The sequence below is a fragment of the Sus scrofa genome, chromosome 1 (assembly GCF_000003025.6).
Source record: "Sus scrofa isolate TJ Tabasco breed Duroc chromosome 1, Sscrofa11.1, whole genome shotgun sequence".
Lineage (NCBI taxonomy): Eukaryota > Metazoa > Chordata > Mammalia > Artiodactyla > Suidae > Sus > Sus scrofa.
Genome location: NC_010443.5, coordinates 135,229,237 through 135,301,325, shown reverse-complemented (window position 1 = coordinate 135,301,325; position 72,089 = coordinate 135,229,237). Strand labels below are relative to the sequence as shown.

Sequence of the window (72,089 nt, the reverse complement as noted above, 5' to 3'; positions counted from 1 at the left end):
ATGAATTTGCATTTAACTTGACGAGCTAGAAAAAGCTGCCAGAATTCTAGACTTAAAAAGAAAATATTAAGTACAAGTAAGATCACAAATTACTGATGCTTTTAGTATATGTTTACTCCATCTTGGAGTGTCTAGTGATAGATCCTTCCTTTTGGGAAAATTATACATCCTTCCCCAAATAATTGAAATCATACTAAATGTCAGGAATCCCGCTAGAAAGATAAATTCGAGTCTCACTAAATGACATCACCACAATTATTAAATTGTAGCTGTTCCACAAGGTTACTACCATACTCAAATCATGCATTAACCACTATTTTGGAATACAGTTTATCATGTTTAAGTAGATCACATTTCTGGGATTCTACAAGTGAGAATAATTTATAAGATCAAACACTTCAAGACAATGCACCTGGCCATTGGTGCATCATGGAGGAGGCTCACGTTAACAAGAAATACTCTTGTTGCTATACTATAATTTCTGATGTGTCTCCTCAGCCAAAAGACATAAAAGAGTGATATTTTTGAAACAATGTGTGCCTAGATTAGGTAGTGACCATTTGTTCCTACAAAAGTAGTATTTTTCCATCTGCTGGCTAACAGCTTATGAATACAAACAGCAGATTTCTCAAATGCCTGTTTAAAAGTTTAAGTATACTATCTATGGCATCATTTTATTCACCTATAGGTATGGCTATCTGAGGCTGCCTATTGTAGAAAAAAAAGGCAAAAACTGGAATGACCCATTCTATCAGCTTGTGTGTGTGTGTGTGTGTGTGTGTGTGTCTGTAGACGTGTAATTTTTTCTTCTTTTCAGTGTTCCTTTGTTTTCCCTTTGGCTTTGTTTCTTTACCCTCTGGGAACCATGACTGTACCCTTCTCTTCCTGCTTTCAGGTCTAGCTTAGGTATCTGGTTTCTACCATGATTATATCATCTGCTATTGGTCTTATATTGGGGTCTGTCTGTGCCCCCTTCTTTCCTACCAACACTCAGTGTAGACCTCATCGATTGCCCAGGGACACACAAGCTTTAGGCTAAGTTATAAAACCACAGAAGCTACCATAGCTCAGTCCTGCTAGCAAAAGCGTTATTTAACCTTATATAGACTTTGGAGGGCTGAAGATAATTTAAATTTGGAAAATTCATCATCTTTAATCTCTGCAAAAGTGAGAAAAATTTAGTCTTTCCAGGAGTCCCTGTGATTGAAGGAATGGTCTTGGAAGGAGATTTAAGTTTCCTTTCTTTCAAACTTTGTGATCTTCAGCAAACTTTTCCTTATGAGAACTGGCATAACACAAACTTTAAGGAGGCTGGCAGGCACGTAATTGGTGTGAGTTGAATGGGTTCCTGCTTTTAGAGGCATTATCTTATCTCACCCTTCTAAGGTGCACATTTGATCTCATTTTTACTAATAAGGAAATGGAAGCTCATAGAAATTTATGTGATATATCTAAAGTCACAGCTATTACATGACAGCTCAGGAGTTCCAATCTGGGTCTGGATTTGTATCCATGAATCCTTTCTATTACATTAAAGCTGTCTGTGAGAGTGCAAAATGAAAGCAAAAAGACAACAAACAAAACTTTATTTAAAGATACCAAAGGGTAACTATGATATGAACAACTTAGCAGAGTTAGCAAGAAATTTACTTTTTGACGAAGACTCTACTAAAAGTGCACCTGTCCAAAGGATTATTTGATATTACACCTAATCAGCTGAGAAAGTATGTTTTGAACTTTCCTTAAAACTGTAAAGTTTCAAATAAGATTTTAAGATAACAAGCTACTCTTCAAGTATTTCTTATGTCAAATTCTTGGCAAAGAGCTATATTCAGCTGCTGCAGTACAAAGGTCTAGCAGTTGCAGCAGTTTTTGAACATTCTGACTCTACTGTGTTAAGCCTGGTCTCTCTCCTTCCAACCAGTAAGGTTAATCTGGCAAACTCTTATGGTAGCAATATTCTATTAGACACTCTCAAAGCTCAGCATGCAAAGAAACATTTTGGGATTGAATTGTCTGATTTGGGTGTACATGAGATTCAATGAAGTTGATTTTCCTAGTCATAACAAGATTGCTTTTTCAGAAAAAGAACTTTGAGCTGGGCTAATTTGGTACCTCTATTCCTCAAATATTTTTTTACCAAAGAAGATAGTAACGCTTAGATTTTCCCTTTTCCTTTTGTATAATTAGCTGTGTTTGAAGTGGATTTTAATGTTGTTTTTACCAAGTTTCCGCCTTCAGACAGCAGTTTTCATCACCAGGTTGGAGTCCTCGTTCAGCATTTTTAGAGCAGTCAGGGGTGAGGCCTTCCTGCTCCCATAGCCCCATTAATAAATGGAGAGCTGGCTCTGCAGCCACTGGCCGAGGCTCCCAGCACAGCCACCCATCACAGCCCAGTAGTAAATCAGCCCTGCGTGTTTTCCTAATTTTAGGTTTGGTCTGACTTAATCCATCTAATAGGAAAAACATCTGGTCTGGTTTTACTTTTAATCTGTTCTTTACATCAGGAACCTTATCGCCCTGGGACCAAGCAGTAACAAGAGGTCGGTTCTTGTACCCGGGCATGGCTGTGCATGGTCCATGCCTAATAAGGGCCTGCTTTACATTTATACTCTCCATTCCTTTATAGGCCTTCGTTAACAATAAAGCATTGACAACACAATCAGTTTGGGGTTGTAAATTCCCCAATTAGTGAAAAACCTGTGTTGTGACACATCTTGGGCAAGGGGAGCTGGATACATTATCTGGGGTAAAGAAGTGGTTGAAGTTATTTTTCAGTGATAAATTTGCAAATATCTGACTATTTAACAGTCTTTCCACTAAGGATAAATATTCTAAAATATTGCATATGAGTTGAAATTTATTTTCATATGGTTGTATGGGGGCATACAAAATATTTTTTTTAAAAATGGGGGCATATAAAATATTTTTAAAAAATGTATGGAAAATATCTTAGAGGAAGCAATAAAATATTATCATATGGAGTCAGTTTAGTTTCTGTTTATATTAGTCATACAAGATAGGACAGCCTATTTAACCTTTTTGAAATGACCATAAAATGACTTCATTTAAACATTTTTAACTACAGTTAGAAGCAGTTTTGGATTTTAGAATTCACTTCAATGAAAAGGGACCAGGGGTCATTTGGTTTCCCAAATAGCATTTTCCACTTACTTTGCTTTCCTGCTGACATTCATCTCTGATTATTTTTTCCACTCCTAGCTCTCCTCTTCCTGATACCCTAACTTCCAGAGCTCTTTCTCTCTCTCTCTTTTTGTTTTTGAGGTAACTTTTGAAATAGTGTGAAGATGGATTTTCTGATTGAGCTGAGATCAATTGTTGCAAAAATGCCTATTTCTTCACTGCGCGTTCTACTCCTATGAATTGGTTAGAAAATCACGGACAACATGAAGTAACAGGGGACTGTATAGGAATTAACTTTAAATAGCCCCAGGCCTAAAAGCTCTTCCCCAAATCTACAGTATGTTAGGGGACTTTCACTCCCCAAAGTAATGTAGCTGTTTATGCACTCCTGCCTCTGAGTTCCTTTTAACTGGGGCCCGAGGAGGAGTGCATAAGCAACATTACTTCAGCAAGCAGGAATTAATTATTGAAATCAATTATTGCATCTTTCCGATGACTGCAGTCAGTCCTTAGCGAGTTGACATAAAAAATACTTGTCTCAATGGCTGTCTCTGTGAAAAGAGATTGAAATAAATCAAAACGAAAAGGGACTGACTTTAGACTTGGTTCCATTCCATCTCTTAGGATTTCTCAAAAACTTTGCTAGTTGGGAGTTAAAAATAGAAAGATTTTTAACTCTTTTCTTCCATGGATGGAGAATTACATTTCTTACATAGTAAAAGGATTTTTTTCTCATAATGTAGAGAGTTGTTTTGAATTTCTGTCATGGGTGATTATTAAAACTGATTTGAAAGTGACTCTAGCCTTGCCAGTGTTGGTGCTGTTTGAAGGCTAAACTGGTATCTCTTGAATTTGCTGACTGTATTCCTGGCCTCCTAAACTTGGCCAGGCATGCCTTCTTCCTTTTAATTTGTTTATTTTGGAAACATTGAGAATTTACTTGGCAGGAGCTCCCTAATAGGAAAGGTTGTTTACCATTAGCAGATGTTTTAATATATAGGAATAAAATGGGTGAACATTCAAAGGGAGTGTTTCACAGGGTTCTCTGGAACAGAGGGTCACCTTATGAGTAGGAACAGTTAAATTCCAGTAATTTCAGGTTGGATCATCGACTTTTTTAAATCATGAAACCAACTCATCATCTATGAGAAACTGATTTGCAAGAGGTTTCTAACTGGAGATAGTATGATTCTTAGAAAATAAATGAAGATAGAGACCAAGACTGGAATACATACTTATTCATTTATTTCCCTGTGCAAATTTACTACTCAATAGCAGGCAAAATTTGAGGACCCAACAAGCTTGAAGTTCCGTTGATATCTGAAAAGACAAACAAAAGGAAGTGCTATTGAGGCAAATTTTGAAGACAGGGAGAAATTTTCCCTTCGAATAGAAAGGATTCCCCTGGATCAGGAGGAGGAGGAGAGATACAGAATAGTAATGAGTAGAGATGTCACTAACCTCCTGGGAGGTGAGTCCAGCAGGATGATCCACTGCTGGACGATCCACTGCTCAAGGAAACTTTGTGGACAGGAAACAAGAGCAGGTCTATCATGAACTATGTGATTGCCAGCCATCACTTCCTTTCCTATGTTCCTACTAACCCTGTATTTGCAAAGTATCCTGGGACTATGTATTCTCCTGTGACCCAAACAACCTTGAGGAAGAGAAGTAGGAGCCTCCCAAATTAGTGAGATTCAGTTTTCTAACTCAGCAGAATCAAGAGGTAGGGCTTGAGAGAGAAAGGAAATTGGCTTATAGAAAAATGAGATAGTGCATATTTCTTGCACCTTGAATTTATGAGTTGTGATTTCTCCTGTTGTAAATTCCATCCTTCATTCATAACCATTCAGACTATCCCCAGATCTCTGCAGGTCTGCACTGGCCTATGGCTTATCTCCCTTCCAGTGTCCTTCTTTAAGAGCTCACTGTTAGCAGAGACTGTGGCACCTAAAAATTATTGCTATGTAATCTGGATTCTTAATAGAAATTCCAGGAAGCTCAATTCTGGGCAGCATATGTGAATTGAAGGGAAATAAATATTCCTTTTGAGGGTCAAGAGGAGTCATGAGTAATTTAATGTTGGCACATTTCCTTGTCTCTGGTCCTCTCTGGAGCCCATGACAATGACTAGGAATGAGTCTCTGCCTCTTGTATCAGAACCTATGTAGGAATGTATGACTTCCTGTTCTCTCTCTCAGTTGTACAATTACCAAATGGGCATTTCAGTAACTTTTCCTGCTTTCTTTGTTAGACCTTAATAGTTTATTAGGCCAAATGATAATGTAGTAATATAATTAGCCAAATGATAGATATAGTAATACAAAATATTGAATAAAGTGGGAGAGAGTCTGAGTGAAGAGAGAAGATGAGTGATATGTATGGGCTGACTTCAGAAATAAACCTCAATAAAGCCACCACTGGAATATTAGCATCAGAGAATGGGTATAAGAGTCTAGGTATCAAGGTCAGAACCCACAGCAAGATAACATTTCTAAGTCTGTACATTTGAGTTCTGACATATGATATTATTCAATTACTAGTCATTGTTTCATTTTATTACACTAATTTTTTTCCCCAAAATTGCCTATTAAAATCAGAACTGTTGCTAAGTTTTTCTTTATTAAGGAGTATACATTTTTCTTTTGTTTGGAACTTCAGTATTTTATTGGTATCTTGCTCAAGCTCTTTAGAAACAGAACTTGAGACAGGAATTTGGGTGCTTATTTTTTGAGTGGATGTTCTTGTAAGAATAAAGGGGAGGAAGTAGGAGACGGTAAAAAAAATGGGATCTAGGCAAGGTTGTGGTTCACAGCCTGATTCCCCAGGGAGTTCCGAAGCATAAATGGCACCCTAGATTTGGTGTCTCACAATGAAGTAAGGACCTGTCCTTATGTACTTCCGTGTGAGTTCCAAGGCTGGGGGTTGTTCACTCATCTGATATGTGTGTGTTTGTGTGTGTATATACAATTTCCCAGGTGAAGTGGCTCTCCTTAGGTAAAAGGCTATTCTCCAACACTCACAGCATCTGGACAGTGTACCAACAGCGTTCACTTTGTTTAGCATTCTTCATTTCTAGTATCCATAATATTTTTAAAAACTTTATAAATTTAAAATGTTTAATTTAGCATTAAATTAATATTATTTTTAACATCAATAATTTAACATCTTTCCTATTTAATATATGAAATATGCATTTCATATTCTAATACTTTGTTAGAGTTAACTTTTTTAGCATCTCAATGAATTATTTTTGATGAGTATTTGAATTTTGGAGTGTTCTTAAGCAATATAAATATTAGTAAATGCTAATGTTGAATTACTTTATAGCAAGGGCTGCTAGAAATAAATTACATGTCTATATGTCTATATTTCCTTACCCATTCCTATTCACTCAGAAAATATTAATAGGATAGGTGCTTTCAACAAATTTTTTTTATTTTGTTTTCCCCAAACTATTCCAGTGAATTAAATAATTTATTTTTAAAATTTTTGTCTTTTTATGGCTGCATCAGAGGCATATGGAAGTTCCCAGGCTAAGGGTCGAATCGGATCTGTAGTCATTGGCCTACGCCGCAGCCACAGCAATGCTGGATCCTTAACCCATGGAGTGAGACAAGGGATCGAAACCATGTCTCATGGATACTAGTTGGGCTCGTTTCCACTGAGTCACAACAGGAACTTCTGAAGTAATAATCTATTAAGTGATAGAATAAGTTGAGCAAGTATAACTGGTATTCATAAAATAGAGAGCAATGGCAGTATTATATGTACACTATTTGGAACTGCCTTTTTCCATTTGGGGATTTATAAATGGTTAGGATGCTTTATAAATGGTTAGGATGCTTCAAATTTCTTACAAAAGTCTTCACTGAATTGGTGAAATGAATTTTTTTTTTAATTCTTTATAAGACCACACCAAAAAATGGATTTTAATCTATCACTCAGTGTTAAGAAAGGAGGGGGAAAATGTTTTGATTATAAGAGGTCATAAGCCAGCATGAACACCTAACTCGGTTCTTCTCTGCTTTCCCCTTAATGGGTCATTTGGACTTGCGAAAGGCAACAAGAAGCTCTTCAGATTGAAATTGATCATTTTCTCTTCTAACAATGACCATGTGAAAATCTTTGTACTTCAGATCCTGTTACTATGAATTTAAACCATTTGCAGAAGGATTAATTCCACGTTGTGAGGGTTAATGTTTCCTTACTGGCTGACTAGGAACCATTTGAAGAGTTTGAAACTTGTTATTTTCACATTGTTACAGTACATATGTCTCCAGAGTGTGGGGGCTTCATAAACAACACATTTTGATCTGAGCAGATGTACTGCATCTCTAGAGGTTAGGAAGTTCATTATTACATTCAGCCCACCTAACATCCATTTGTTAGACTCCATTAGGTATATTAAAGCACAATTTGAGATGTCTGAATAAAAAGTTTATTCAGTGATCAGCAGAGTATTCACATCTCCTCCAGATGAAGAAAAGTTTAGTCTCAATAGCAATGGCCACATGCAAGTGATGAATATTTATACTATTGACTACTCTTTGGGTACTACTGAAGATTTCACTGGTTCCTAAAATAAATGTCTTCTAGCAGCACTTAAAAATCATAATCTTAACCACTTTTATATTCGAGGGAGGGAATAATGCTTTCATCCTTTTAGGGTAGAAAGGAAATATGGAAGCAGACAAGAGGGTTACATGATATTCTTATATGCTTTTGATTCATGTTTTACCTGTGTGGTCATTCTGCTCTAGCAGAAATTACTCTGTTCTTCCAGGAAAAAAAATTCTACTTTAGAATTAGCTGGGGAGCAAATGATATCTTTTAAAGCAAAAGGCTTAAAGAGGAAATTATGAAATATATTAAATTCTCTCAAGTGAAATATGACTCTTAGGATGTGAATCAATTTTTAGTTGAGAGGTAGTGAATGGAGGTTAAATCATGAATTCACACTTTCCCTTGTGATCATCAAATCAGCACTCTTAAATTATCTTCTTTAAGGCTCAGAGTCACTTGTTGTTTTATGCTTCTCCCATGTTCCTGGTGCTAGCATATTAATGGTCTTTGCCATTCGTGGAGTAGCAAGCTGCCAGATCAATAAGTGTGCTTAGCTGCTTGCCATTAAAATTGATCTGTACTATCCTTCCGATTGACGTCACATCCAGCTGTAAATATCGTCAAGTAAGCTGTCAGCTCATTTTCATTATGAGTGTTTTTCATTTCAAAAGATAGACTTCAGTAGGATAGCATGTTAGGATTTTTCTTCATTATTTCTGACATTTCCCCAATAGCATCAAGCACATTTTTAAAGGAAAATTGGGATTGGCCAAGAACTTTTAAAAGGAAGGGAGACTAACAACAACAACAGCAACAACAACAAGCAAACAAAAAAGACAACTAAAGAGAATGAACATTAGACATGTCTATGAAAATTGAAAGTAGCAAGATATGGATGTTCTCATTCACATGTGAACCAGTCCCAGGAGGCCTTTATGATGTCTAGGTTTACATAAAGAACTTATAGTGTTATATTCTTGGAAAGATGTATTTCCAGCAGAGTTTACTATTGAGACTTCAAAGATGTATTTGTTTATGTGATAATTGACCAAAAATTCTTCCTGAGAAAAATTCTGGTATTATCTATAAATCATCTTGAGAATTAGTGTCAAATTGTGGCAAGAGCACCTACTTGGATGTCCATCAATGTGAAAATCCTGGAAAGGTCGTAATTTTTCTAGTGGAAAGTCAAATTTACCATGTTAGTTAGGTTTTTGAATAATATTCCTTTCTCTGTCCTCATCTAGCAATATGGAGCATTAATCCCTAGGTCTTTGTCTGCCATCCACCTCCCTCTGAAAGTCTGAGAAGAGAAGCAATATTTATTATAAAGGATTTAAAGGTCACTTATTCCTCTAGGAATTATAAATTGATACAAATATAGTAGAATATATGTGTGTGTATATAGGCATACATATATAGTATATCATAAACAAACATATTAATATATTGGGGGTGATATGCACACAGAACTTTGGAGAGAATTTTTAAATTATCATACAGTCTGATTATTACATATTTGAACTGTATTAGTTCCACTTCCCAGAATTATCATTACTCAATCATTTTTTACATTAAAACTCATTTTTAAATTGAAAAGTATTACAGGAGACATTTCTATAAAATTCATAACTAAATTCATTGCAAAATAATTAAGATTATAATCTGGATCACTCCATATATGCTACCTGAAGTTTCTACTAAGATATATCTGTTAGAGTTCGATGCTAAGCAAACTTTGTTTTTTATGAGAATTTGGAATCTTCTCCTTTGTTGATAAGTAGAATTATCACTTTACATAAACTATTTCAAATCCTTGGTGAGAAGAAGCAGGATATAAGTAATCATAAATGAATAAAATATTGTTTATTAGGGTGCCAGTTTATTGTTGTCTTAAAAACTTGTCAACTGTCAGCAAAATTGAAAACCATGAATTATTCACTTCAAGAAAGTCCATATTCTCTTTGACAGAATGTACAGAATTTGTAGTACTAATAATGGCCTATGCGGTGAATGCCTACTTGGCAATAGAGGCTAGACTATTTACTGTATTTTTGCTAATCTTTCCAACCACCTTGCAAATAGAGACAATGTAACCCCATTTTTCTGAGAGTGAGCATTTGAATGATTTATTTATGGTCACCTACCTGGTAGGTGATAGAGCTACTGCCCAAATGCCACACGCGAAGTGAAGAGATAAACCCTGTAGAGTGTTGGTTGCAGAGTCTGGTGTACTTTGTTTTCTTGGGTGCCAATACCTGGCAAAAAGTAAATGCCAAAGCATGTCTAATACATAATTAATGTAACAAATGAGTAAATGAATTGTGAGTAATATAACAAATAGCAAAAGTCATATAATGGCTATTATAATACCTCAATTATAAAATATTTGGGCTCATCAACATTTATATTTCTATTACATGTAGTATTTAAAGTGATAAGAACCTATTACTTCACAAGCATTTCATTGGTAATTCCATGTAAATTACTTCACTGAATTTACAAAATGTCTGTGAGGTAGATGTCTAGGAAGCCAGCTTCAGAAATCATGAAGTAACTAGCTGGAGATGGTGAGTTACAGAGTTGGGATTTAAATCTCTAACTGTAGAGCTCATAATCATATAAAACTTTGCTATTAAATGAATTTTATTTCATGGGTCTTTTATTTAATTTTAAAGCGTAGGTTCCAAATTTTATAAATCTGCTTGCTCACAGCTAGATATCAACTTAGTTGATCACTCTTTATTTCTGGAGAAACTTCTTCACTTAGTTTCAAGGACATCCTGTTCCTTCAGATTTCTCTCTACCTCACTGGTCAATTTATCTGTCCTTTTTTTGGTCCCTCCTCTTTTCTTCAAGGAGCAGAATGCTGGTGTGATACAGTGCTTAGTCCCTGTTTCTTTTCAACTCTCTGTTAACACTCACTTCCTTGGTGATATTCAGTATCACGGCATTAAATACAATTTTCATCACTATTTCATACGTTTCTTTTTTGATATCTGCTAGAGATCGCAAACTCAACATGCCGAAATCATAACTTTCCCCCTAAACTTGTACTGTCTCAGCTTATTCCCTTTCAGTTGAAGGCAATGCCATCCTCCCAAGTCCTCAGTCCAAAATACCTTGGCATCATGGTGTCATCCTCTCTTTCTCTTTCATATCCCACATTCACTACATTAGCAAATCCTGTTGACATTGCCATCTAAATATATTTAGAGTTGAATCATTGGATTTGTATCTATTGTCTCTATTAATAGCACCCTGATTTAAACCTTGATTATTTCTCTTAATGAGTTATCACAATCTCCTCCTAATTGATTATTCTGCTTCTACCCTGGCCCCTGACCATCAGTAGAGCAGCCATGACGATCCTTTGGAAACATAAGTAACATCTCAGAGTTCCTGTTGTGGCTCAGTGGTAACAAACCCAACTAGTATCCATGAGATGTGGGTTCGATCCCTGGCCTCGCTCAGTGGGTTAAGGATCCAGCATTGCCATGAGCTGTGGTGTAGGTTGCAGACTTGGCTCAGATCCGGCATTGCTGCGGCATAGGCCAACAGCTGAAGCTCTGATTTGACCCTAGCCTGGGAACTTCCATATGCCACAGGTGTGCCTCTGAAAAAAAAATAAATGTAACATCTCATCAGTTCTCTTCCTTCATATCAAATAATTGTTTCTATTTTATGCACGTGTAGCTTTACATGTCCTTGCCCTCCATATCCTCTTTGAATTACTTTTTACTACTCTCATCTACCTTGCTATTCCTTGAATATGCCAGACAGGTAGTCATTTCAGAACCTTTTATTCATTTCAGAACTTTTTTCTGCCTGTCTCTTCTATCTTGGATAAGAACATTCCAAATGTGAATTTCTCAATGAGGTGGTATATACCTTGATCACCCTATTTAAAATTGAAACTTTGTCTTAATTCCTCATACCCTGATCTACTTTTTCTTTTTTCACTAACTTGTTTCTAATATAATATATTAACTGTTTCTTATACTTTTTTGTTTACTTTTTATGTCAATTTTTTGCTAGAATATAAACTTATCAAGGGCAGAAGTGCTTTAAAAAATGTTATGTATATATCCCAGTCTCCTGGGACAGTGTATGAATCATACTATATGGATAATAAATAGTTGTTAAATTATGACTGCTAGCCTGGGAACCTCCATATGCTGTGGGTGTGGCCCTAAAAAGCCAAAAAAAAAAAAGTTGTTAAATTAGTAAAGTAATTCACTTTATGAATTACAGTCAATTTTTGAAGGTTCTAAATGGTCATTGTTAACTATCCTACGACAAATTGCAACTGACTTGTGAGTATAGGCAAGTTACTATAGGCGGGTTCATATTATACTCTGTTTTTAAGGTTAAATCATAGATTTTTCTGATGTAATGCAGTATGTTTTTTTGACCAAAGAAGTCCCTAATCCTGTTAAGGGCACACAGAGGCATGCCTTTTTTTTTTTTTTTTTTTTTTTCCATTTGACATTTTGCCACTTTATTCATTGATCATCTAACAAAGATCTAATAAAGTGCAGCATTGGTTATTACAGATGGTTTCTGCTTATGTTTTAGGAGGCAACACCATGGTTGAACACAGACAGCAAGGGCAAATATCATTTCTCTTACTGGCATTAATTTTCAATACCTTACCTCTGGAAAGATATTGTCTAAAAGTGTGGATATTAGTAAGTGTATTTTTTTTGGAAATCAGAGGCTTATATACATCTGATTTTAATTTTCACTTTGGATTATTTTATGTCAATCCTAACTGATAGGTTATAATTGACACATGATCCTTCATTGGTCATTAGGAAACCTCCTGATTATTTTTCTTTTGTGTGTGTTTGTGTAGGCAAAGAAATATTAAACACATTTTTAATAAAAACATCTTTCCATAACACAAATATTTTCATTTCATTATATTATCAGTTTTTGTCTGCCTATATGTATATTTTTCATATTTGAATTTGTAAAATTTGTTTGCATTTAATGTTTTTTTTCTCCAAATATAACCTTCATTGTTTAGCCAACCATCTATGTGCTCAGTACTAAAGCATTGAGTTTTATAAATGTTGGAATCCAGTAACTAGAGGGGAACCCATAAAAAAGGGTACAACTCTTTCTTTTAACATAGGCTTCTTCAATTTGACGTATTTATTTCCTGTTAGATATCTGAGTGAATTTCCTCTTTAATCAGGAACAGAAAATGAAGTGATTAGATTTGTGATGAATGTTAAGTATACCATGCTACAAATCACTTTTCTAGATCTAAAACATAAAGCAGTAAAATCTTAGTATTTTCCAGAATTTCATTTCCTATTTTTAAGGAAAACATTTGCATTTAATTGATTGTTTTTATTGCTATTAGTTTGCTTTTTTCAAAACCAACAGGTACTCTCTTACAATGAGTTGCTTAATTTTCTTCTGTCTTGATTAACAATTTAGATTGTCTTGGGTTTTCAATCTGTTTTGTGAGTTTAACCCTCCTTCCCAAGTTCTATATTCATTTTGCCAGGTTGATTTAATTCACTCTCAATTAATTAATTTACAATTAATTAATTAATCCCCCTTGACAACTGCCTTAGTGGCATCACAACTCATATTAATGACGGTGTGCTTGTTCTAATTAAAATCAATATGTAGTGCCTAATGACATAGTCTTATCTACTAGAAATACTGAAGTACTAGATGAAAAACATTCTGTTTTTAGACCAAGATCCATATGACCCAATACCATTCAATAGTAAAATTGCAATAGAAATACTTATTTTGTATATTAAAATATAATATTATTAAGATCATTTATATGCCAGTCACTATATACCCTAGTAATCAACACAAATGTCTGGACATTGAAATGACATTGACTTTTAAAATCAGATAAATTATTACCCCTCCACACATGTTATTCACTTTAGATTTCTGGGATATATAATGTATTTATTCAGATGCTATCTATTTTTCTAGACTTACCATGAGATAAATTCTAACTCTGTTGCAAATATTGCTAAATTTTTAGAGTAAGGGCTTCATCTTAAAAGACTCTTTAGTTCCATTTGTGAATCTGACACTGACCTAAAGTAACATATTAAGAGGAGATGATGTTACTTCTGTATCCATCCCTGCTGGAGCACATTGATAAAAATTTATGGTGTGCTAGTATAAGAATTAAGCTATAGTCTTCTCCCAATTAAAGGGTTGCCAGTTTATTATACTCTGTATGGCAGGGAAAGCAGAGAGAGCTCATTTGATACTAGATGAAATTTGGCATAGAATTTAATATAGTGTGGGCTTTGTCTAACTAATGATTATGGCCATAATTTTAAAAAGATGTTTCAGATTATATGCATTAGGCTGAAGGGAAGCTTTGCCTTCCTGTGATGACCAAAAGGTCAAAAATATGTTTCAACAACCCAGTTTTCTAAAACCATGTTATTCTGTGCTTGTTTCTCTGACCCACATTCCTTGGTCAGCCTTATGATTTCTCCTTTTTCTCTTTGACTATTTACATCATGTAAAAAATTAGCATCTTCAGATACCATCACAGTCTAAATAAAGCCAAGCTATTAATATTAAAACAGTGCTTAATCTATGCAAATATCTGTGTGGAAAGCTATATAAAATCAAAGAAGTTCCTGCTCTTGGAGAGTTAACACATACATTTTTTTCTTAATGTCTAGTTCTCCCTTCTCAACAGTCAGAAATGATCAATTTTTATTTTTTAATATCCCATTTATCTTTACTTTTATTCAAATCCTTTCACTTTAGCTTCTTTTTGAAGATTCTTATTATTTTATTTGTATTAACTCGCCGCAATATTTTACTCCCAAATTTAGAAGAGTTTCTTTTTAGTCCTTTAGTTTATTCTCTAATGAACCATTGAGCAACGTAACCCCTATCTCATATCTTATGTGGAATAGTGAAAGCTTACTTCAGGAGAAATGCAAAACAAACAAACACTAGTTCTGTAATGTATCTGTGAGATGCAATTCAAATTATTTAGCCCCTGGGAATCACTGGTTATACAATATAAAATAAAGCACCTTTCAAGGGAATAACCTAACATGAGCATTTCTCCTTATCAATGCCAATATTAATCTTTGTTTGAAACCTATATGGAGGGTAATTCTAGTAAATCTGGTAACCAGGGTAGTTTGTGCATTCAATGACATGTACTAAAATAGCAAATCAACATTTTAAGTTTAGAAGACTCTTGGGCTTTCTGTTTTTAATCAGCCTATTGATTCTCTTGCCCAATTGCCTCTACCACCAAACACAGGCACACAAGTCTGGCATACACTATTCATTATCAAACCCAGCCACTAACATTGACTTTTCACTTGTATACATTAAGGCACTTTGGGATCTATCATGAGGTGTGAAGAATGATTGTTGAGATCACTGATCTGGTACTATTCTTCATTGTAAAAACAATATCCATAAGGCAATGTGACCATTCACCTCTCCTCTGTGTCATTTTAACCTAGACCCATAGATGACTACATTTTAAATACTTAAAAAAAAAATACGACAGACTAAATAATTTAAGAAATACAAAATAGTGTTCAGTTTTAAATGAAATGTCTTCCCACCCTGTTTGAGTTCCTACTCCCAAAAGAAAACATGTTCTTTGTTTATGTGTCTTTCCATATTCATTACACTGTCTTTACATATCTCTATCTATGGTTCTACCTTCCTTTAAAAAATACATATAGTGACAGTTTTGTTTTTTGTCTTTTCTAGGACTGCTCCCGTGGCATATGGTGGTTCTCAGGCTAGGGGTCCAATCAGAGCTGTAGACACTGGCCTATGCCAGAGCCACAGCAACATGGGATCTGAGCTGTGTCTTCGACCCATACCACAGCTCACGGCAATGCCAGATCCTCAACCCATTGAGCAAGGCCAGGGATCGAACCCGCAACCTCATGGTTCCTAGTCAGATTCATTAACCACTGCACCACAACGGGAACTCCTTATAGTGACAGTTTATATAGATGATTACAAAGTGACTTTTGTACACTAAAAATATCGGTTGAATAATTCCAATTAATTTATGTAGGCACTCCCCCTCAAGGAAGTGAAGTATGATTTTTCTACTTCTTAAGTGTGACATGCTCATGGGACCTTTTTTCTAAAAGGTACAGTATGGAAAGGGAGAAAAAGAGGAACTTACAGTGGAGAAAACTGGGAAACACTACTTTAGTCAGGTGATCCAGGTTAAGTGATAAAGTCATGTTGATAAGTCATCAGTAATCAGTGCTGTAGATAGCATGTACCCTAGATATCATGTGATAAGAATGATATACCTCTATAGTCTTCCTTCCCATCCCTCATCCTTCTCTGGTCATGAGAAACACAACAGACAAACCCAAATTAAAGGGCATTGTGCGTAACACCTGACCAATACTCCTCAACACAGACAAGGCCATCAAAAACTAGAGAAATCTGAGAAATTTTCACAGTCTAGAGAAGCCTGAGGAGACTTTAAATATAATGCGATATCCAATGGGGTCCTACTGAACAGCACAGGGAACTGTGTGATTGTGTCACTTAGCTTTACAACAGAAATTGAAGAGACGTAAATCAACTATACTTTAAAATAAATAAGTGCTGTCTTGGATGGGGTCATAGAACTGAAAAAGGACATTAGATAAAAAATAAGGAAATCTAAATAAAGTATGGATCTTAGTTATTACTAATCTACCATTATTGGTATTGGTTATTATAAACTTATTGTCGTACTTGGGTATGGGGAATATGGGAACTTTCTTTACATTCTTGCAACTTTTCTGTAGTTCTAAAATTATTCTAAAATGCAAAGAATATATATATATATATAGTTATTTAAATTTTTTGAGGGTATAGTTGACTTAGAATGTTGTGGTAATTTCATGTACAAAGCAAAGTGAATCAGTTCTTTTTCAGATTTTTTTCCCATATAGGTTATTATAGAATATTGAATAGATTTCTTTGTGTTATACAGTAGGTCTTTGTTAGCTATCTATTTTTTATATGGTAAGGTATATATGTCAATCCCAAACTCCTAATTTATCCCTCCCTGCCACGCTTTCCCTTTTGTAAGCATAGGTTTGATTTTAGAATCTGTGTGTCTGTTTCTATTTTGTGAATAAGTTCTTCTGTATCATTTTTTATTAAATTCCACATATAAGTGATATTATATGATATTAATCATTCTCTGTCTGACAGTTCATTTAGTATAGTAATCTCTAAGTCTATCCATGTAGCTGCAAATGGCATTATTTCATTCTTTTTTTATGGCTGAGTGATATGCCGTAGTATGTATATAGGCATATATATATGAATCAGTTTATTGTACACCTGAAACTAACACAACAATTGTAAATCAACTATATATCAATAATGATTTTTAAAAAGCCACACACATAGGAGTTCCCACTGTGGCACAGTGGGTTAAGGATCTGACTGCAGCACTGGAGGCTCAGGTTTGATCCTCGGCCCAGTGCAGTGGGATGAAGGATCCAGAATTGCTGCAGCTGTGTCATAGGTCTTAGCCATGGTTCAGATTTAATCCCTGGCCTAGCAACTTCCATATGCTGCAGGTGGAGCCATAAAAAAAAAATAAAGCCACACACACACAAAATAGTTTGTTGATTGTTGAAAAAGTATCCTTTGTGCATAGATGTATTTTTATTGTTGTTTACTATCATAAGCTACCTGGTATAAGAATTTACATATTTCAGATATGGTTTAGCTTTTGGAAATAAATTATAATTTTAGATAGATTGTATGAGATATTCAAAATTACTTTGTAGACATTCTCTTCACATCTTCAATTTTATATAGTATATGACTAAATAAATGTAAGGCTGCTTCATTTAAAACAAAGTTACTAGAAAATAAAATGTGAATAATTTCCACAGCTAAAAGTGTTCTGCATTCATATTACTCTTGGACTATATAGAATTTAACATTTTCATCAATGACGAAGTAGATTTCATGCAGTTCTCCTGAGGTGAACATAACTTAATTGGATTCTAAGCCTGGATAATAGGTTAAAGTTACAAGAGAACAAAATAATACACATACTTGGAAAAGATTGGCTGGATTTAATCATAGCTATAGAATTAACTGTGTGTTACTAGATATAGTAATTTGACCCCTAATCAACAATACACAGTATTTTACAATAATGTGCAAATTTGGCGTATGTAACTAACACTACTTAACAGATATTCAGGGTAGGGCTAAGGCGACTTCTGAACAGGAGCACAGAGCTTATCAGGTTAATCAGACAGACAGAGGTGGTCCTGGAAGCCAGGCCTGCTCAAAATACCAGCTATAGAAGTACGAGAATATATAGTGAGGCAGATAGAAAATGGTATTTAGAGAGAGGAAAAGAGTCAGAGTTGGGAAGGTTCAGCAAGAAATAACCTTGAAATTCATTAAATTGGTAGAAGAGGCCATAGGAACCAATATGAATGTCAACATCTGGACCATTTGCCAGGAGTGCCTATTTTCATATCTTTGTACCTTGTAAATGCTTCTCCCTTTACCTGGAACACTCTTCTTTTCCATTTTCATTAACTCCAATTTGATCTTTACACGTCAGTTCTGATATTAAATATTAGGCAGTGGGGGAAGGTGGCTAACTCTCCAGGTTGAGTTAGGTGTCCCTCCTTTTTGACTTCATGGTGCCCTGAACTTCCTGTCTAATGGAGAAAGATCCATTGGCCTGACCATTGTTTCTGTTATCTGTGAGTCTCTTGCCATCATTTGGCATGGACTCTAGTCTTTTTTGTTATTTGAATCTCTGTATGTTCCATCCTTACTGCAATGTATAATCAAAGTAAATATTCAACCTGTACTTACAGAATAGAAGGATTGGCAAAAATGAGGCAGGGTGCACAGATTGAGGGCTTTCAAGTATTTGACAGGGTATCAACAGAGAAGGACCTAGACTCCAATATTTGGTGATTCAGTGCAGACATCATGAGCCATGAGGCAAACCTTAATTAACACCCTGCATTATTCAGATCCCAACACTTAACCTATACACAATCTGCAAACACACAACCAAAAGCAGATTTTAGAAAACTGAAAGGAACTAGTGACACAAAAATGACAATTCGTAGGGAAATAAGACTCAAGAAAAAAGAACAAAGGAATTGACACTTTGTTTCTTTAGCAGTCTGAATTAGAAGGCAATTTAATTAAAATCTTCATGGAGACAAGGAATTTCCATTTGAACCAAAGACAGAAGAGAAAACGAACACAAACTTAAATACAAGAAAAAATTACCGAACAGTTACAATTGTTTATCATTAAGATACATTTAGGGAAGTGATCATACAACTGTATTCTTGAGATATATATATATATATATATTTTAATCTACTGGAGTTAATTTATACCTAAGCCTATATAAAGTTGAGTGAGTTAAATGATTGCAAAATGCTTTGTCCAGTGCTAAGATTCAATGATTTCAGTGCTGAGAGTTCATTTCCACTTCTAACATTCATCCTGGAGATGTGTGATTCTCAAAGTAAACTTTAAGATAAAGCATTACAGTTAGGATCTTCCCAAATGATCTCCTCTAAGTTGTTCTACACACTTGAGCCTCTGATGGTCATGAATCATGGCTAATCTCTTAGAAACATATTTCTTCAGATAACATCAGTTTCTCTTAAAATATGGAGAGTAAAGAAGGACTGCACTTCTGTATGCTTCTGCTGAGAATGGATGTAGACATTTACTTGAGACAGAAGAAGTTAAGATCAGTTGGGGTTGGTATCTGGTTTATAAACAGGTGGTTCTTCGTACAAAACCCCAGCTGACCCAAAGCAGCATCTGGCTTGTTCCTTGTGGTAATTATGTGCTTAGACAAAACTCCCCTTATATTTTCTTTTAGTCATATTTGCAAGGTATTGCCAAACCAGATAAAATCTACTTTCTTTGTCAGCCTGGTAACTTATTCTTCAATAGTAGTTTAAAACAATCTCTGAAAATTTAATACATAGTAATACTAATGCCATGAGACTATTTATTTCAGGTGTTATTTAACTAGTTATGAAAGCACTTGAGTTTTACAACAGTGAAATAAGTTCTGTTATTATGCTGTTTCAAGGGCTGTGAAGCCTTTCCTAAGCAGCTGAAGAAGAGATACTCCCCTTCTTCCTCCCGTTTACTTCTGCACTTAAATCTCTGGGAAAAAATACTCCAAAAGACCTAAAAACAAAAGGCAAGATGAGCACATTCAAGTTTTCTTTTAACCTTGTAGCTCTGATATGCAAGTAGCAAATTTTCACTTGAAAAATAATCCCTCACAACCACTACCCCCTCCTTGTAATGGGAAAAGAAAAAAAAAAAAAAAAAGGCCCAAGGCAAACATAATCAACTATTCTAGGAAAAATTTAAAATATGTATGCAGCCATAGGGAATTCCAGTATTTGAGTGGAAATACACAGTTCCAACTGCAAGATGCTGTTAGGGTTACAGTGCTCTGGCCACTTAGACTGAACGTGAAAAAAGGCATTAATTAAGTAATAACGATCAAGGTATGGGGCATTTCCTGGGGATTAATGACCAGCTGGGGAAGTTGATAGCCCACAGTGCAGCCAAGGGCCATTAACCCCAGCTGGTCATCAATTCCTAGGCCCTGTGTTATAGTCATTATTGCTATCATAAGCCAAAAATGAAAAGCAAATAGGTCTATGGATTACTTTTATGGATGATGCAGTTTCAATTGGTATCTACAGGGCATTCCTGGAGAATGAATGCAGTGTCTGTGAGCCAATCAGGTGCTTCGACATTCCATTCTACTTAGGATGCTGCCTGGGAGGAATGGAGGGCGAATGAGGTAGGCAGCCAACGGTTGAAAAGTTTTAAGTCTCTGTTGACACTTGAGAGCTATTGAAACCATAAATACCACATGGAGGAAGATTCAGAGAAAGGAAAGAAAATGTGCTATGTAGGTAGGTGTGCGTGTTTTCTTGTGGGTGCCCCAGTTTGGTGCCTTTATTGTGAAGTGGCAAAAAAAAAAAATCATTGAATGGTAATGAGACTCCTAGAAGACAGAACGTGCCAATTTGCAGAAGGAAAAGAGAGAGATGAAAGGACAATGTTCTCTATTGAAAAAAAAATACACATACATTAAAAATAAAGAATATGAGGCACTGTCAACCTACAGTGATCAGATTGGACAGATAGAAATTAATTATATTTGGTTTAAGAAGCTGTTTCTGCAGCCTTGGTCAATTTTAAAAAGCACATTAGAAGATATCTCAAACTGACTTTCCAATTACCATGGATGGCAGCAAAGTGCATTGAAACAAAACTCATTTTAAATGGGTAAATGCATTCCATGCTGACTGACAATATTTTAAAAATTCATAAATTTAGTCACTGGTCAAGCTGTTTTGAAGGTGATTCTGAGGAGAGTTGACTTTTGCTAAAGGAGAACAATATTAATGGGAGCCCTTCACTGTCCAATTAATAATTTCAAATAAGAAGCTGCTGTGGGACAGTGTGTTCCTGCCGTAAGATGCCAGGGGTTAAGAAATGTTGAACTGAAAAATAATTTTGTACCAGAATTTCACTTTTAGTTTTTAAAGAATTTTACAAAGCTAATGCCAATATTTTCCTAATACTTTATAGTGGTTCGAGAGATGTGTTTTCTAATAGATATATATAAGAAATGAAGAAATTGGGCATTAGGCAATGCCTACTTGTCTACTATGAACAAGCCCTGAAAAATCAAACTTTTTCAGTGAAGATGAACAGCTTGCAGAACAAAATAAAATGTGTCCACACACACACACATTCACACAGATACCCATCCCACTCCATCAGAAGCAAAGGTTAAAGCTAGGCTGAAGGAAGATTAACAAAAACTCAAAGACAATAAAGTGTTTCTGTGGCTGAGTGGTAAATAATAAAAGCATACCTTATTAAATACAAATGGCATTACTTTGTTTCTACGCCATGGTTTTATCAGCATCATTTTTTATCTGTGATGGCAGAACATTTCAAATAGGGGGATTCATTTTATTTTTAACATGGATATGGTTTTAAACTCAAAGCATAGATTACAGTCTATGTTTCTCTGACTCCCCAGTATGCAGAGAAGAATCAGCCAACTGACAGTAATCCCTGAATGTTGAAATTCTCTTCAGTTCATCTAATATTCTTCACATGTTCCTGGGTGATTAAAGGTGGGTAGGAGAAATTCACAAACTTGTTTGTATCATCTACCTATTCATAATATAATATATCTGAGCAAAATAAATCATGTTACATGATTTATTTTTAACTTTTCAACTTTACTCTCCTCCAAAATGTTGTTTACTCTCAGGGTTTCAGATTTCCATTTAAGTGGATGACTTCCAAATCTCCATTTTCAGCACTAATCTCTCACTCAAACGTCAGTACTCAATTTATAACAAGCTTCAGGACCTCTATATCTTATGGTCTTGCTGACTCCTGCTTTCCAATAGCTCACCAACTGAAACTGGCACATTTCCTATACCCCCTCTCTCTTTTCAAAATCTCACTCTTGGTGTCTAGAACTGCAGTTTTTCCATTCATCCAGGCTAAAGACCTTGCAGTTATCCTCAGTATGCTTCTCCATCATTCCACATAACCAGATTGTCACCAAATCCTAATAGGTCTTCATATGCAGAGTACTTCATACCTTTCCTTAGACGCCTTCATTTTATCTTCCCTACTTCCATTGTCATTAGATGAATGGGCTGATATACGTGAAGGGAGCTTTCTTTTGGCTGGGCATGCTTGTCAACATTTCAATCAGCTAACTTGGATGAAGTATAGAAATCACTATCAGATAGGAAGATGGCAGGAGTCTGAAAGGAACAGGGCGTATTTTGCATAAAAGGGTCAGAATCTATGGGATGTAGATTCACCACCCCCTTACTTGATAATCTCCTCATTGAAGTATAGCTGATTTATAAGGTTGTGATAACTTTTGCTGTACAATAAATTGATTCAGTCATACATACACACATATCCATTTTCTTCCAGATTCTTTTCCCACATAAATTATCACAGAATATTGGGTAGAATTCTCTGTGCTATACAGCAGGTCCCCATTGGCCAGTCATTCCATATACCACAGTCTGCATATGCCAATCCCCAACCCCCAGTCCATCCCTCCCACCCACACCCTACTGTCCCCTTTGGTAATCATAAGTTTTTCAGAGTCTGTGAGTCTGTTTCTGTTCTATAAGTAAATTCATTTGTATCTTTTTTTTTCTTTTAGATTCCACATAAAGTGGTATCATGTGATGTTTGTCTCTCACTGGCTGACTTACTTCCCTTGGTATGATAGTTTCTACGGTCATGCATGTTGCTGCAAATGGCATTATTTAATTCTTTTTTATGGACTCATTTGTTCATTAGTTGTCAGAGCCCACTTTATTTTATTGTCATAATTATTTCCTGCATACATACCTTTCTAGTGGTTTTACCTGTCTAGTTCTTGAAGACGTTTGAATTTTCCACCTCTGATTTGAAAGATTTCTTCCATTTGTGAGATTTTAGGCTTCTCTCCCTCAACATAAAAATCTCTTCTTTATGTACATAGTCCACTATCCTTATTGGTTCCGTTGTCATTTTCTTCATCTGGGGCAGCACTTCCTCCCTATCTATGCTTTTAAAAGATATTATGAAGCCTAAATTCTATAAGAACTCATCCTTATTTTCAGTCCCAAATCTTTCAGAGATTATTGTCCAATGTGCCACCAATAAAATAGCACTTTCATTCTTCAATATAGAACTAAGCAATTTGAACGTAAAGCAAAGAAGAGAGACTGCCTTGGAGGATCTAGTAAAGTATGAGACAACTGGGCCTTATAACTGAAGCTTTGAATTGGGCAGACTTATCCATTTTGTCCTGGGTGGTAAGACATAGGCAGAAGCAAACTTGAGCTCTCTGCAGCAAGGATTGTTCACAAGAGGAAGAAGAACAGAGTAGAACTATACATTCTCAGTGGTCCTTTCCAAGCTAAACTGTAAGAAAAAGGTAGTCTTCCTCCCTAAGGGTAGGGTGAAACCCAGAATTACAGTTTTTTGGCTGTGCTTACAGCATACAGAGTTTTCCAGGCCAGGAGTCAAACTTACATTGCAGCAATGGCCCAAGCCACTGCAGTGACAACATCAGATCCTTAACCTGCTAGGCCACCGGGGAACTCCAGACATACACTTTTTCAATTTCCTTCATAGGAAGGAAGCATAAGGCATAGAAAAGATATGTTTTCCATTAACATTGGTATTTTTTTTGCTAATTACCTTATATGTGTAGTTCTAATTTCCCCAGAAGATAAGATGTTTGAGAGCAGGCACTTGCCATATTTTCTTTAACTCAAAGTGCCTAGCACTGAGAAAAGACTTTATAAATTCTAAATACCATAACATGATATAAAGAGCAATGAATAAGAAGTCTAGAGACTGGAGTTATAGTCCTATCTTGGCCAATGTGAGATCTTAATGTCTCCAGGCCTCAATTTCTTTTCTGTGAAATGGGGGGATTGAAAAAGAGTATGATCCAGGAGGGAGTCATAGACGTAAAAGCCATCAATGTGGTTGAAATAGAGTACATTAATTGGTTACAAGAGTGTGTTCAGAAGTTAAAATGAAACAAAATGTAGTTATTCACTGATCTTGGAGAACTGACCTGCCATAATTGAATTTAATATTAGTGAAAGAACTTGAATATCTACGTAAGCATCTGATGACATAAATGTCTTTTCCACAGTTAGTTCCCATATGCAGGTGCCTAGAGCTGCCTCCCTGATTCTTCCTGGACAGAGTAGTACACTCCATACTTATCTTTTTCCGTCTTATCTTTAAAATATTAATGTTCTAATCTTGGCAAAGTGTTCTGGAGGATAAGGATTTGGTAACCTAATTCACACAAAGGTAAGGGGTTCATATTATGTATCCATTCATAGCAGAATTATAGGAAAGTGTTATACTCTGGGTGGGAAGAAATTTGGACATGAACTCTTCCCAGCATTTCTCATACAATATTCCATAGGTTATCTGTTCAGTCTATGCACACTTATAAAGCAAATTCAGCCTCTGTTTGAGAGAGATGATGAACGTGCATGTGCGTGGGGTGGGGTTGTATGTCATGCACCATAAAGGCAGGCTGACAGGGAGGTCCATGTCTGGCTATTCCACATAAAAGTGGATTATCCTGAGAAATATCTTGACGTGTATAAATCTGCTTTGATTCTCAAGGGATGAACTAGATAACTTAGTAGGTTTTTTTTTTTTTTTTTTTTTTTTTTTTTTTTTTTTGTCTGTCTCTATTTCCTGAGATCTTTTCTAAAAAAAAATGGGGGTCTCACATGTTGGAACAATTATCCAAGAATATTTCATCCCTGAGAAAAATATAACCCCTGAGTTTCTGCCAAAGTCAATGAGATCTATGGCAGCTTGCCTTCTGCACACAGACCTTGCACATTAACACTTTAAGGACGTGAGCAGGGAGCATGGTTCACTGTCTCTTGTAGCTCACTAGTGAATGAAGGAGCTCACTTGTGCTACAGGACCTCAAGGAAGGTGCCCTATGGCACCTGAGGATGTTTTTATTACAAATTCCATGCTAAATGGGCTCATTCTGTTTTTAGGGTTGCCAGTCATTTGCTGTAAACATCATTTCTTTGCATGTAACTGACAACTTAAAATATTTGAGGCAGTCTTTAAAGTCAGAGTATACAGTGACACAGATCACCAGTATATTCTCTCTACTTCCTGATTGCAAAGTTAACTCCACTTCCCAGCCCTGCTTTGCAGGTAGGTGTAGCCATGAAACTGTTTCTGTCAAAGGGATGTGAACAGAAAGGACATAGCCACTTCTGGGCCTGCCCCATTAAAGCTTCCCCACTTCTGACTCTTCGTCTTCTTTTCCCTTTCCAGTTAGCTAGAATGAAGTTAGCCCCCAGGGTGACACTGGGAGCCACGTGTTGAAGACAGCAACACCTGATTCTCTGGCTCATCTCTTAATGGGATCTACCCAACTAGACACTCCACAAGACTATTATGAGAGTGAGACATTACCTTTTACTGTGTTAGGTAACTGATATTTGCAGCTTTATCTCTTATAGTGGTTAACATTGTCTTGATCAGTACAATTAGGATCACATTAATTTTCCTAAAGGTCATTATTATATTGAATGCTTTTTAGCGTGGACAGTATGCTATTTTGGTATGTTAAAATCATGTCTGATGGGAAATTACATTCTTTAACTAGGGGGTTTTACTTTCTTGCATATCCAGCCTCTACTAACTCAACATTTTCCGATTCTGCCTAATCTTACCTTAGCTTATACTGACACCATTCACCTTCCCACTTTATTCTTTCTTCCTTTGCTTCTTCCCTTCATTTTTCAACTCTTTTGTCTCTCTTTTCTCACTTGGCACGTTCATTCATTCATTCAGCTAGTATTAACCACATATCTGTTACATATTAGATGTTTGCTGGGTACTGAGTTGATGGTGGTAAGGAAACAGACTTGGTTCTTCTTTTAGCTCATGGAGTCTTTGGTGGGATGTGGGAGATTGAAAATAAACAGAGAAATAACCAGATAAATTCATAGTTATAAATTATGATCAGTATTATGAAGGAAATAAATATGATCCAGGGATGCACAGTAATGATGGAGGGGTGCAGAGAACCCTGACTAGAGAGGATTATCACAGAAGGTTCTCAGGAAGTGCTATTTCAGCTGTGAACTGAGGAAAGTAGAAAATTAAGTGAAAAATTAAGGGAAGAAGCCCTCCAGTGTGTGCAGTGGCCCTCAGGCAGGAAAGTATTTTTCAGGTTGAAAGAATTGAAGGAAGCCACTGTGATTGCAGCTCTGTGGATAACGGGGAGAACTTCATTGAAAAGATGAAATTAGAGGGTATATGGAGTTGTACAGGGTTTCAAGTATTATGGGAAGGAGTGTGGCATTTATCAGAAGTGTGATGAAAAACTATTGAAATATTTTGAGTAAAAAAGTAAATTAGTGTTTTAAAAATGCTCTAGCTTTTGTGTAGAAAATAGATGGTAGAGTGCCCGTAAAGAATGATAATCAGCAAGGAGAGTTTCATGGTTGTCCAGGTGAAACGCAATGGAATTGGGACTGGAAGAAGAGGCAGGGGGATTAACAGAGGTCAATGTATTTGCAGCACTATTTTAAATGTCCATGTGACATCCAAGTTGAGATGTTAAACAGGAATTTAGATAACATGAATCTGAAGATCAGAGGAAGGTTTGTGCTTCAAATATAAATTTGGGAGTTGTATGTAGGGTACAGTATTTTAGTCACAGACAAGAGTAAAAGACCCAAGGCCTCTATTTACACTCGCAGTGTGCTTTTTGGGTTGAAAGTTCTTATAAAGGGAAGTAGGATACTAAAATGTCATTCAAACATGACAGTAATCAACTCACAACAATAAGAAATATATTTCCAAGTGGTTCTCAGAGAAGGTGATACCTGCATCAAGGAATCTGCATTCCCCTTTCAGTTGTAAAGGTGCCAGGTTTACAAAAAAAAAAAAAAAAGAAAAAGTTGATATGGAGGTTTGTAACCTTTTACACTAGTGAATTTCCCGAAGGGCAAAGGGATTGGATTTGAAAGGAAATAGGTAGGAACCAGGAAGTTGCTTGTTGGACAATGACAACCCTCAGTTTAACCTTAGTCTATGCTATGGGTTGAGTCAACCCCACCCCAGTGACAGTCAAGAATGAATTTTGGAGGGAGAGCCCTGGCTGGGTGATGGTCTGCTTTGGTGCCAGGTCTCAAGTGTGGAGATCCATGCGTGTGACCACCTGTGAGACTCATCACCTGATGTGCCCTGAGGTAAAGATCCAGTGGAAAGGGTATGCCTGGCTAAAATGTGAACTGAACCCTCTCTCCTTTCCCAGGCAATTAAAGAGCCTCGTTGCACACTTGGAGACACTGTTCACACAGGCGATTCTTCTGCTATTAGAGAAGCAGATTGACTCCATTTTGATCATCCTGCCCTCGTCTGCTTGGCAAGCGCAGTGTGATGTCCATATGCTCTATTGTTCCCGTCAGCAGGGCGCTAACATTTCTTTTGCTGCTGCTCTCACTTCTGTGGGGGATGTTTTTTTAGCCCCCTTTTCAATGTTGCCAACACATACATATATATTTTTAAAACATAGCACTTATTCTGGAGCTGCAGAAGGTGTGAGCGCTGTGTCCTCTAGCCATGGTACTGCATTTTCATTCAAACTCGGCTCCCTGCCTTCAAATGCAGCGTAGATTAATTTTCCAAAGAGGTACAGATCACCAGTAAGTGGCAGTAGCCTGGCTTAAAGACAGGCTGCACTTACACTTCAGAGGCAACTGCCTGGAACTGGGAAAGGGTTGCAGCCAAACGGAATTTATTAGCGGGATCTATAGAATGTGTTTGAAGAGCTACGGTGGTGTGAGCCGGCAGGCACACAGGTTGGCCCACCATCACACAAAGTCAAACAGGCCAACTGCTCAGGGGATTCAGACTGGCATGCCTTGTCAGCATTTCTTTATTTCCTCCTGCAGAGAGACACAAATGGAACAAATTTTCAGTCCCAGTGACTTATGCTTCTTGTTCAGTTTCCCTTCTTCCTTAGAGCTTCCTTCTATGTTCTCAGCCCCCACCTTGGCGTCTCTTCCCCAGATGGTGCTAAGGAAGCAATTGTTTCTTTAGTGGTTCCAGCTGATTCCCTCCCTGCCAGTACCTGGATTTCCTGTTGGGCTGGATTTTTAGTGGGGGAGAATTTTTCTCAGTTCCTCAAGTAAGGGTTTTAAACTCCATATTCAATGAGAGGGCTGTGGAATTTGGCTTCTTTACAAGAACTAATCAATGTAAAGTGGGGGCTACACTGCACCTGATTTTCCCGGAGACCCCCACAGGAATGGGAAAGATCATTTCTTCTTCTTGGGGGTATGGAGCATTCAAAACCCATTTTAGAATGTTGATTTAGTCCTTCCAGATGACTTCTTTGCAGAACACCTTCCTGATAGGGATCATTCAAACTCCACTGGAGATAGCACGATGTGGGCGGGAAGCAGACCGCCTTGGCAGCCAAACTCATGTGGACTCAGATGTTAGCTCCATCTTTACTGACTGGGTGACCTCGGGAAAGCCAGCCTCAGTTTCCCTCTCAGCCAACTGAGGTAAGAATCTGGTGGTGTGACTCAGAATTTGGGGAGTGGGGCAGGAGAACCATCTGATATTGTAGTGATAGGTCTTCCTGTGGGATAACTGTCCTGGTTTGTCAACATTTTAGATTTTTGTCATGAAGGAAATCTTGTAATTTGAACAATTTCAAAACAAATAGACTTAAAATCTTTTCTCCCCACACAACAGCCAATTTTATGCGAACACATTTCACAGCCTATTCCTTTTTTGACAAAAATCTGAACCCTCTGTATTTAGTCAAGGTAGATAGGAATTGCCCTCCAATTCTCTCCTCCCTCCCCAACAGCCCTCAGCATCAGGATTAAGTCAGGTAATGTTGTTACATGTCTGGAAGTCAATTTGAACTATTTGAGATTTAAGTGACTAAACTGACTTCTTATCTCAATTTGCCTCCACATTCAATTTTGAATACCAAACTCTCAAAAGTAGTTTAAACTTTCTCATTTGACAACATGGATATTGTAATTATCAGTAGTTATTCTGAAACTGCTACTGTTAACTGTTGTTGATAAAGCATCTCTGTAAGTGTGGTGGGGAGTTTTTTCCATTCCCTTTCATAATTTGGGTAAATTTTATCTGAGTGTGAAGAAGCTCACAGCAGTAGTTTAAAAGAGAACCACAATGTCTGGTCATTCCCACCAGACAGATCTCTGCCATATGAATATTTAGGGAGCCCCAAAGAGTCCATTAAAAACAAAGTTGAACTCTACCTATTTATAGATTACCTCTTTTTGTAATTACACTATGTTTCAGCAACTAATGAGAATGAAACTTCTTAACAAAAACAACTGACTTTCCATAACATGAATTAAAGGAGAAATTAAGGTCAATTCTGTTTCAAATAACTGTCTCTAAAGGGAAAAAAAAAATCTCTTCATTAATCAAAAGCATCCAGATCTACTTCCCCCTCTTAATCCAGGTATATAGAAACTCCTAACACTTGTGACCAATCTCTGTCTGCTCTAATGGATATTTGGAACCTTTATTGATTTGGGTAAATTTGCTTCTTCTAAGGTCAATAATGATAAATGAGTCATGTTCTGCATGAAGTGACTTGGTACTTTGAATTAAATGATTGTAATTATCTGTAGTTATTCTGTAACTGCTACTGTTACTGCTGTTGACAGAACATCCATGTAATTGTGATGGGAATTTTTTTCTCTGCTCTTTAATAATTTGGGTGAATGTTATCTGCATGTGGAAAGGCTCTCGGCAGAGGCTTTAAAGGGAGGCAAGACAGGGTGGGGCTTCTTCCCATGTACTTCTGTCCTCATTTGCCACATTTCCACTCTTCTCTCTCTGGTTTGGTGTAGATCCCAGCCGGCCACCCAAACCCGATATCTGGGGACTTTGCGGAAAGGACCAAGTCACATGCTGCCACCTAATGCCTTTCTAGGGAGTGAAGTCAATCAGACTCAGAACCCAGAGAAGAAAGGTTAACCACCCACTGTGTTTCCTAGATCATCCTAATAGGGTATCTGTTTGGAAGTGATCACCCACCCTGTGGTGTTAAACATTCACTGGCGAAAAGAAAACCCTGCCTGCCCACAGCCCTTGCTGTGCTTCCACCTGCAGGCGCAGTTTGAAGGGAGTCGTCTATGTACTAAGCCCTTCGTTCTGCCTCTGCCATGCAGGACAAATTACAGCAGGCGCTAATGGAATGTGTGTGCTCAGCTGACCTCTGGCTCCAGGGCTTTCTTTGCCCATCAGCACTTTAGCCTCCAGGTGAGGACAGTCTAAAGGCAATTTAGTATGGAATTATAAGGAAGAAATTTCCACTTCATACCCTCCAGTTACATCCTTCTCCTCTTAACCAAGGGCCTAGAGATTTGTGTTTTAACATGCATAAAGCAAATGTTAAGCTTTTAAAATATTTTAAGGGAAAAACACGAGGATGAGCAGAAGTATTTTTTCTTTCTGTGCCTCAGCTTCAATCCTAGTAAAATGAAGTTGAATGAAATGACTGCCTTTTGAAGATCTCTGGTTTCTCTACCCTAGGATTCTGGGACAATGGGGTTTTTAGAGAAAGGGTGGAGATATTACCTTGGAATGCAAATGTGTATTAGAAATATTTTCATTATGGACCCTCCAATCCAGCACCAAGTAGGGTGGTGGGAGTTCCACTTTTAGTTGTTAACGTTCTTGAAGCTTAGGAAAGACAGACAAACCTTGCTGGGATGAGGAAGCAGTTTGCTATAAAGGAAATGAAGACAGAGAAAAGAACTCACTGGGCTAGGCCCTATGCATGCCAGAAGACCTGGAGAAATAAATGCCTTTATAAACAGCAATTTAAAGCAGAATATTAAATAGGAGAGCAGGACATAACTTGTGCTTCCAGGAAAATAGAAGGCATAGATGCTAAGAGCTTGCTGGAGTTTAAGTGATAGAATGAAAAAGAGGAAATGGATGAAAGCAGAAGCAGTAGAACTGGGGAAAGAGGCTTAATGTTGAAAGTCTTTGTAAAGAGAGCTTTATAACTTGATGCAAATTGCATAACTAGACAGGAGCAGAGCAGGTAGCGGATGCCATTGTCCGACATGCTGTTCCTGCTAGTTATGCAATTTGCATCAAGTTATAAAGCTCTCCCTGCTGAGCTGATGTTGATGGAGCAGCTGTGAATGGGGACGGGGCACTTTGAACTGGATGCCTCCCTGACTTGAGGGTCCTTCCTGGTGAAAAGGGAGCAGTAAGGATTAGTCTTAGAGTCCAGAGACTCATTCCTTTCCTCATTCCCCCTGTATCCCCTAACCTTTCAAGACTAGAGGGCCCCAGCTGAATCCATTCCCATTTGTTTGTACCCTATTTGGGGAGTGGCTGGTAAGACATTTTCACTTGGCTCTCATTTTCCATGTAAGTCTGAGACTTCCGCCAAAATGTGTGTTGTTGTTTTTTTCCTGTGAGAATAGGGGAGTGGTGGGCCATCTTCACCACCCCAGCCTATATGTGCTGATGAAAAAAAGGAAAACCTGTAAATAATTTAGGTCATCTTTATGCATTTCTGGCTCTCTCAGATGAGGAAGGCATTTGTGGCTATCTCCATTGGTCTTATTTCTGTGGGTATTGGTAATGAGGTGGAAGCCAGAGAGAGGACAGCCCTGCTCAGTCACAGCGTGGCTGCGAAAGCAGCAAAATGAGAAAAGCCATTGAGAAAAAATGGCACACCATGATAGGGCCACTGCTCCCTTCTCCATCTTTTACTGCACAAACCCGACATTGCAGTAAAACTAGCAAAAATGGATGAACTTGTAGCAGGTGTTAGCACTTGTAGCCATCTAATTTCAGCTTAAACTCCTCAGTCCCCTGAGAATGTAGTTATGGAGACGGAGGGGAAAGTGAGAGCATTCCTGTTTAAAGTCTGGAATCAGAGGTTTTGGCTAAAGGCCAAAACCTTTAACCCGATTAACTCCTCTCTGAAACAGGAGAACATCAAGAAGAGACTGAATCTACTATATTTTACAGATAAACCAAGTGGAGGGTCTGGTTCAAATAGTGAACCTGTTAAGAAAGAAGAGAATTAGCTCTAATGGACTGTTCTTTTTCTTTCTGCATATGAACTGTATCAGCTGCAGCCCTAATCCAACATCTGTCTGCCAGATAATGTGCACAGCTGTATGTGGGTCATTATTGGTTGAGGAACAAAATATCACATGGTAGGTGCTGCGCACTTCAGATGAATTGAAAGGAAATCTGTTGGAGGAGGCAGCAAACGCAGCCTTGTATTTCAGTTTGGACTTTATAGTTATTTTTCTTTGAGTGCCCATTTTGCAGAGAAGTTTACCTTAAAAACAGAGTACTGGGGTAGACATTAGGACAGCCCACTCATTCGCTTGCCAGGGGGTTTGTTCTTCATCAGCTCTTGTTGCAACAAAATACTACATCCATTGCATCATCTGTGCCTTGACTCTCCTGCGAATATTCCAACTTGAGGAGTGTAGGCAGAGCTGGGTCATCTGTGGCCTTGGTAGACATCAACTTAAGTCAGACAAGGAAGTGATGCTTAACAGAAAACAAATATTCACTGTTATTGTCTTCCTACCTTATTATTAAAGAGGCACTTCGTAGACAACTGGGACTCTCTGGCTTGTTGGCTGTTAACTTTTATTCCTCCTACCAACCTGTGGAGGTCTCTTCTGCTTCTTTTTCCTTCTTCCTTCCTCTCTCCCTGATCCAGGCCTCCATCCTAATATGGACACTTCAAAGGAAAAGGATATAGTAATTATTAAAATTCACTTAAAGTGAAGGAATAGAAAATATGTTATAGATCAGATATTTTCAAATGGTGAGAAGGAAAAATGCCTGTTTCTGGATACACCCCAGGGAAAACGAAGCATGTTATCTGGTATCAATGGACACACCCCAGGGAAAATGAAGCATGTTATCTGGTATCAACCCCTAATAGCCACAAATATCCTAAGAATCACTTAATTGAGCCCACTGGCCATCCCTGTTCAACAGGCGTCTTGTGATGAAATAATGTGTAATAATACATCTTCCTTCTAGAAGGAGTTCCTTCTTGACTTGTGCAGGTCAGGGATAGGGGCACAGGGAAGATGGAGAAGGGTGAGGTGGGTCATGTTGCAGCTGCACTGAATTCCTGGGCCAAGATGAGGCTGAAAGACTGGGGAGGGGGAGATATTTCACAGCCAGTTTAGTGCTCAAACCCTGAGAAGCCCTTTCACTGTAGATAAATGAGAAAGGAAAGGATGAACTAGCTCAGCAAATGGAGAAGCCACAGTTATAAACACTAGGGGCCCTGAGCTATCCCATGGAAATACTTAACTTTTGTACCTTTGTGTTGGCTTGTAACCTTTCATTAGAAACAAAAATGCCATGGGATCAGTACATAGCTATTTATAGGCTGTGATCCAACAGCTTTTCATATCATTGTAGAGAGTTATAGACTCCTCTGTGGAGCAGTCATTTTTGATGAGGTTATCAAAAAGCTCTAGTTACACCAATCAAGCAAAAACAAACAAACAAACAAAACTCTAATGGATAATCTCTAAAGCAAAGAGTACTAACTGAGAATGTGGGATCCTACATTTTCTGTCTTCTGTAAAGTAGGGTTTCCCTTTAAGGAATTAGGTCACGAGTTGAAATTATTATTGGCAAAACTGGCTGATGGAAATGAAAGGATTCATTTTCTTCAAAAATCAAATATCTCGTGTTTGTTTTTAAAAAAAATGCTAGGAACTACAGCCTCTATCCTTCCTTTCATGAACACTAATGGGAAGAGAAGTGTTAAGAAAAGTTATCCTCAGCAAATGATCAGTTGCTGAATTATGAAATTAGAGAAATTGGAAGCAGCTCTGGCTCTGGGTCTATTTCCCCTTTCCCACACCAAAATGGAATCTTAAATGAAAAATTGCAGCATCTCCACCCTGTAATGAAATGTGCAGAAGAAATGAAAAATGCATTACTTTACCCCATGTGTATGTACTACATCATTACACCACTGAGAATGTTTCACTAATGATACAGAACATATGGGGGTCTTACATAATGAACTACAAGGAGGTACATTAAAAATATAGATGAGTTTAATTTAATATATTTATTTAATTGATTACAAAAAAACCTTTTTATCAGGCAGTTTCATAAGACGTCTATAGATGGCTGTTATTCCCATTGGTGGCATCCAGGCTCTGTTATTGTGAAGTTTACACCAGCATGAGTAGAAAGTGATCTAGTTAGCCACGATGAAGGCTACCCTGAGGTCCAAATTCTTTCTTGTTTTAATGATTTAGGTTGTGAATTCATTCTGTTCATATCTTCTTTTTCAGTGTTTGTTCTAACTCTGGGCAACATTCTCTGGTTCAGTTTAACATGCTCCCATTAGTGATAATCATTTCACTTCTCCCTTAGGTTCTCGGCCTTTACTCTCCTCTCTCCAACAAAAAAAGAGTTGGGAACATTCCAAAAGTTGCCATCCTGGTGCCACAGAGGTATGAAAATACAATCTGATAGAGGATATTGATGCTTCCCCCCTCTTTTTCAGCTGCCCTGTGGCATATGTAGTTCCCGGGCCAGGAATCAGCTTTGGGCATTAATGCTTTTTAATACAGGATATACTTAGATTTTATATCCTTTAGGAAGTAGGAAGTAGTTTGGCTTATGGGTAGTGTTGGATGGTCAATGTATTGAAGTTAAATGACTCAGATTTTCATTGGACCTAGTTTATCATTAGGTTTTCAGAATTGGTGTTCAGCTTCATTTGTGCAGTGTAACCTCAGTCTATAGTATTTCAACAGAGTGAAACTTTAGGGTTTTAAAGAGGAAGGGAAAAACTTATTTTATTTCATTTTATTTTGTACAGTTCTGATTTTTGTACAAGGGTATTCACATTTAGCAACAGGTTGGAATAATTCAGAAACCTCGTCTTAGCTTAAAACTCAGACTAAAACTCAATTTTCTGTTATGATAATTTTATATAACCCCTGTTACATCTCAATTTATGGAAATAATTAGAGCAAATTAGATCGCAGGAAAGTTTAATTAGCCAGGCATAGTTTTGAATTAAATTTCATTTTCTGTGAAAATTAGAAAAGCCTGAGTACTTTGTTCTTCATTATATGATGATTTAGCATCATACATCAATGACATCCTGGGCAAATGAGGGTGGGCCAGTGGCCTGGAGGGTGAGGTATCCGCTGACCCAGAACTGGAGATGATGCCACGAAAGCTGAACAGTCAAGAGAGAGAAGCATTGCAAATGGAGACCCAACTACTTCCAGTGCACTGAACTCCACACTAAAATTTCCTGCACTCAATTATGCATTTGTGATTTTCACATTACTTGAGAAGCTATTTTTTGTTTGTTTTTTCTTTTAAATCAGCCTCTTTTCCTGTATCATACCTGCTGGAAGTCATAGGATAGTGTTTGTATCTGAATATTAGCACTAAAAAATTTAAGCATGGGTATTATAATTTATACATGAAAAAGTAACTTTTCTGATTTTACATTCACTATTGTGCTTTAATTATTCTAGCATTCATATTATGGAGTTTTCCACAAAAGCAATACATATAAAAAGTGGCTTAATATTTACTTTGGACACATGCAGATTTGCCAAATCTTTTACTAATGATTAAGGCCTTGAATTAAAATGTATTTAGTCATAGTTTCTTAATTTGGATTAAGGTAGGTAATTAAGGTCTGCCTGTAAAGCCTGGCTCAAATGTACACTTTTTTTTTTTTTTTTTTTTGTCTTTTTGCCATTTCTTGGGTCGCTCCCGCAGCATTTGGAGGTTCCAGGCTAGGGGTCTAATCGGAGCTGTAGCTGCCAGCCTACGCCAGAGCCACAGCAACGCGGGATCCGAGCTGCGTCTGTGACTCACACCACACTTCACGGCAATGCCGGATCGTTAACCCACTGAGCAAGGGCAGGGATCGAACCCGCAACCTCATGGTTACTAGTCGGATTCATTAACCGCTGCGCCACAACGGGAACTCCAAATGTACACTTTTTTAAGAAGCCTCCCTAAATCCTCAGTCAGTTTGTCTTCCTTACTCTTTTAATGCCCTCTCCTCGTCTGCCTTGATTCAAGGTTACTTATGATTTAAAGTTACTTAAAAGGCAGAGATTTTTTATCACTCATCTTTGCATTTGCCACCGAACTTAGCACAGGGTTTGCCTGTAGTATGTACTCAGTAAATATTTATTTTACTGATCATCAATGTGAAGAGTTATTTATTATGCAGACCACATGGTTTTGAACACATTTTTGTGCAGTGAACACCTTTGAATTTCTTCTCTCAGTGTGGCAGCAAGGAGAGCAATGACCAACTTGGTAACTCATACTGAAGCAGCCACCAGCTCAGAATCCACATGTTCACCACCACCCATTTCCCCTGACATTTCTATCCATTTCACTCAGATAACAATTCCACTGTGGAAAGCAGGAATCACACTAGCCCAAAATCACATTAAACCAATATTTTGTATCATCAGTGGAATACCATCAAACATGGAATTTGGCAGATCATACATATCAACCATGAAATTAAATTAGACTTCCCTGAATATGGTGGGTCATTCTAGAAACTTCTTGCAAAGGAGAAGTTTAAACATATCGTAAAGATTTACTCACCACACAAATAACTACATTCATTTGTTTACAACTTTCTCTCAAATTAAGAAAATGAATCTTTTACTTTGATTTTAATTTGACCAAGAATAATTTTTTTCTATCTCTTTTCTGTAATCACTGTAGCATAAAATTCTAACCATGGCCACTTGTTTCCATCAAAATACACAACATTTCTATTTTTTTTAAACTGCCTTTTTTTGACCCATTTCACCTATTTCTCCCATCCTAACCCACATCCCCAACCTCTGGTATCCACTAATCTATTCTCTGTGTCAATGAGCTTTTTTGTTGTTGTTTGTTTTGTTTTGTTTTGTTTTTAAGTTCTACCTATAAGAGGGATCATACAGCATTTGCCTCTCTGTCTGACAGATTTCAGTTAACGTTGTGCCCTGAAGTCCATTCATATTGTGACAAATGGCAAGATTTCATTCTTTTAATGGCTGAATAATATTCTATTGTGTTACATATGTCACAGTTTCTTTATCCATTCATCCACTGATGGACTTTTTTACCATGGCTTGGCTATAGCAAATAATGCTGCAATGAATACCGTGGGCATATATCTTTTTTGGGTTAGCATTTGAGTTTTCTTTGGATAAAATGCCAGAAGTGGAACTGCTGAATCATATAGTTCTGTTGTTATTTTTATTTCTTGAGGAAACTTTATACTGTTTTCCATAGTGGCTACAGCAATTTATATTCTCAACAGCAGTGTACAAGTGTTTTCTTTTTACCACGTCCTTGCCAATACGTTTTTTCTTATCTTTTTGATAATAGCCATTCTGACATGTGTGTGATGATTTCTTATTGTGGTTTTGATTTGCATTTCCTTGATGTTTAGTGATGTTGAGCACCCTTTCATATACCTGTTGGCTATCTGTATGTCCTCTTTGGAAAATGTCTATTCAGATTGTCTGCCCATTTTTGTATGACTGCTTTTTTTTTTTTTCCTGCTGAGTTATACAAAGTTCTTTATATATTTTGTATATTAGCTTCTTGTTAGACATATGATTTGTAAATATTTTGTTTCATTTTAATAGGCTGCCTTTTTTTTTTCCTTTACTGTGAAGAAGCTATTAATTTTGATACAGTCGCATTTGTTTATTTTTGCTTTTGTTGCTTTTGCTTTTGGTGCGCATCCAAAAAATCATCACTAAGATCTATGTCAAGGAGATTCCACCTATGTTTTTCCTATGTTTTTATAGTTTTAAGTCTCATGTTCAAGTTTTTAATTCACTTTGATTTAATTTTGGGGTATAGTGTAAGATAGTGGTCCAATTTCATTCTTTTGCATGTGGCTGTCCAGTGTTTCCAATAACATTTATTGAAGATACTGTCCCTTCCCATTTGTGTATTCTTGCTTTTTTTTTTTTAATCACAAACTAATTGATGAAATGTTCATGTGTTTATTTCTGGGCTTTCTATTTTGTTCCATTGATCTATGTGTCTGGCTTTATGCCATTTTCATACTATTTATGGTAGCTTTGTAATATAGTATGAACTCTGGGAGTGTGATATAGTTTGAATTCAGGGAGTGCCTCTATCTAGCTTTGATATTTTTCAAGATTCCTTTGGCTCTTTGGGGTCTTTTCTGATTCCATATAAATTTTAATATTATTTGTTCTGTTTCTGGAACAAATGGTATTGGAATATTGATAGAGATTGCATCGAATCTATAAATTACTTTGGGCAGTATGGACAGCTCAGAAATATTGGTTCTTCCAACCCATTAACCCATGTAATTGTATATCTTCCATTTCTTTCTGTATTCTTCAATTTCTTTCACTAATGTATTATAGTTTTCAACATATAGGCCTATTAACTTTTTGGTGAAATTTTATTCTTTTTGATACAATTATAAATGGCATCATTTTCTTAATTTCTATTTCTGATAGCTCATTATACTTGTATAGAAATGCACCAGATTTTTATTTATTGATTTTGTATTTTGTGACATTACTGAATTTATTAGTTCTAATAGTTTTTTAATTGAGTCTTTAGGGTTTTCTATATATACTATCATATCATCTGCAATTAGTGACAGTTTTACTTTTTCTTTCCAATTTTCATCCTTTTACTCCTTTTTCTTACTTTATTGCTCTGGTTAGGACTTCTAATACCATGTTTATAAAAGTAGTGAAAGTGGTTATCCTTGTTTGTTCCTGATTTTAGAGGAAAAGCTTTCAACTTTTCACCATTGAGCATGATGTTAGCCAAGAGCTTGCCATATATATGTCTTTTATTGTCTTGAGGTGTGTTTCGTCAATACCCATTTTGTTGAGAGTTTCATCCTACACAGATGTTGAATTTTGCCAAATGATTTTTCTGCATTTATTGAGTGAATCATATAATTTTTGTCCTTCATTTTGTTAATGTGGTATGTCACAAGGATTGATTTGCATATGCTGACCATTCTTGCCTCCCTGGGATAAATTCTATTTGATTATGGTGTATGATCCTTTTAAATGTATTGCTGAATTTGATTTTCTAACATTTGTTGAAAATATTTTACTTTATGTTGATCAGGGATGTTAGTCTGCAGTTTTCTTTTCTTGTAGCATTCTTGCTGGGTTTTGGTGTCAGGGTAATGCTGGCCTTGTAAAATGAGTTTAGAATTGTTACCTCTTCTATTTTTTGGAAAAGCTTAAGTAAGCTTGGTATTAATTCTTCTTTAAATGTTGGGTAGGATCACCAGTGAAGCCATTTGTTCTTATTGTTGAGAGGTTTTTGATTACCAACTTAATCTCCTTACTAGTAATTAGTCTGTTCAGATTTTCTGTTTCATAATGATTCAGTCATTGTAGGTTATATATGTTTCTAGGAATTTTATCCACTTATTTTAGGTTGTCAGATGTCCTGGCATATAATTGTGCAGGGTAGTCTCTGATATTTTGTTTTTCTGTGGTATCATTGTAATGTCTCCTCTTTCATTTCTGGTTTTATTTGAGTCTGCTCACTCTTTTTTCCCTTGGTGAGGTTAGCTAATGGCTTGTCAGTTTTATTTCTCTTTTCAAAGAAACAATGCTTTGTTTCGTTGGACTTCTCTAAATCTTTTTGGGCTCTATTTCATTTCTGAGTGTATTATTTAATTTACTCTCTATATATTAGTCTTCTGTAATATTTATTTCCTTCCTTCTACTAACTTTGGGCTTTGTTCTTTTTCTAGTTGCTTGAGGTATAAACTTAGGCTGTTTGAGAGTTTTTTTCTTGTTTCTTGAAGTAAGCATTTATTGCTATGAACAATAAATTGTTCCCTTTTAGAATAGCTTTTGGTAAATTCTAAAAATTTTTGTGCATTTTCATTTGTCTCAAAATATTTTAAGAATTCTCTTTGATTTCTTCTTTGGCCCATTGGTTGTTCAGTTGTATCTTGTTTAATCTCCATATATTTTTTTCTTTAATCACAGTTACGTAAAATTCCAACTGTGGCCACTGGTTCCCATCAAAACATATATTTTATGGTATCTGAGGAACAAGATTTAATTTTAGATAACAGTTAATAATATATGATATTTAATTAATGAAAATGTCATTGTCAGAGTAATAGAGAGAGATTGTAGTATAACTGATTGTCTTTTATCAAACATGAGAAAAACAGAGGCTTAGAGATTTGCCAAAGGTCACAGCACAGGGATAGTGTAATGTCAGACACGTGTCTTTTTCTTCTGTTGTTAGGGCATGAGCCATGCCATATGTCTGTGTCTCCATCATCTGAAACTATTTTACCATTATAATGTCTTCGGCAGAATCCTGAGTATCCCACCAAATATATTTCTTTTGTCTCTGAAATATTTGTAGACTTATATTTGAACATTGTCTGATATCATAGGAATTTGAAATGCATCAAATAAAATGAAAGCACTTCTTATTCTATCGAGAGGCTTGTTGAACTTGTCACACATTTAGTAAGAAGAATTTGTAGTCTAAACAACCCCTCCTACTTTACCCAAAATGTGGAATTTTGACAAAATATCATTAAATTGTATACTGTAAATGGGTGATATGGATTTATGGTAGGTAAATTATATTCAAATAAAGGTGTTAAAAAATAAGTACACTTCCTGGATGGTTGTGAGGAAACATTAGCAAATGAACATAAATTGTTTAATAAGTCACCCAGATTTAGCTATTCAGAGTAAGTGTCATTTTAGACCAAAGGTAAATGCTGGAAGAGAATTTATAACTTTTCTGGTTGCCAAAATTAGAGGCCCCAGAGAAGTTGTGTAATTTGGCCAATATCTCACTGAGAGATAAAGGCAAAGGCAAAATTTGAAGCTCATTATCCTAAAGAGATGAGAGCAAAAGTTGTAACTTTAAGTTCTTATGAGTTCATGGTATTTTTTTGAGTCTATATTTATAAAGTTTATTATCGCTTAGTCATATTGTAGTCTTATGTTTAAAACAGTCAGATCACTTAGTACTGGCCCCAGAACCTAAAAGTACCTAGGTAGAAAAAGACTGGGTCTAAATAAATATTTCGGGGTGAAAAGAAACAAAATAATTCCTTCTCCTTTTCTTGGTTCTTGTTTAATTAACCTTAACATTTACGTCCTTTGTTCTAAGTTATTTCAAGTCTTTTTGGGGAATGAGTATAAGCAAATTTTAAATTTCAGAAATTGAAATTATTAGTCATAACCTTGGTGGTTTTTTTAAGAAAATTTTGGAGTTGACCTATAATATTGTATTAGTATTGTATTAGTTTCAGGTGTACAGCAAAATTAATCAGTTATACATATACATATATCCATTCTTTTTCCCACATAGTTTATTATAAACTGAGTAGATTTCCATGTATGATATAGCAGTTTCTTATTAATTACCTATTTTACACATTAGTGTGTAATGTTATTCCAATCCTCCTAACTTTTCCCTCCCCCCTCGATTTCCCCTATGGCATCCATAAGTTTGGTTTTGAAGCCTTTGAATTTGTTTCTATTTCATAAATAAGTTCTTTTATATTATTTTTATTATATTCCACATATAAGTATCATATGATATTTATCTTTGTCGACTTACTTCACTCAGTATGATAATCTTTAAGTCCATCCATGATGCTGCAAATAGCATTATTTTGTTCTTTTTAATGGCCGGGTAATATTCCATTGAACATATGTACCACATCTTTTTTATCCATTCCTCTGTTGATGGATATTTAGGTTACTTCCATGCCTCGGCTATTGTGAATAGTGCTGCAACAAACTCTAGGGTGCATGTATCTTTTCAAATTATCATTTTCTCCAGATATATGCCCAGGAGTGGGATTTCTGGAAACCTTTGTGCTACATTGTCCACTGTGTTGATTTTCTCTGAAATTGATTGTTGCATGTCTTTAATATTATTAAGACTGAATTGAAGACAGGTGAAAAGCTACCTATATTATAGAAGCCATATTTGAATAAAAGTCTTTGAACTTTTATCTGTAAACTAAAATAGATAACTGTACTTAATAGTAAGTACCCATTTCATTGCACCATATTATGAATTAATTCACTATAAGAGAAACAAACTTTTTAAACTTTTATTTCTATCTGTAGGTCTAATTTAAATTTAAGAAATATGGGCTTCATATTTGCAGCCAAATGAACTTCATATTTGCAATAAGAAAGATGTGCTTCATTATTTGAAACAATAACCCATGTTTTACTGAGAGACATAAAAGAAGATTGAAATTAATGGAGAGATACAACATGTTTTCACGTAGAAAGAGAATTCTTCGAAATCTAACTTCTTCCTAATTTCTAGGTTTAATTCAATTATACTTTAGATCCTAGCAAGTTTTTTTCTCTACATTTATTTTTTAAAATTTGACCTGAAAATGTAAAAGAGTGAGATGAGACAAGAAAATAAAGAAGGGGTGGCAGCTATCAGAGGCAAAATTATATATATTTTTAAAAAACATGATAAGAGCTATAATAAAATATGTACTAGCATATGGATCAATGGAACTGAAAATGGAAATCAGAGGACAAAAGCACTATATGTATGCTAGAATTTAAGTGAAATGCATCCTCGGAATTTGCTTTTGATAGCAGGAGAATAAATATTATGTCTTTTAGACTCTGCCCAACATTGTCTCCCCTCCTGCTTATAGAGTTGTTGGTGGGAAATTAATTTAACTAAGGAATTTAATACACAAATGTTGAAGCCATTTTAAAGACAATCTTTCATTCTAAAGCTCTCCTTGTTCTTTGTAAAGCTAAGGTCGTGGGGCCGAGTTAGACTTACTCTTTGGTTAGGAATGCTGTCAGAAGAAGTGGACCCTTAGATAAGTATTGGAGTGTAAATAATTGATTTGGGAGGTAATGCTAGGAAATACTGGCAGGGGAAGAGAAGTAAGACAGAGAGGGAAGGCAGCAAAGGAAGCTTTTGTTCTCTACCACCTAAACACTGTGGGCAAGTGGAGCCTGATCTTGCTGGTGAAATCTGGGAGCTGGTATAAAACATGAACCTAGACTCATCTGCTATAACTCACCAAGGATAAGAGAACTTGGGTGTTTACACAACAAATTCCTTCAGTTATTTTTTGAGGGGCGTTGGATTGGGAAAGGGGCAGACATTAATCTCTGGGTATCTCCAACCTTCTGCTCTCATGGACCAAACTTTGGTGGCCAAATCATGCTTCAGGCAATAAATACAGGTGCTGGCAGTTGAGAAGTCAGGCCAGTAAGCTCTGAAGTGCTAAGGGCAAAGGAATATAGATGAAGAATAACAAGCAGTAAATGATACAAAAGCCAGTACTCTGGGCATTTACTTTGCACAGTAAAGTTTTTAGTTTTCATGTGATAACTTGATAACTTGAACTGAAAAAAAGGTGGTGAAGGATGGTTGATAATTGCTGAGCCCAGGAAAGACATATGACAGGTGAAAGAACTCAGTAGGAAGAAAGCAGCTTGGCATCTGGCCAATCTAAGGCGACATCTTTGTGACAGTGATTGGAGGGTGCCACTGTGAAATTTTAGACACAATGATGTTTTATAATGAATCTTAGGGTGTTTCCCCTTCCATGTTATACTTTCAATTATCTCCAAACTTTCAGTAAAAATCTGTTATGCATAACAGCCTTGTGTTAGCAGTGCCTTGGGAAATAAAGATGAAGGGATTGTGTCCATGCTGAGAATGAAGCTGTGCAGAGTGGTGATGAGATGGTTAGAAATGGTTGACAATTCAGCGAGTTGGGTATGAGAGGTGAGATTCCAGAGAGTGTAACTCTCCACAGGAATCCCTGGAAACATTGGGGATACTGCTAGTAATCGTGTCACTTTATGTAAATTTTATTTTGAAAAATAATCCCAGAAAGCTATAGGACTTGATGGTGTATTTACTTAAAATTTTAATTTATTGCTTGTTATAAATTTTTGTATTAGTTTTGATATTTTTAAATATTATATCAAAAGATTATTTGATTATTGAGGTTTTCTTAGTGCCCCCTTAAATTTTGCCTAACAGATAAGTCCCTCACTCATCTCAGCCAAGTCTAGGTCTCGACTTCAGGTTACTTAGGTCATCTATAAAAGACAGCATTATGCATTACTAGGGAAAGGAAATGGTGGGGGACAGACTGATTTAAGTATTTAAAAAAAATACCCTAGTTCATTGTAGAAAATAAATTTAAAGTGTTAAATAAAAGTGAAAACATAAGAGAGTAATATTAGTCTCAGGATATAGAATTCCTATACATACAACAAAGGAAAAAAACTACAAAGAAAAATAGGCGTAATTTAACTGCATAAAAACTTAGAACTTTTATTTGTTTCAAAAAACATGAAAAATAGACAAAGAAGGAAGTTTACAATATTTTGGCTGCAGCATATGGAGGTTCCCAGGCTAGGGGTTGAATCGGACATACAGCTGCCGGCCTACACCACAGCCACAGCAATGTGGGATCTGAGCCACATCTGGCCTACACCAAAGCTCATAGCAATGCCGGATCCTTAACCCACTGATTGAGGCCAGGGATTGAAACTGCAAACTCATGGTTCCTAGGCAGATTCGTTTCCACTGCGTCGCAATTGGAACTCCAACAATATTTTGAAAGGCCTAAATCATCAATTTGTTAACATGATTTTAGAAAAGTAATTTTGAAGTTTGAATGAAGATCCTTAAAACTGTCTGTACCCATTACAAAGAATCCATCCTTACAAAACAGTCAGAAATTTGGCCAATGGCTTATATATAAATATAGTGTTATGTAGGGTTGGTTATCAGCAATAACATAAATTCTTGAAAGAATCCAAGTATCAAACAATACAAAGATCATTGAAGAAATCACAGCAAAGTGATAGAATGAAAGAGTATGCAAATATAAAAAGTGTGTTTTTAAAGACTATTTAATATGATCTTGAGCTACAGCAGTGGGTCCCTATGGCTGCGGATGGCATAGCAGAGGACATAGGTTTGAGTTGATTGTGATCATTGCAACAGAGGCCCTCTTCCAAAATTTCCTGGATTTTAAATCTTAAGTTTTGTGCAATATTGTGAAGGAGGGGAACTAAAAGATAACTTAAATTGTATTTCTATCAAACCCTGGGGAGTAGATTTGATTTAGAAGAAAGAAATATATGTCACTCAGGATATGTAATCTCTAAGTGATGGGATTATGAATGATTTTCATTTTCTTGTTTATACTCTTCAGTATTATATTTCAGAATGTATTCTTGGAGCAAAGGATTTTTATATCTCAGCTTACCACTTTTGCATATTTTCCAGATGTTTAAGAAAAACTTCTTTCAAATAAATGTTATAATTTTGTGCTATAGGGAAATAGAGGCTTCAAAAATGGAATTATCAGACTATTTTTCATATTTTAATAGTAGACAGCCATATATGTGTAAAAGGGTATGAGATGGCAGAAGTATATTCTGTACTACAGCAAAGAAATGTCAAGACAAATGCTCCTTGGAGTGAATTTAAAGATAGTTGACTAAAGATCATTTTCTGCATTTCTAATATGTTCAGTATCCACTCATCTCTGCATGAAGTCATAGGATATAGCAGGAGGTGCACTGAACTGGGTATCAGGGGACTGAAGATCTAGGACTCGTTCTATCACTCTTGGCCAAGAGAACTTGGCCACAGTTCACCCACTTTTGGTGATTCTAAAAGGAAGACTTTTCCATAGACATTTATTGATTTGGGGTTGCAAATATTCAAATATCTCTTTGAAATAATTGAACATATGAATCTTGATTTAGTAAAATTTTAGGTAGAGTTCATCTTTGGATCTGCCCATTTAGAGCTTATAAAATGCATGCCAACCAGTGGTTATATTTTATTCAGTCCCTGATATCTTTGAATCTTGGACAAAAATGGTCTCAAGAGATCCAAACTCAGTATCTGAAAGAGCAACTTTTTTTTCCCAGGAAAATTGGAAATAATATCCTATTAGAGGAAGATACTTTACACCCTATCTACCTATCTCTCTCTCTCTCTATCCAACTATCTATGATATATATAATCTTTACATAAACTTTTCATGTAAAGAAGAATGATGGTATTTTTTTTGATTGATGATATTTTAATGAGCATTTTAATTCTAGACATGCTGTGCCCTCAGAAACTGACAGCAAATGTACTATATGAATAACAATGAATCTAGTCAGCACAGTACCATCATATCATTTGCTCAATGGGAGTATCCAGTGCTATATACCACTGGTGTTTAAATCCTTCTTCCTTAAAGGAGGTGACATCATGCAAGAAATTCAAATCCAGTATTAAATGATTCTTTTTTTCTTTTAATTAAAAAGGAAGATATCCTCGCTGCTTTCCCCCTTATGAATTGCTTTTTATCTTGGCCTCCTGACTCAAAAAACTCAGTGAATCATTGGGTACTGTTCGCTATTTGACTCAAAGCTATGTTGATGGCCAGACTCATATATTTCCCCCTATTTACAAAATAAAAGGAGGAGAAGAAAAAGAAAGGAGACTTTAAAAATCTTATTGAAAAACCATAGCTTTGTTTGGGCATAAAGAACCTAGAACCTTGAGCTAAGGAAAAGGGGAGTGGCCTGGGTGGCGTATTTTGGATCTGATGCCACCTTTCAAGTGGCTTTCATTTTCATGCCTGGGAGACAGGCGTCTTTTAAAAAAAGCTGGCTATTGCATATAAAGTTTAGAGAACTGAGTATTGTCTACTAGAGCAACAAGATTTACGAGAGACGTCTGGCTCAATTGCATTAGCGAAAAAAATTATTTCAAAAAAATCGCTTCTCTGCCTTTTAAAATGAAAACCATCTGCAATGAAAAATTTTAAATGATAAATCTCCTTTCATGCTGCTACTGATAAATGGTTAGTTTTCTTCCTCTTTTTGGAGAAGGCAGAATGGGAATATAGGAGTATGTGGTATTTGTGTATCTAGAACTTTTAGTAAATATCTGTGTATTCTTTTTCTAGAATTTTTAATAAGATTTTAAATTGTTGACTATTATTATTATTATTTGGTGTTATAAAAGCTATTATTTGGAAACTCCAGACTCTAACTTTTTGTAGTTGAAGTTCAGTAACATTTGACCTTTCTTACCTATGAAGAAAATCCTATTCTGTCTCAAATTCATATGTTTTCAAATCCATATGGTATATTTGAGACAAGATCTATTCAATGAAATATTTTAAATTAGTCAATTTATGCGTTTATATTTATGTTTAATGTTAAACATTCAATGATTGATGCTTTTGACAATAAAGTACACTTCATTTTGATAAAAATCTATACATTCTAGCATTTATACAAAATGTAAAAGAAATAAGTAACTCTGTAGTCACTGCTTTCTTTTTTCTCCAATTCCAGTGCTCACACACATGGGTGTGAAGAAACCCACGGAGAAAGAGGGTAGTGACTAAAGTAATAAAGCTGCATGGTAACATTTTTCTTTTTCTTTCTTTCTTTCTTTCTTTCTTTCTTTCTTTCTTTCTTTCTTTCTTTCTTTCTTTCTTTCTTTCTTCTCTGCTATAAAAGGATTTTGGTAAGCATATGCATTGTTTCATTCTATCCACATCCTGACAAAGGTTGAGAATCTAATAAATGGCAATGACTGAATTCACATAAAATCATTCTCTATATTCTATGACTCCTAGTTTATTAATCTAGAGAGCACTGAGTCTATCTGGCAGTAGTGAGTAGAACTATCACTAATGGTGGTGTTTCTTCCTCTCCTCAAATATACCAGCATCCAGGCTTCTTTGGAAACATGCGAGTTTAATTGGAAATTCTGGTGCCTACTTTACCAGTCATAAACTAGGTAATTGTTTCCTAATGCAACCTGGCAGTGCCACTGAGGACAGTTTATACAGAGCTGCCATCCTGAGGTATTCTAAACAAGTGACAAATCATTAACAGCAAGTCTCTGGATCTCCGTGAGTGAGCTCTGTGGCTGCTCTGGAGGGAAACAAGACCAGAGGGGAGCGAGGGAGATCTGAGTAGGCAGAAGCCGCTGCATTAATGACTGGAATGCCAGCACTGTGTACCCGGGATGACTGCAGCATCTTCACTTTCACCTTCTTCTCAGAGGTGTTGCTATGGGTACCATTTCAAAGTTGTCACAGGAAAAAAGAGCAGAAGGTAGACTGATGAACAATATAAGGAGGTAAAGGATATGCAAGAGCATAGCAATATGAAGACATCCTTCCCATACAAACATGTTTGTTACAATACTTGGATAGGGACCCATTAAATATGGAGGATGGCAGACAGGAGAGTTGGCTGAATTGTCAACAAATGACAAATAAAAGGTGATTTTGAACTATTTTATGCCCTCAATTATCTGTAAGATAATCATCGAACTGGACCTTTATCACTCAGGTTACAGTCTTTTGTCACTAAAGTAATTTATGAGACCCTGGGTATTGTATGCATGTGTGGCATGTGCATGTTTTTGTGGTATGGAAAGACTTGGGAAAGCTGTTCATTATTTTAAAGGCTATGTTTTTCTGCACTTTTTTCAAACTTCTGCTCCCTTGTATGATCAGAGATTCTGTGAAAGTACCAACTCTCTAGCATTCTGATTCTGAAATTAAATGATGCTATAACCTTCCATCCTGCAAAATGTTAATCATCATTAGCCTAATTCTCTATTTCTCTCTTTTGCACTTTAGCCTTTGAGCAAAAGTCAGGAAAAAAATTATTAAGAGCATTTTAACAAATTGCAGGATTTCAGTGATTATGTCACAGTTGTCAGATTCCTTCCTAGCAGAGTTGGAAAAGTGACATTTTCTTAGTCTCCCAAGTTTATTCAACTTATTAAAATAGCATAAACAGTGTTGAGGTGGAAAACAGGTTTTCCTACAAACCTTTATTATTGTGTTATAATCTTGGTGTCCAATCATGTATATATTTATAGGGGACATTATTAAAATTACTCTGGTGGAAACACAGAGCAAGTTCCCCTCAAAGTTTGTTTGGAAACAAGTTTATATTTATGGGTCATGTGGCATTCAGCCTTTCCAGACTGGTTTGAATAATTTCTGTAGAGATACAGGTAGGTTTTTTTGTTATTTTGTTTTTATTGTCTTCCCTTTTCATTTATTTATTTATTTATTTTTTACTTTTGCTCTCCTACTTTAAAATCATGGTAGTTGTTCAGGATGTCAACCAAAATAACATTCATAATCTGAAACCACTGCCCATTATTTTCACACATATATCATATAACTGTCATTGGAAACTAAATTCTGAGGTGATTTGACCAAGCTCTTGGGAGTCTATCACAGATGCTTTTCTACAAAAAATATGTTTTTACTAAAATCATACAAAAGGACCCTTGGCTCTGACCCTACTGCATATTTATTTTTTGTAGGCATCAATTTACTCAGGCAAAGAAACAGGAGAAGTTCTTAGAGAAAGATGAGGTCCTAACTTTTAGACACTCCTCTTTTTTTCTGGCTCTAACTTAAGGTCTAGATCTGTTAGAACTAGAAACAGATATTTATGGGAAAATGAAATTGAATTTGACTGAGTAGTGAGAGCTAAGACAGATTAGAAAATATAGAGTAGATCTAGTATTTATTCATTAAATTTGTTCATTTATTCGACATTTAGAAAACAGCTATCATTCACAAGATACTGTACTTGGCAGAGATAAGCGAAAACAAATAAAAGACCTCTTTCATGGAGCTTACATCTAGAGGATGCAGTCTTTGTTTATTTTTTGGCCACATTGGTGGGTGGCATGCAGAAGTTCCTGGCCAGGGATCCAACCCCCACCCCTGCAGTAACCAGAGCCTCTGCAGTGAGAACACTGGATTCTTATCCTGCTGGGCCACCAGGGAACTCCTAGGATGTGGTCTTTAAGTAGCTTATTTTATAGTGCTGTGAGTAGTATGAAATGAGATGTCTAGAAATGGGTGAGATAGTGAGGGATATAATTCACAGAAGGGTTTCCAGAGTATCAAAGAAAAATAATTCTTTAATTTTCAATGCTTTTTGGATATATAAAAAAAACAACAACAACTTGAAGTATTAAACACCACAAGAACACATTGAAGCTTGTAGGTATTACATGTTTACCACCAGGCAGGGTAAAATGGGACCAATGTAAGGAATGTGGTTGGGAAAACCTTGAGATAGACCTCAAAATCTGGGACTTCTTTACCTACATTTACTATTTCCTTGAAAAGAAAATGTTCTTTGATGAAAGTCACTAATTATTCCTATGAATTGTGCCATTATGGCAAGTAAACATTAAGAGGCTCTTATAGTCATTCCTGGGTTTGTCTTGTATGATATGGACATTTTCTGTAACAGAATCCCTTAAAGTTAATTATCATCTTTTATTACAGGGTCATAATAATTTTCCTTCCAACTATGATGTGAAGTTGCATTTAATCCAATAAGAATAATATTAGGAAGTGACTGTTTTGAAAAGACTGTTAGTTAATTTAAAATCTTTTTTGTTTTTGAATTTTTCTCACTTCCCCAGAGTTGAAAGTTGTCTGGAGATAGGAGAAACATCTGGGCTAATACAAAGTTACTAGCTCAGCACTTGTATTTATTGAACAATTAATAATGCCACCTGTCATTATTAGTGACAATAAAAGTAGTGCATGTTAAATCTTGCAAAATAGCTGGAGGCCATCAAGTCATCTTCCTTAATACCACAATTTTAGTAAATTTTAGAAAATGACCCAGCTGATTTAAAAGTTGAATTGAACATATTTAACAACCTCCAAATATATTACAAGATGATTATAAATTGCTTGGGGATTTTTTTATACTCAAAAAAAGGGTCAGTTTTTACTACAATGTAAAATTTAGAGCCTTTATTGAAATATGTCTTCAAGAAAGCTGCTAAAAATTTTTATGAAACCATTAAATATACAAACACTTGTAAAGGACAGTGAATCTCTATATACATGCATATGTATATGTATGAGTGTGTGTATGTATATTTATACGTATTTATATAAAGCATGCGTGAATACACGCTCTTATATTTATCTATACATATGTCTGCCCCTGCATCTGGAAGAATATATTTGTGTTGGTATAGAGTTGGTCCAGTGTTCATAACCAAATGCAAATTTTGACTCTTCGAAGCACATTTTCATATTTGCATCTCTTCCTTTCTCAGTAGTTCTGCCAGTTGGTGTATTTCTTTGCTTATTTCCACTTTTTCTTCCTCTGCAGCATCCCCCATGAAGTGGCGCTGAAAGATCACGTTAGCACAGTTCCATGATGTGAAATACCACAAGTCTGCAATTTTTCGGTCTTGAGAGCATCGCTGGGTTGAGAGGATGGAAATCTTTCAGTAATTATACCAGTTTGTATTCGTCTCACATTTGGGACCAAATACAAATCCGATCCACTCTTTCTCACTGTGAATATTCATAAAAAACAAAGTGCCAATTCTGGGCTAATCATGTATGGAACCAAACATGTTGGTGAGTCCTAAGTATATACTGTATGTATGTATACATGTGAATATATATATTTATATACTCTAAATTTGCTTGTGTCCTCCTCTGTGCAATTTGTTTGTTTAGTATAGGGGTTGCTGTTATAATGTGTTAATAAGCTGCTGAAAGCTTGGCACCTATTACTTGAAATGACAGCTATGTTAGAAGCCTATTAACACTCATAGCAGCAGCTCTGCAGCTACTAGAAATGAATTTCAAAGAAGGTAAATGAACAAAAGCAATTTATATCTCCAAGGAAAGCAAATACCATGCCCAGAACCATATATATACTTTGGAAATGTACAGTATATAAAATGAAAAAAAAAAAAAAACAAACAAACCTCTTCCAGTTAAAGAAACAGCGGAAGAGAACTTTGGCGAAAGGAAAACTGCCTAAAAGATTTCCAAACAACCTTGAAGACATAAATGTTAAAGATAACTTCCTCTCTTTGTTTCTATTGTATTTAAATTAGAACCTTGTCAAACTTAGTTATAGGAATAGAACAGGACAGGTAGAGGAAATTCACTTTTCTTTCAGTGAGAAAAATTTAAATCATCTGGATTTAGCCCAAACTTTTTCTTAGTCTCTGAACTTAGAAGGACACCATTTGCTATTGTTCTCTGAGGCAGGGCACTTTATGAGTCAGTTCACCCTGTCTTTGAACTATTTTAATTACTTTTGACTGTCTCTGAAATTTTACAAAACGGCTAAAAGTCCTGGGTAAACCTTAGCTATGATAAAAAAAAAATGGTAATTTAGATTGGGAGTAGTTTTTTGTTTTTGTTTTTTTTCAATGATATAGGCTGTGTGTGTGTGTATGTGTGTGTGTGTGTGTTTGTGTGTGTGTGTGTGTGTGTGTTGGGAAGGTTGTATGCTGATATTGGAGAGAGGACAGTTCCATAATTTTAGGCTAAACTTGGATTAAACTATTAATTTTTAAGGCCCTTGCTTTTGAAATCAAGTGAGAGGAAAAACATCAAAAGACTTTTACATTTCAAGTTATGAACAGAAATTAGATATTTCAGACTGCTTTCAGAGTTTGTATAAAACTAGCAACCAAAAGATCTAATAGGCAGTGTCATCACTAGAATAATTTACATTATTACCTTTGTCTCTAGTTATTGCATTGCCTTTAACATTTAGTAGCACTGTCTTTGAATTTATAGCACCATCTTTGTATCATCTGTGCATTGATCCTCTGCCTTCTAAAAAAAAGTCTTGAAGAGTCTTTGGGAGTGATTGAAAGTGGGTGTATACTTTAAAAATCTGTATGAATGTAAACTCAAAACCATTCTCATGTGTGTGTGTCTATGCGCATGCATGTGCACACATGTATGAGCCCTAATAAGTTTGGGACAGATTACTTACTGTAATGTCAGGGGAAAGAGGTAAGAGGAAAGGCAATTATTTGTCATTGAGACTCAAGGCAAAATATACTTTGAATATTGTCCAAATGGTACTTCAGTTTTCCAGACAAGGAGACACTAACTAGAAATGCTCTTATGTTCCATTAACTAAAATTTATGTTTACCTAGCCCTTCTGTACATCAACAGTACAATGACAACTGACACTCATTTTGATTATCCTAAAGGGACTCAAATGAGGTAAATTTTTGCTTTTCAAATTATCTAATAGTTTAATTATGCTCAGTATTGTTTGTATAAAGTGATTTAAAAAAATAGATTCTAACATCTTAAAAATATATAATTCATGTATGACAGATAGTAATTCTTATTATTTAGAGTAGCTGAATAACCCAAGAACCCTACTCTAAGTCTAGTAGAGAACAGGCCAAACTTTTTTTTTAGTTGATTTTTTTTTTTTTTTTGTATAATTGACTTACATTGTTGTGCCATTTTCTGCTGTGTAGCAAAGTGACCCAGTCATACAAAATTATAACTTCCGTTTCTAATAATATGTTCCATCATGGTCCATGCCAAAAATTGGATATAATTCCCTATGCAGTAGGACCTCCTTATTACCCATTCTAAATCTAATAGTTTGCATCTACTAACCCCAAGCTCCCAGTCCATCCCACTCCCTCCGCCCTCCCCCTTGGCAACCACAAGTGTGGAGAATAAGCAAAATTTAAATGAAGCTGCATGTATTGGAATTTTCTAAAGACATATTCAGAAATGCCAATTACCAGTTGTTTGTGAGCTGTCCAATATTATAATGTTCTGAAATTATCTATGAAATAGAATCTGGTCATTCAAACAATAGCAAAAAAACAAAGGCTATGTAACATTAACATTTCCAATGGTAAGTATTAATTTTATTCTTTTACTTTTTAAAATGATAAGATTTTATTAAAAATATAATATATATACAGAAAAATTTATGAAGCAAAGGTGTATAGTTTAATGATTTACCATGCAGGAAACACCCAGGTGGCCATCTCTCAGGTGAAGAAGTATCTATTGCAGCATCTCAGCAGCTTTCTAACCACTGCCTTCCACCTGCCTCCCATCACAGTAACCACCATCCTTCTTTTCATTTAGTTTTATCACCTAAAGTCAAAGTGTGGTTGTTATCTGCTTTTAAGACTTATCTGCTTTTAATTAATTAATTTATTTTTTTGCTTTTTAAGGCTGTCCCCAAGGCATATGGAGATTCCCAGGTTAGAAGTCAGATTGGAGCTGTAGCCCCAGCCTACACCAGAGCCACAACAACATCAGATCCAAGCCACATCTTCTACCACCACAGCTCACAGAAACACGGGATCCTTAACCCACTGAGCAAGGCCATGGATCGAAAATGCATCCTCATGGATGTTAGTCAAATTCCTTTCTGCTGAGCCATGACAGCAAACTTATTTGTTTTTTAAACTTTTAAACTTTTTAAACTTATATAGATCAAATCATACAGTATGCATTCTTCTGTATCTGATTCCTTATGAAGTTCCATGTTGCAGGAGCTGTGTAATATTTTATTGAATGAATGGATATTTGGGTAGTTTTCAATTTTGAACAATTTCAAATGCTACCTTAAACCTTTCATGTATTTCCCTGTACACATGTGCCTGAATTTTTGTTGACATCATCCATGAGAGGAATTGCTGAGAGATAGGGTATATAAATGCTCAATTTTGGAAGATAATGGCCATCTGTTTTATAAAGTGGCTGTGCCAATTACTCTGCACTTCTATTAGAGAGTCTCAATTTCTCTAATTTTATTATCATTAGTTATTCATCATCTTTTAGAATAATAGTCATTCTTATGATGTCTTATTGTGGTTTTAATTTCCTCTTCCCTCATTAGTAATGGGGTTGAACTCTCTTTCATATATGTATTGGTTTACTTTTTGTGAGTGGCTGTCTTTATTGATTTGTCCCAATTTTCATTTTTTAAGTGTTTTGTAAAGGAGCACTTTATTAGTCATATGTTCCATATATTTGACTGTGTGGTTTATCTTTTTATCCTCTAATTAGTATATTTTGCTGAACAGGTAATCTATTCAAATTTTTTAAAATATGGTCGCTTTTTTCTAGATATTATATTTAATCTAAATTTTCAAATTTATTGGCATAACATTGTTAATATCTGTAGCATCCATAGAGAAGCCACTTTTTAATATTAATATTGGTTATTTATGCCTACCATTCTTTTAATTTTATTAGTTTATTAGGGTTTATCTATTTTATTAATCTTAAAAAAATTTTTGTTCATATTCCTTACTGTATGTTTGTTCAATTTGCAATTTTTCTTCTTTTCTTTATGTACTTCTATCTGTTCACTTTGGGTTAAATTTCGGTCCCCTTTATAATTTAAACGATGGATGCATACTTCATTGAGTTTTAGTTTTTCTTTTTTTGTAATATATGCATTTAAAGCTATAAATTCTGCTTACAGATAACTTTAGCAGCATTCCATAAGTTTTAATAATTCATAGTTTCATTATCATTTAGTTCAAAATATTTTCTATTTTATAATTTGATTTACGAGTTAAAGTCTATTGCTTAATTTCAAACATATACAATTTTCTAAATTTTTTTTACTTATTTCTAGTTTATTTTCATTTATATCAGAGCACATATTCTGTATGATTTCATTTTTTTGAAATTTGTTAAAATTGATTTATAGCTCAAGAAAGGATCACTTTTGGGAAAATTTCACATCTGCCTGAAAGGAATATATATTCTGAAATGACAGCCATGTTTTATATGTTTCAAACATGTTTTTTAATGATTATATTGTTAAATATTTCTATAAGATTTCTAATTTTATTTATTTATTTAAAATTTATTTTCATTTTTATTTTTTTGCTTTTTAGGGCTGCACCCACAGCATATGGAGGTTCCCAGACTAGGGGTTGTATCAGAGCTACAGCTGCTGGCCTAAGCCATAGCCATAGCAACACAGAATCTGAGTCACGTCTGCAACCTACACCACAGCTCACAGCAACACTAATCCTTAACCCACTGAGCAAAGCCAGAGATCGAACCCACTACCTCATGGCTACTAGTGAGATTAGTTTCCACTGCACTACCATGGGAACTCCCAATTTCTATTTTTGTCTGATGTTTTATCTGTTACAAAGAAAAATCTTTCATTATAATTGTCAATTTGTCAATTTGTCTGTTTGTTGTCAATTTTTATTTTATCTGAGGCCACATTTATAATTGCTATAAATTTCTGCTGAATTACACCTCTCATCATTATAGGGTCCCTCTAGGTCCATTCATGTTGTTGCAAATGGCAAGATTTCATTCTTTTTATGGCTGAGTAATATTCTATTGTGTGTGTATATATATCACATCCTTTTAGGCCAGTTATCTGTTGCTGGGCACTTGGGTTGTTTCCCTGTCTTGGCTGTTGTAAATAGCACAATGAACAATAGGGTATGTGTATCTTTTCAAATTAGAGTCTTTGATTTGTCTTCCAGATATATACCCAGAAGTGGGATTACTAGATAATATGGCTGCTGCTCTATTTTTAGGGTTTTTAAAATTTTTTTTAAGGAAACTCCATGCTGTTTTCCGTAGTGGCTGTACCAATTTACATTCCCACCAACAGTATACCAAGCTTCCCTTTTCTCCACACCATTACCAGCATTTATTAATGTAGATTTTTGATGATAGCCATTCTGACCAGTGTGAAAAAACACCTCATTGTGGTTTTGCACTTCTCCAATAATTAGCAATGCTGACATATTTCATGTGTCCACTGACCATATATACATCTTTTTTTGAAAAGCATCTTTAGGTCGTCTTCCCATTTTTTGATTCAGCTGTTTGTTTTTTTGATATTGGGTTGTATGTGCTGTTTGTATATTTTGGAAATTAAACACTTGTCAGTTGGATCTCTTGCAAATATTTTCTCCCATTCTGTAGGTTGTCTTTTATTTGTTGATGGTTTACTTTGTATTCTTTTTAATCATCTGACAATCTCAGTCTTTAATTGAAGCATTTGGTTCACTCATATTTGATGTATTTATTGATATATTTGGCTTAAATCTACTATTGTTTCAAGTGGTTTCTATTTTTGCTGTTAGCTCTGTGTTCCTTCTTTCTCCTTGCTATTTTCTTTTGGAGTGATTACTTTTCATAATTTTACTTTTATTCTGTTGGCATAGAAGTTATAAATTCATATATTGTCCTTTTGATTATTATTAATCAGTGTTCCTATGATCTTCTTGAATAATTTAGTTTATTCCCCTTCTCCTTCTCCTATATATACATATACATGAAAATTTAGTTATTTTTACAGTCAATATTTGTTAATATTTACTATAGTATTTATGTTTTGTAGACTTCCATTTTTCTCTTAGTTTCCAGCCTTCCACCTAAGATGATTCTCCTCTTATGAGGAAAAACCTAAAGTATGAATTATTGTGGATCTATAGGTGACAAATTCTCTTAGTATGTCTGCACTGTCTTTGTATAGCTCTTATTCTAGGGAAATAATTTTTATTCTAGAAGAATATTTAAAGAAAACTGGACTCTAAGTTGACAGCATCTTTTTTTTTTTTTTTCCTATTCTTAAAGATACTGTTGCGTTATCATCTGGCTTCCATTGTTTTTGTTGGGAAATAGGCTATAATCTACATCTGTCAGTGGTTTTGCTATTATATCTCTTAGGATAGTTTTCTTTATTTATTTTTGCGGGGTTCATACTGTTTCTTTAATCTACATCTTGGTATTTTTCATCAGTTTTAGAATAGTCTTAAGCCATTATGTCTTCAAATGGTGACCTTGCTTCATTCTCTTTCTTCTCTTTCTCAGACTTTTATCTATATATTTCAAACTGTAGATCATTTAACAATATCTTCTATATGTAAAGAGATCTGCAGGAGTTAAACTGAGCCCCTGTAAGTCTGTTTCTATTTTAGTTTTGACTATTTTTAAAGTTAATGGTATTTTTGTCTCTCAATGTCCCCGGTTAGTTTTTGTTTTGTAGGTGAAAAATTGTTTACAGAAATAGTACGATACCTAGGATGATATCTTCTCCTAGATAAGCTTTATTTGCTTCTTCCAGATGCCTGGAGAATATTTTGTAGGAATTTGCACTCAGGGAAGTTAATCTAACATCTGGCATTGAGAGTTTTTAAAGCTGACCTACAGCCATTCTAAGGTATAATCTAATTCTAGTTTACACTTGGTCTTACAGTACAGTGAGTGTTTTTAGATCCTAACCCAAAGCAGGGGGAGTTCATAGAGCCTCTTTCCTTGGAGTCCCCTGGACTCTGATCTTGGTCCCTCATACTTAAGAGGCTTCCCTTTCTTAAACTAACAGATGCTTGGAAAAGCAACCCTCAAAATGCATTTGTCTCCCGGGTCTCTGTTCTCCCCTAAATCATCTTCAACTAATAATTCGTTGCTACTTTGTTAGCTCACCTATGTATTTAAACACACACACACTTTTTTTTTTTTTTTAAGGGCTATGTCCGTGGCATATGGACATTCGCAGGCTAGGAGTCTAATCAGAGCTACAGTTGCCAGCCTACACCACAGCCACAGCAAAGCCAGATCTGATAAGTGTCTGTGACCTACACCAAAGTTCATGGCAACGCTGGATCCTTAACCCACTGAGAGAGGCCAGGGATCGAACCTGCACCTCATGTTTCCTAGTCAGATTCATCTCCACTGGGCCACAACAAGAACTCTCTTAAACATATATTTTTTGATGTGCATTTTATTTAGCCTTCCAGAATTCCTCAGGGGGCATTAATCTGAATTACCTAGTGTGTTATTATCCAAAGTGGAAGTACTCTCCTTACATTTGTTCTAAATCTTTCTTTTATAAGTTTGAATAGTTTATTGGTTAGAATTTTGATTAAATTTTATGGAAATTATTGATTACTTACACAAAATAAACTGGAGCATATATGTCAATATTTTATATCTTGTTGATCTAAGTCTTACTATAATGCGTATCTTCCCTCGGGTTCAGAAGCAGAAATTCTGACACAGATACTTATAAATGTTTTTTATTGAGAAGTGTTCCTGGGAAACACAGATAGGGGGTGAGAAAAGAAAGGATGCAAGATCCAAGAATTGTGACTTTGGCTTCATCATGCAGAGGAGCTCCGAAGATCATATTGGTCACACCTCAGGAGAATTCCAGGTTGGGGCAAAAGAGGCTTGAGTATTTTGACCCCTGTACTTCTCAGTCATTATTTAAGAGATGTTCCCAAGGTGACATAAATCCCCATACTTCCTGTTCTCCATTTGCAGATGCAGAGACTGACTGCAATGAAAACACACTTGAAGCTAGTGTGCATGGGATTAGTAAAGGAATCTAAGTAGGTATGGAAAGAGAAATGACAGAGGCTATGATCACCTTTAAAGGTCTGTCTTAATCTATGTCCATGAATGTAATTTAGGGAGCCCACAAACTTCAATGGGAAGAAAATATACTTGCATTTTTACTAATCTCTAATATAATTTAGCATTTTCTTTAATTATGAGAGGAGTAATATTATCAGTATGTGTAAAACAGTACATGTCCCTAGCATGTTAGGACATAGCACATAATTTAAAAATTATTCAATATATTTCATTTTTTAAAAATGTATGAAATAAAGAATATTAAAATTAAGTTGAAAATTAGTATCTGAACTAGCCACATTTCTTAAGTGAAAATTCTGAATTTGACTAGAATGTGAACATGTTGCTATACTCTCTGATCATCCATTATGGAGTTAAGAATATAATACTGATCTCTTTTACTAGTCAAAGATATGATAAGGATTAATTTCAGAAGACAGCCACCTCCAGAGACCTGGTTAATGTTGTATAAAAATTATCATTACTAATATGGAGTATTTCCCTTATAATAATTATGTATAAAGAGGCCCTACATTAAGTTTTTTATAGTCACATTCTAGGATTGTTATAGAAGAATGGATTAGAGGGTGTATCTCAGTGACTTTCAGCTCTTATTTTCTAAGATTCCTTAGATTTTCTAGCAACTCCATGGTTACAAATACCTAGGAAGAGAAAGAAAGGAGAGAATCATTTAAAAAAACTTGCTCTGACATATAATCAAGCACTTTTATTTAACTTTTACATTGCATTTTAAAGAAAAACTTTTTAGACAATTAATATTTTTCTAAGATTAATACCTATACAGAGAAAGGATGTCATCCACAGCACTGTAGGGCAAAAATGTTGTCTAGAACCAAAAGTTAAAACAAACCAAAAACCCCACTAAAATTCCCTTGTCTCTGCTGAGCCAAATATCAACCCCAAAGTCAGAGATTATGAATCCTTTTGAATCTTATTCTAACCTTATTTGTGGAATATAGTTTTACATCAGGAAAGTGAGCTATCTTGGATCTTCCCAGAGGCAATTTCAATACCGAAGAGCCCAAGCCTAATGTTATAGGCAAGTTGGGTAGTTACAGTGGTTTGGCACCATGAAAAAGCAGTACAAATAGGCTATTAAGTATTTTTGATTTATTCTATTTCCTTCCTGATGTGAAAGATACCTGCCTCTTTTATGGAAAGTCAACTTTTTCTTTAAAGTGGCTTCTTCCAGCTTGATGATCTTTTGAAAACTGTGAAAAGATTCTCAGAAACTTGGAAGTTCTGTGAAGACTCATCCTTACTGATTTATCTTTCACCTCAACTTCATGTTTATTTGGGGTTAATATGTACCTTCTTTGAAAGACTGTTCAATTCCAGTCATTTCCTGAATTGAGTAACTAAATCTCAATTACATTCCTAGCAGACTCTCATTTCTTCCTGTACTTTGTGTATTCTTCTCTGGGCCGGGAGCTTCTTCGTATATCAAAGGCAGCTTTTTGTAGAGAAGGGAGACATGCAGAGGCAGAGGAGCCTGGAACCTGACCTTGTGTTATTGCCTTTGCTTGAGAAACCTGAGAAGTTAAAAACACTTACTAAATAATTCCCTTTAAATCAGAAGAAAAATGATTTTTTTTACAGTTAACAGTTAGATGCATGATGATTAATGTTTTCAACCTTGAGGGCAAACTCTGCCTGTTGAGTATGAATTTTTTATTTCTGTGTTTCAAGTGAAAAATATCCTGGGGTCCTTTTGAATTTCAAACAATTAGTCCAAATTCAAAATGTATTAGGTTAATTATATATTTTTAATCTAATTTTAATATTCTTTGACTGTGAAATTGATAAGCTAGCATTTATTTGCTCTTAAAATCTTTCAAAGTTTATAACAATTTTTATCCCTTTTAAGTGGCATTAATGCTTAATGATAAAAGCCTGACCTAAGGAGGAGATAATATTTAAGAGCTATATCAACCCATTGGGCCGGGATGTAAACTGTCTATCTGGTCTGCTTTCTTCCCCTGAGTATGTATTATATGTTCTGGAATTTAGTGTGGCGCTTCCTCCTCTGGGGGACAATTGACTCAGACAAAAGTGAAAGAGTAGGCAGATGTGAATGCCATCATTAGTTGTAACATTTGTTTCATAGACAAAGGGACTAATTTATATGGTCTTTGTATAGGGGAATAAGAGGTAACCATCTATTTTCCCTGATAGGAACATAGGAGACAGACCTGTGTTATGATCCCAGCTCATCTATGTTACTCTGGGTGAGAATAAATTTCTTCAGCTGTTAAATGTAGAAAATAAAACTTACCTTAATATGTGCACATCTTTTTAAAAAATGGAAGGGTATACAATAAATTGTTAATGGTAGTTATCTTAGGGAGATGATTGTATTTGTCTTTTACCTTAGATTAAAATAAATTAAACAAAAAATATATATAACAGTCTTATAGGACTATTTTAAGGTGTGTTCTCAAAAAAAGGTTTTTATCGAAAAGGCATCTTATGTGAAATTTTGTTATGTAAATATATGTATCTGGAGCTGCTCTGCTGGCCTTGTCTTCCTTCTTCAAGTGGCCCCTCAAGCATCTCCATGAAGCCCTGGGCTCCAGGGAATAGAGATAGAAATCAGATTTTATATGGGTTAATGGAGACCACTGAAATAAAGGGTCTTGAACCAAGCTAGCTATGTAGTATTTATTCAAGTAATGCTAGATATTAATGTCGTTGTTAGCAGTTGTTTTTAGATTTCATTCTGAGAGAAAGAAGTATAATTTACAAGAGGGAAAATGAGATAACATGCTCTTTCCTAGAAGAGCATTTAGCAATTCCCAGACTGTATCCTGGAAATGCTTTAATTGGTGAGTCCATATAGATGGTCCAGACTTTCTGTGTTGAGCCTTCTAGTGGTCAACCAGTGTCATTGGTTTAGGATTACATAGTTTTACTTTTTCCAGTTGAAACCAGTAAAAGAATATGAGGGTGACTGAAGTGTAGCCAGCTGAGGTGTGGCAAGCTTGTTCATGTTGCTTCTTCCCATGGGGGCTACCTAATTACCCACCCCCCCCGCCCCTGCCCTTAAAAGCTGAGCCTTGCCCTGTCTCTGAGGATGATACTTGACTTTTGGCATAAGTATAAAGAAGGTCTAGCTCACCATTTGGTGATTCAGCGTAAGTCACTGTTATTTTTAAAACTTTCCCTCAGTTCTGAAAACCAGGCCTCCCACTGTGTGCTAGAGCTGATTTGAATTGGCTTATGAAAGTCAGTCGTTCACTTTTGAGGAATTTTGCAAGCTAGTGGATGTCACATAGATAGCTTGAAATCAGCCATGTTGGAAATATTTACACTACAGAAATTGGCAAACTGTAAAAAACAGAGCTTTCCCCTGGAGAGTCAGTTGAGTATCTATCAGAATATCACAAGTTTAGGAACTAGCCACCAACTCATGCTCCAGTTCTCATAACTGGATCTTTATTCCCTAGACCGAGTTCCTGCCTTCGAGTCACATAAAGATTTGTATCTTTTATTCTCATCAGACTTCCCTCCAATGGCAGGAGTTTGATCTTATATTCCATCTCTAAGCTAGGACCCTACTCCCCATTACCTGCTCACAGATCTCTCCCAAGGCCTGTCTAGTTAAGATTTATGGGATAATATCACCATTACAGTAGTCACCCCTCACTTGCATTTTCACTTTCTGTGGTTTCATTTATCCACAATCACAGTCTGAAAGTATTAAATAGAAAATTCCAGAAATCATAAGTTTAAAAATCACATGCTGTTCTGAGTAGCATGATGAAGTCTTGCCCTGTCCCACTCTGTCCTGCTTGGGAGGTCGGTCATCCTTGCTACCCACTGTTAGTCACTAAGTAGCTAAGTTATCTGATCTGCTGTTGTGATATCCCAGTGCTTGTGTTCAAGTAATTCTTTATTTTACTTAATAATGGCCTCAAGGTGCAAGAGCAGCGATGCTGGCAATTCCCCTATTCTCTTACTGTGCCTATTTTATAAATTAAACTTTATCATAGGTATGTATAGGATAAAATATTGTACACAGAAAGCTTGAGACCATGTGCATTTTAAACAACTAGAGGTCTGTAACATATGCCCCATAGATGGGGGGGGCTGTTGTACCTAGATTTGCTTATCTCACTGGTATGTCTTGAACCACCATCTTACATTCCTTATTATGTGTTATTCAACCCCTTAGGGCTTGTCCTAATGTCCACTTATTAACTTCCTCTTTAATTCATGTGTTTTTATCTCATCATCTGAAATTCCTTCTGGTCTGTTGTTCCAGGTCTCCTTTGTCCTAGTCTGCCTCAATTAAGTGAACTAATTAAATAGTCTTTCTATAGAATTAAAAAAAAGTTTTGAATATACTCCTCCTAGAAATCATTTCCCGTATTATGAGGCTTTAAATTATTTAAATGTAATTTGTTAGTGGTTTTAATTTTAAAACCTAATTTGGCATTTTAATAAATAATAACATTTAATATCCATAATGAGGGTTCACCATATACAAAGTATTTAATTTCTTAACACAGCACCTATATTTTCTCATAAAATAACTAACATTAATTGTTGCTGTCTATGTCCCAGACATGGTTCTGAGTACTTTACATGTATTAATTCACTTAATCCTACAGAATTCCTGTGAGACATGTACCATTATCATCTTCATTTCACAAATGAGGAAATTGAGATAGAAACCATGGAGCTAATAAATGACAAGGTGATGGTCTGAACCAGAACCATCTGTCTCCAGAGTCATACTCTTAACCATTCTATTATCTTACCTCTTCCTAAAATGAAGTACAAATCTGTTGTTTATGAGAACCTCCATATTCTCTTATTGTTAATGTTGTCAGTTCACCCTACACAGGGGAGAAATGAGGAAGGTACACCCTTACAAAAGATCATCAGTCTGAAAATTCCCTCTTATACTTAAGGACAGTTGGGGAAATGACTTAATAGATTGACTACTGAACTGCATAGAATCACAAGTTAAGAAGTAAATATACTACTTTGCTTTCTGTTCCTTCGTTTTAGTTTTTTTCTTCAGTTATAGCAATATTCAATGCGGCCGGCTATAGCAGATGTGGAAATTAGGGAAGGAGTTGTATGCTGACTTAAGCAAAAGAAAATCTAAAAAATTCAATATAAAATGCATATGTATAAACATGTTAAAATTATTTTTATTTTATTTGAGCATAAAATTAAATATATAATATATAAATTAAATATATAAATATGTGTTTCTTAAAATGTTCATACTCTCTGATAGAACTGAGGTTCTGGAGCATCATTAAAACTAGGATAATTCTGAAACATTTTCTGTAGTGATATTTTTGCCATTTATCCTCAGAAAAATAACACCAAATTGTACCTATCCAGGCCATAACATTTAGCATATTGAATAGGAAATAATGAAACTGAATTGCAGCAAGACAAGGATGAAGATTCAATAGTTCTTAATCCTAGGGTATTTTCTGGAATGTTTACAGGAGAAAATACAACCTAGCAGATTGAAACTACATTTAAAGAATCAACTACATTTAAAAAACTTCTTTAGGGCTACAAGTCTAGCAAAGAACTGAGTGATTTACCGACTATTCCTAATTCTAATTCTCAGTCTCACTCATAGGGTGAGAGTCTCAGGGTAGAACCTAGAAAGCAGAAAGGGGTGGATAGTATAGGAACACTTTTTTTTCTCTCTCTCTCTTTTTCCTATTTTAGGGCTGCACCTGTGGCATACAGAGGCTCCCAGGCTAGGGATTGAATCAGAGCTGTAGCTGTAGGCCCATACCACAGCCACAGCAATGTAGGATCCAAGCAGCTTCTGTGACCTACACCACTGCTAGGGCAATGACAGATCCTCAACCCACTGAGTGAGGCCAAGGATCGAACCCGCATCCTCATGGATTCTAGTCGGATTTGTTAACCACTGAGCCATGAAGGGAACTCCCAGGAACTTTTGTAAATGTCAGTTCATGTGTAGGGGTTGTATCCTCCTTGGGGCTTTCATCACAGCTCCTTATCAGTGGAATTCACGGAGAAAAATGTGTGAAGACCATGGAAGCACATTAGACAGCCAATTGGAGTCCCTAAAATGTGATTTCCACTTTGGAGTCTAAGCAAGTGATAGACCCTCAGTAAGCCTTGGCTTGGTTTACTATGTTAACCCATTTTCTTATAGCCTATTGCTATAACAGAAGAATAACAGGAGAGAGTTTGTTGTTTCTTTTCCTGAATATTATCAATGGGAGAAATGGTTGGGCCTCTTAGGGATATACTTGGATTTATTCTGTCTGGCCCAAAAAATACAATTATCATCAGTTTCATCAATTTCCAGATGAAGAAACAGAGATTCAAATGATGTAAATGATAGGCATATATAGCTGGTATATGGTCAGTTTGAACTACAGACCTCGTACATTGTTCCAAGTATTTAAATAGTGCTTTCAGCCCATATTTGTCAAATTTTTACAGAAAAATATTTTGTAGAAAATATTTATCTATAATACTCATGCTTAATTAACATCTGTTGAATTGAATGAGAATGAGGGAAAAACCCTGGCAAGCATTCATAGCAGAGGCAAATCTTTTGTGCTTTTCCTTTCTGTCTTCAGCTGGCACTTCCACTCTCTTCACTGCTCTCTGATCTGGTGGCTGGGGCCACTGCTTATCTCCTAGATGCACAATGTCTCCTGCTTTAGTTTTCTACTTGCTCTGCTCAGCACCTGCAACACCCAGTTCCCCATCTGTGCTTCGATTTCCTCTCCTCTTCTCAAGATAAGGTACTCCTCCCCTGCCCTAGACCCTCAATGAAAAAGTCAGATAAACTGATCCTTGCTGCTCTCTATCTATAAGGTATTAAGCAATACCTAAATCAAGTTAAATTAAGTATTTCCTTAAGGAAATACTTCCCAGGCTATAGAAGTACCTGACAGGAGCTCCATTTTCAGTCAGGGATACTTTGGTGTGTTCAAATCCAATAGTCAGAGGCTTAATCCACTTATACATAAGGCCAGCCCTGAACATTGGGATTTATTTAAATACCCTCCAGGGACACTCAAGCCATCAGTGCTGCACACAGAGAGATTCAAACCAAGCACACATACTGACATTTTCCCACCCATGCTTCCCTAGATGCTCATAATATTTAAGGCCAAGTGGATGTCAGGAACCCCCATGAGAATGGAGCAGCTCCTCTGTGAGTCTGCTTAATGGAGCAACTGGCATTTCTTAGTCTGCCAGAGGAGTGGTGAATGCAGTGACTTTGCAAAGTCTCTAGGGGTTTCTGTTAGCTTGGAGCCCCATAGAGGAGTCTGTTCAGATCAGATCCAAACCGCCTAAGAAATCAAGTACGCGGAAGACTGGACTCTCTTCTTTCTGCCTCATCTCTCAGCTGCAAATCTCTATCTTCTTTGCAAGGGGCAGCAAACAAAGAACTGCCACCACTTATAGCTTAGTATCAACATTTTCACAGGCACTTTCTCCTTTGACCCTTACAAGTATTAGTTCTCTCTCTCTCTCTCTTTTTTTTTTTTTTAGGCCTGAGATTATTCTAGGACTTTTCCAAGGCCACCTAGGTACAGGTAGGACAGAGCTATTTACTAAGATTTTAATTCATGTTTTGTTCTCATTTTTGGCAACCTCACCTTGAAATGGTAACCTGGCCTTTTTGTTCTCTATCCCTTTGTGATGGAGTAAAAATCAAAGTAGCCCAGCTTTGGTTTCTAATCTTTGTTTTCTTTGGAGGTTGTGGGGTGGGGTGGGGGGTAGTGTTATTCTAGGGAAATAGCAATGAGAGCCTTGAAGGGGAGGAGAATTGTTGCTGCTGTGAGTATGAAGGGGAAGGAAGATTTTCCCAAAGGAAGCAAGAGTGATCCAAGATAACTTGGATTGGTATTTTCAATTCTTCACAGAGCCTTGGGGTGGAAGCAGGGCATCAGGAGGAAATGAATGTGTGACTCACCTAAAGAGGCTGGTTCCCAGGCTCCACAAAGATTTCCAGCCCAAGAAGGTAGGCACATGCCTCCCTCTTAGGGAACAACATGGGCTTGGACAGAGACCATGTCAGGGGTGATCAAAGATCAGAGAGACCACCATAAATGTCTACTTATATAAAATTTCAAAACACTGATGTCATCCTGGACTGGGAGAGATATACTCTAACAACTGGGATTAGATTTGATGGGACAGTATTACTGACCTTGGATCCGGTCTAAGGACCTGAGTTTGCTGAAGTAGAGATTTCAGAATGGCAAATTTGGTTGTATTTCCATAGCACTTACTTCTCACAGAATTTACATTTAGATGGATATCAGTGGGGAAGATCCAGTTGTGCCATTATTATTTATACTTGTGGCAAAAGAGAATCCAGACCCTGTCTCTTTTTGGATTTTTTCAGTATTTTAGTCTCTGGCCATGAATCACATTTTGTAACTGGATGACTTGATCAGTCAGCTAGTATCAGCAATCTAGGATGCCCGTGTGGGCAAGGCTAAGGCACAAATGGAGCTCATGAAAAGAAGTTGATGGCTTTCTTTGGTGGGAATAATGACATAAAACACACTGGAGGAGACTGCAGGGATTGCTTAAAAATCAAGTGCTTATTAGATTTTCCAACTCCTTGAACAACTTCTGATACATTCTAGACAGTGCCTTCTACATATACTCCCTGCCTTTTGATGATAAAACATAATTTTATTGTTATGGTGCTTCATAGCAGAAAAATGTTCATGATTCTGTGTTTCAATAAAAATCTTTGATCCCTAACTTAAATTAAGCTGAGGCTAAGAACTAGCCTACATTTTACATATGGTATTTGGTCAGTATACTAAAACAAAACAAAACAAAAGCAGAGGGGTTAAATAGGAAGTCTCTCTTACATGCTAATCTCTCATCTCCTTTTTCTCCTTGTCTTCTCTCTTCAATATACAGACCTCAGAGAAACACTGCAGAACCACAAATTACTGTGGGGTGCAACTCCTGCTTAATAATGACATCCCGTAAGTTAGCAAAAATCTGCCAACATCTGCAAGCTCCTCTACAGAGTTGTGAGCCAAAGTTAAAAATCATGTGTGACAGTGCTGTGGAAGACACAATTGATTCCAGTCTGATTGTGTCAGTTCCAAACAGAGACAATATTGATGATGCTGAACAGTAATCTTATTGGGCTTGGACCCAACTGCACATTGGTCTTTGTCAACTCATTATTCCTCTATCAGAGGGATCTCCGCAGATTGATCTTGCCAGCACTTCTTGATGTGTCTCACAAATCACTGTTCTCCTGTTGGCAGACAGATTTGAGTATTGCACAGTAATTGCTGGGCTTTTTCCCCCTCTCTCCCTGCCTTACTCCCTGCTAGGAGACAGCAACTACATATCACAAGTCATTGTCATATGAAAGACCAAAATATACTAACAAGATAGGGTACGAAGGTGTGCAGTTCTGGTGATGCCAAGAGCTTTGGCCATACCACTGATGTTTTTTGATTGGCAAAATAAAGTATTAAATCTCTTTTTCCCTTTTAGACAGTTAATTAGAGAGATTCCAGAACTTTTCATAAGTCTTCAGCATCACCTGTAGGAAAGTTCAGCTCTATAGTCCAAGGGTCTAGTTTGGAAGATAAATGTTGTCTCTGCATTTTTTAGCAAGTTTGAAAAGTGTATTGTCTCATAAGTTATGTTGGGTGGGAAGAGTAAGGTGATAAATATAACATTTTGAACTAATGACACAATTTGACATTCCCCTCTAGATGTAATGGCCTTCAAAAATTAGTTATTAACCTAATTAATCAATAAGATACCAAATACAAGTGGATTTCTGGTGTTCCCAGGTAGATTTGTCAGGCTAAAATCAGGCCTTTGTAATGGTGCCACAGTTAATATTCTTCCTGGATCAGAGCCTCTGACAGGCAATGTGTATCCATATATTTGTTGGATTTTGTATCTAATTGGAGGGGAGCAGCACCAAGGATGATATGGGATCGTGTAGCTTCAGAGTGTGCGTTTGGCATTACATATGTCCTCAATCATAAGGATTTGTCTGGTCTGGGAATTCGTAATGTTCTGAATTAGCAATAGAAATTTAAGTTCCAAACTTTTAAGCAGTCATTGCACAAAGGGCTCATAAGTTTATATCTTTTGTAGTTTAAACAGCAAGAACTGCTTATGTGATCTTAACACATGTGGGAGATGAACACTGAGGCTGCCGGCGAAGTTTGCTACTTTCCTTCTGGACTCCCTTTAACTTTTACACTTTCCCTACTCAGACCTGTATTTTATAAAGAGTCACCAAAAAGATAGCTCTTCTACAAGCTTACTGCAGGTGAAAATTGAATGGAATTAACTTTTTGGATAGGGTATTATGGGGGGTGGGTCCTGATAATGATATCTGTGAAATTAGCTGAATCCCCATTATGACTTCTTTGCTGTCTGTCACTTCTGGAGTTGGTAGTGTTCTTTTGGCAAGAACCATTCCTATACAACAAACTTCATGATGAAGGCATTTGGTGATGCACTGACTTTGTTTGGAAGAGCTAAGGGTTGTCCTTGCACTCTATTCCTCACACAGTTGCACAGTTGTTCCCTGCTCCTCCTTTATGCCAAAAAAACTGTAGTTCACTGAGAGTTTGTGTGATGAATCCGCCTAGTAAAACTCAGTTTTCCTTTATTGATTTGACTCTACTTACTTTGCACATCTCTCTTGGGTTGGAGGAGGTAATTGAGTGTTAGGGTTTGGACTTCTCCTGCTGGGGTATCAGGCAGCATAGGGAGGTAAAAATAAACATACAATGGTTAATTGGGTCCACATATGAAGCTTAATTATTCCAAAAGAACATGAAAGCAAGAATTATCTCAGAGGACTGACAGTGCAGATGATGGAGAGTTGACTGTTTAGAATCCATTTGACACCACAATCAGAGTCACCAGAGATGAAGGTGAAAGAAAATGCACATTTTTCTTCCCCTTCTTTGAAGGATATTTTTATATTGATGAAAGCTGCACAGCCTGATCACCATGGTCAACCGTGAAGATACTCTGAAATGAGAAGGACACCTCAAGTGTTCCTCTTCATTCTTGGTTTTAGAGAGTCCTGGTGTTGCTGAGCTGACTGTATTCATGAAGGAACACCAGATTGAGAAAAGTGTGTCTTATTTTTTTACCATTGACTCGTCATAAAAGAACAAAGTATCTTTTTCTCTCCAACTTCAAAAATTGGCAGAGTTCACCACATAAAGAAAGCATGCTCACTCTGAGCAGCAGTAGCTATCATTATTGGAATACACTGGTGATAATGTTTTGTGGTTTGAATGTGCAAGTATCATCATATATCATCACTAAAAGAAAATCAGAAAGCAAATGAAAATGTAACCAAATAGCAGCAAAAAGTCCATACCTAAAATACTATTTTCTTTTTGCCTATTTTGTCATTTTATTTATATATTTGAGGGGTTGAATTTTATTTTTTGTTTCTGGCATTTCCTCACAACTTATTTGGGTCATCTATATGAAGTGGATAATAGATGTTTATACAGAATTCTTGAAGATGAGAAAATCCAGGATCAGAGGAAGTCAGGGGAGGGGTCTTGGTATGATTTTCTTAGGCGTGGTATTGATGCTGTCATGTTGCAGTTGAGGCTATCAGATGACTTAGCAGTTGCTTGTGGCTTTCAAAGTTCTAAGAAATAAAATACAATAAGACTTCTTATGCTTAGGAAATTTAATGCTGGCTTTCATCTTGTTCCAAGATGCTATTTTAAATCTCAAACTAAAGGATAGCACAAAGATTCTATATTTCTCCAAAAAATCCAGAAAGCCCTGTTAAATACCTTTCTTGAACCCCACTAAACTAGTGAGTCCCTCAGTACTTTCCTTCCAGATTGGAGATGTCTTATTAGCAGTTTGGCCTGAATACCAAAAAGGTGTAACATTCTTGATTTGAAGCCTACACTTCTTATGTTAGGTAGGTATCAGTACTAACTTCATGGGTATGTGACCCGGTGCAGTCAGCTTCATGCTCTGCTGCTGCCATCTTGAGATTCTTAATTTTTGAGCAAAGAACCCCATATTTTCCTTTTTTAAATAAATTTTATTGGGGTATAGTTAACATAGAAAATTATGTTAGTTTCACCTTGAACTGATTAATAAATTCAGCAAAGTGGCAGGATATAAGATTAACATTCAGAAGTCAGTTGCATTTCTGTATACCAGCAATGAAACATTATAAAAGGAATACAAAAATACGATACCCTTTAAAATTGTACCTCACAAAATCAAATACCTCAGAATACACCTGACCAAGGAGGTAAAGGACCTATATGCCAAGAACTATAAAACTTTAATCAAAGAAATCAAAGAAGATGTAAAGAAATGGAAAGATATTCCATGTTCCTGGATTGGAAAAATCAATATTGTGAAAATGGCCAT

General features: G+C 36.1%; 1 long non-coding RNA gene across 2 annotated transcripts; it reads left to right on the top strand.

Moving 5' to 3' along the window:
- LOC110261473 lies at positions 28,360-53,889 on the top strand. 2 transcript variants are annotated; one of them, XR_002345579.1, is made up of 4 exons: positions 28,365-28,886; positions 34,777-34,856; positions 51,624-51,877; positions 53,429-53,889. It is a non-coding gene; the product is annotated as an uncharacterized LOC110261473 (long non-coding RNA). The 2 variants fall into 2 exon arrangements; XR_002345578.1 differs by lacking the exon at positions 53,429-53,889 and having other exon boundaries at positions 28,360-28,886; positions 51,624-52,703.